The sequence below is a fragment of the Bidens hawaiensis genome, unplaced genomic scaffold (assembly GCF_021521415.1).
Source record: "Bidens hawaiensis isolate Kalapana, Puna unplaced genomic scaffold, B.hawaiensis_p1.1 tig00000904_1, whole genome shotgun sequence".
NCBI classification, from domain to species: Eukaryota; Viridiplantae; Streptophyta; class Magnoliopsida; order Asterales; family Asteraceae; genus Bidens; species Bidens hawaiensis.
The window spans coordinates 2055322-2127410 of record NW_027491052.1 but is presented as its reverse complement, the minus strand read 5'-3'; the positions used below and the strand labels follow the sequence as shown (position 1 = coordinate 2127410).

At 39.5% G+C, this 72089-nt stretch overlaps 1 protein-coding gene across 1 annotated transcript; it reads left to right on the top strand.

Annotated features, from left to right (window-relative positions):
• Window positions 1–50070: 50070 nt before the first annotated feature.
• On the top strand, window positions 50071–59803 carry LOC143546507 (cytokinin dehydrogenase 5-like). The gene is made up of 5 exons (XM_077038169.1): window positions 50071–50644; window positions 50813–50940; window positions 51399–51677; window positions 58073–58335; window positions 59242–59803. Exons 1-5 carry the CDS (start codon window positions 50071–50073, stop codon window positions 59576–59578), a joined length of 1581 nt encoding a protein of 526 aa, XP_076894284.1. The 3' UTR covers window positions 59579–59803.
• Window positions 59804–72089: the final 12286 nt, after the last annotated feature.

Here is a 72089-nt window from a genome sequence, read left to right as displayed (position 1 = left end):
GGTTTGAGGTTGAGGTTGCCGTAGAAAAATCCGTTTCCGTGTCTAGGGCTATTCAGGGTTGTTCCATTGAGTTGTCTGGTTATAGGTTTCCGGTGCGACTGTACTTGATGCCGCTTGGTTGTTTCGATGTGGTGCTCGGGATGGATTGGCTCACGAATGTTGATGCTCAGATCATTTGTGATCAGAAACTCGTTCGTCTAAGTGCCCCGGATGGGACTCGGATTACGGTCTTCGGTGATCGGAATGTTGCGACGCCACATATTATATCCATGATTAAGGCAGGGAAGTTGATGCAGCGGGGGTGCGGGGCGTATCTGGCGTATGCTATGAATGTGAATACCAAGGTGGCTACCGTCGGTGATGTTCCTATTGTTCGGGATTTCCCGGATGTATTTCCAGATGATTTGTCAGATGTTCCGCCGGATCGCGAGGTCGAGTTCCAGATAGACCTTGTACCGGGCGCCAAACCCGTTGCCCGAGCTCCCTACCGCCTAGCGCCGAATGAAATGAAGGAACTTATGGCTCAGTTGGAAGACTTGCTCGATAAGGGCTTTATTCGACCGAGCATCTCGCCTTGGGGTGCCCCGGTCTTGTTCGTTAAGAAGAAAGATGGTAGCATGCGGATGTGCATTGACTAGCGTGAATTAAACAAGCTCACTGTCAAAAATCGGTACCCTCTCCCAAGGATCGACGATTTAGTTGATCAGCTCCAAGGAGCTAGTTGGTTCTCGAAGATCGACCTTAGGTTCGGGTATCATTAGCTGAAGATTCGGGAGGAAGATATTCCTAAGACTGCCTTCCGCACTCGTTATGGACATTACGAATTTCTGGTGATGTCTTTCGGTTTGACCAACGCACCGGCTGCGTTCATGGATTTTATGAACCGGGTGTGTAGACCGATGCTCGATCGCTCGGTTATTGTGTTCATCGATGACATTCTTGTGTACTCTAAAAGTGAATCCGATCACGCCGATCATCTCAGGGAAGTGTTGGAGGCTCTGCGAAAGAACAAATTGTATGCAAAATTTTCTAAGTGTTCCTTCTGGTTACGAGAGGTTCAATTCTTGGGCCATGTCATTAACCCGAGTGGTATTCTGGTTGACCCTGCAAAGGTGGAAGCCGTGAATGAATGGGAGTCTCCTAAGTCTCCAACCGAAATCCGTAGTTTTCTGGGTTTGGCGGGGTATTACCGCCGCTTTATTCCCGATTTTTCGAAAATTGCTTCTTCACTAACCAAGCTAACTAAGAAAAGTGTTAAGTTCGTTTGGGGTACGGAATAGGAGGAGGCTTTTCTTGAGTTGAAGAACAGATTGATGCATGCCTTGATCTTAACTTTACCTGATGGCACCGACGATTTGGTGGTGTATTATGATGCCTCTTATCAGGGGCTTGGGTGTGTTTTGATGCAGCGAGGTCGAGTCATCACTTATGCCTCACGACAGTTGAAGCCCCACGAGGCGAATTATCCTACCCACGATTTAGAACTGGCAGCGGTTGTGTTTGCGCTTAAGTTGTGGAGGCACTATTTGTACGTTATTCCTTGCGTTATTTATACCGATCATAAGAGCTTAAAGTATTTCTTCGAGCAAAAGGAACTGAATATGCGGCAGCGTCGATGGTTGGAGTTGATTAAGGACTACGACCTGGAGATCATGTACCATCCGGGTAAGACTAACGTGGTGGCCGACGCGTTAAGCCGGAAGGAGAGACCAAAACCTATTCGTGTGAAATCCTACCAGCTTATTCTCAAACCCGACATTTTGAAACAAATAGCCAACACACAGAATGAAGCGTTGCAGGTGGAATTGATTATGTCAGAGCGTATTTGGGGTCAGAAAAAGTTGTTGGAAGACGTAGGTGATGGGGTGAAATATAAGGATGGTCGTTTATGGGTACCGAGGTATGGAGGATTCAGAGATAAAATTTTGGATGAGGCACACAAGTCGCGCTATTCTATTCACCCGGGCGCGACCAAGATGTACCAAGACTTGAAGAAAAATTATTGGTGGCCTGCAATGAAATTTGAGGTGGCTCAGTACGTGAGTAAGTGTTTGACGTGTCTACAGGTTAAGGCCGAGCATCAGAAGCCATTTGGGAAACTTCAGCCGTTGGAAATACCTGAGTGGAAATGGGAACATCTTACCATGGATTTCGTGACTAAACTGCCTCGTACTCCTAGGGGCAATTATGACACCATTTGCGTAATTATGGATAGACTGACCAAGAGCGCTCATTTCTTGTCGATTGGAGAGACTTTTAACTCTGAGCAGCTGGCCGATGTGTTTATTCGTGAGATCGTCTCTAGGCATGGGGTGCCGGTGTCTATTGTTTCGGATAGGGATACACGTTTCACCTCCAGGTTTTGGAAAAGGTTTCACGAGGAGATGGGCACCAAACTCCTCATCAGTACTGCCTATCACCCCCAGACGGATGGTTAGTCCGAGAGGACCATTCAGACTCTCGAGGATATGTTGCGGGCTTGTGTTATCGACTTTGGTGGTAGTTGGGACAGTCACTTACCGTTGGTGGAGTTTTCGTATAATAAAATATATCACGCCACGATTGGGATGCCACCGTGTGAGATGTTGTATGGTAGGAGGTGTAGGACTCTTGTCTGTTGGGGTTCCGTTGGTCAAAAGCAGTTAGGTAGTTTAGAGGTGGTCGAGGCTACGACTGAGAAACTCGACAAGATTAATGCATTTATGAAGGCCGCGCAGGATAGTCAGAAGTCCTATGCAGATAAAAGGCGAAGGCCTATCGTGTTTGAGGTTGCAGATCGGGTTATGTTAAAAGTTTCTCCCTGGAAGGGCATTATTTGTTTTCGTAAGAGGGGGAAGCTCAGTCCGAGGTTTATTGGCCCGTTCCATATTTTGGCCCGAGTTGGCGAGGTAGCTTATAGACTGGATTTACCCGAGGAGCTCGCGATAATTCATCCTACTTTTCACGTGTCTCATCTGAGGAATTGCTTAGCGGATGAGGAGGCCCATGTGCCTCTTGACGATATTGAGCTCGATGGTAAGCTGAATTACGTTAAGCAACCGATTGCTATCCTTGACCGTCAGGAGAGGCGCTTGAGAAATAAGGTGGTTAGGCAGGTGAAGGTGCAGTGGAAGCACCGTAGGGGTTCCGAGGCCACTTGGGAGTCCGAAGACGAAATGATGAGGCTTTATCCGCAGTTGTTCCTGTCGCATCGGGATTCGAGGACGAATCCCATTATAAGGGGGGTGGACTTGTAACACCCGTTAGCTCCGGTTTGAAGAACTAAAGCTTGTAGAGTATGTATAACTCTCGGGACTTATCCGACATTTCTTGGAAGCCTTCACGTCATCCCGGTACGTTAAAGAACCTAACCATTCCTTCCATTTTGCCTTACACTTGAATCTAGAAGGGCTAGAGTGTAATATCTTATATTATAACAAAAAAAAAAAAAACCCTAGACCTAAAACCCTGCAGCGATCGGCCAAGAGGCAGCCCCCCCCTTCATTACTTCGACTCTTTGATCGATTCCAAGTTCCTAGAGGTAGTTCAAGGTATGTACTACAATCCCCTACACTCTTTTTGCTCACCCCTAATCGTTTTGATGCTCAATTTTGCCGAAACTTTTCGTTGGGCAGATTTCGGCTAGAGTGCAATTGACACACTTCCCGTGGATAAAAATTAGAGTTTCCATTGTAGAAAGATCCCCAGGTATGGCATTTACATCATATTAAAATATCGTGGTCATTGGAGGTGTTTAGGTCGGTCAATCGATTTTAGTTCGAAAACTAAGGTTTATCGGGTGTAGAATTGCAAATTGTTGAGTTTGATGCGTTAGTTGATCGGGTGACAGACCGATTCAGTTTGTGCAGCCCTAGGGAGGTTTAAGGGCTGTGGAAAAGTTATTTTTTTGGTGATCGGGGCTGTCGTGGTTAGTGCCTCGTCAATCGAGTCGGCGGTGCGCGAATTTTCGTTTAAATGTTAAAGTACGTGTTGTAAAAAGGAACCGTCAATCCTATCAACTCGGGGTGACATAATTATGATTAATGAAAAGAGTTAAGATGGAATTTGGTCCATTCGGGGCTGATTTGGTTAACAAATGGGTTTAAGGATTATTTCACGCGCATTCGACCCGATTTGATATCTTTGGGCCTTGGGCCAAGTGTTGGGCCTTGGGCCAAAGTGTTGGGCTTGTACGGCCCATTAGGCTAGAGTGTTCCTACAGTCTAGTTTAGTAACGTGTTATGTATAATTTACAGGCCCTTACTTGTGAGTGTGCACTTAGGGACTTCCTAGCTCGTTGCAAGTATTCGATCGATCTCAGGTGAGTTCATGATGCCCCTTTTACTCATTTTACTTTTGGGCTAGCATGCGCACCTAAACGTTTTCTTACTTGATGAAATGTTTTTTTAAAATGATTTTATATAGGCTTGCTAGTATATGGTAAGCCTTGGGATGTTAAATATATATATATATATATATATATATATATATATATATATATATATATATGTATATACATTATTTCTTGGCCTCTATTTGGCGATGTTGTAGTCGTTTCGACTACTGATGTTGTGTATGCCTACTTCGTGTTTGCATGCACTGATGTTACGTGTTTGGGTTGTACGTTTGCTCGACCCTGATGTTATACGTGGTTGTTATATATATATACTGATATGTATATAGGGATGTTATTGAATGGATGTTTACATATATATTTGTATATGTATGTATGAGGATGTTTAAGTTCGGTAATGATGATTAGATGGATGTATCCTTTTACTTTTAGAAAACCTTTGGTATGGCTATTATGATTTTTACTACTGATATCTTTTACTTAAAACTTGAACTCACTCAGCTCAAGCTGACTTTGTGTGCCTGTTAGTGTAAGTTTCAGGATTTGGAAGAGGATGCCTTATCGCTTGGACGTGCACGGAGCTACTTGGATGGTGAAGGGCATACTGGAAGGAAGAATTGTTATGAATATTTTATTTCAAGGAAACTTATAAAAGTTATATTTACTTTGGATTTTGGGCAAAATTCCCGGGTTTCGGGAACTTATTTCATTTTTCATGTTTTCCGCAAAATTGATACTCTGATACGTTTGTTTTAATGGAAAAAACAGTTTTTAAGTTTATTTAATTTTACGAGTGTTATGAATGATTACCAACTGTGGGGTTCCCGGGGTTCAGGGCCTTACAATAGGAAAGGCTCAGTTGTGGCAGGTGAAGAACGAATATCAGCATTATCAGTGTGAATTGGAGAAAGTGGAGAGTCTGGTTGAATAACGGTTGCAGCTACATGCACTTCCTCGTGTACCGTTACCCCTGTATCAACTTCCTCATGAGCTGCTTGACCAATTTTAGACACAGTCTCGTCAACTACAACCTGTGCATTAGCAGCATTGTCCATAACCATCTCATTTCCTCCATCGGCACCATCATCATCATCATTATCATCATTACCATCTTTTACATCAGCCTCATCTTCATTGTTTCCCGGAGTAGTTGGTACATCAATGGCATCCAGTGCCGGAACAAGCAACCAAGGCAGAATATCCCAGTCATTATTATCAACAAACTTACTTTTGGCATCTTTCATGTGCCTGCAGATGTTTGGGTCTTGCAACCTCAAAACTTGACCTGTTCTTCGAATATCAGGTAGAGCTATGTTGATTAAGATTTGAAGAAACCTTGGATACATCAGAAATCGAGTAACATTCTTCTCTGCATTTGAGATCAGCCCTTGAAAAATAAGTCTTGAAATGTTGAAGGGTTGTCGATATAGTATGGCTACAGTAAGAGACCCAAGCTCTCTACTAAGCAAGGTCCAAGTCCCTCTCCGAGGAGATAGGGACTGAATTACATGATGAATCAAAAATCGGTAGACCAAAGGAAAGCTCCCCTTCTGAAATTGACCTTCCTTGACATCTCCTTGGTATCCCATGGTCTCGTGAAAGATACGCAGTAACCGAGGAACCGAGTACAACTGCGAAGCCCCAACGTTGTCATTCAAGTCCAAAGCAGCTCGAATGGACGCCTCTGTAATTTCAATATCATTGTTGAGCGCAGATGCTTCGATTCTCTGTCCGTTTACATCACTGACATAAGTTGCTGTCTGCTAGAAATCTGTAAGATGGTTCCTGTAGATAATGAGGTTCTCTGTCAGCGCCACTCGTAGATTGGAGTTTCGTAGAAAGTTTATCATAACTTCTAGCTCCATATTTTCATCATCGAGCTCCAATTGAGCTCACATATTGTGCCTCTTTTCGAATTTAAGGGCCATTAGGTCTGTTCCGTAGTAATATGCGTATCTGCAAGACAAATAAACAGTTAGTCAATTTGTTCAAATGGAAACCCTAATTTCAAAATTGGTGCGACGATTATCGAACAACGATGTCTTACTGAAGTCGAAACAGAGCTAATGACTATTATCGAAGTGAAATTAATGAATAATAGACCAGCGAGCAAGAGGGAGATAGCACGAGCAAGAGGGCTTTCATTTAGGTTTAATTAGAGAGAAATGTGTGAAAAGCTTTCTAAGTCCCCTTTTTATACCTAACGATTGGGTGGTACAGTACCTTGGTTTGTCGTCTATCACACGACAGTTGTCATTTCATTTCAAATTCAAATGTACCTCCCTTTCTCGAGTATACAGCCAAAATAAAAGCTGGCTCCCCTGTACACAAGGACATGGTACAATTCTTGCTCGAGTATACTTAGAAATATATCCTGTGTGAACTTAGCTTGACATCTATAGCCCAATATGCTCGAAGTACAGTGTGCTCGAAAGCCTTATCAAACTAAATCTTTCCTAATCCCGTACTCGAACTCACAAATCTGGTACCCTAGTGTGCTCGAAAATTTCTTAGCAATAGATTCATCTCTCCTAAGCTCGAAACTCTCACTAAGACACCTAGCACAGACCTTGCTCGAAACACTTAGATGTTTCCTATCAGTCAGTTCTCGTGCTCGTAGTCATGAAATCATACTTACTCATGCAATCATGCTCGAAGATACTTAGTAAAATAACAAAGGATATCTTCATGCTCGTAGATTAAAGATAACAAAACACATCAAAAGCAAGCTCGAAGTACAGTCTAATTCCTAGATTATACTCGAAAATACTTAGAACAAACACAGATACCATTGGTTAAGTCAATATCATTTGCCTAGAAGTTAAGACAAAGATCACACTCAAACGTTGCAACAATTAAGATTACAAGTTAGTGAAATCATTCCGTTTGCTCAAGCTTGTGTTTGAGGAGAACAAGAGATCAAAATCCAGTTCAAAAAGTTATTTCAATTCATTGGAAAGATCTCAACATGGGATTAGATTGTCCAATAACTGTCACACCACTTCATTTCCAGCCGTATTATGACTTAAGTCAGGCTGACACTAGGTGTATGCTTTTAGCATGATTCTTATGACTTTTTGTGATATTCTTAAGGTTCAACTAGTTGCTTGAGTTAGAATGGTCACATTTTTGACCTTGGTTGTTCCTTATCTCTTCTCATAGCTTATTTAGCTTTCTCCGAATCACCCCGAATTGACTTCAACCCCCTGATGCGTTGGTTAAAAAAAAATTTGTATTTGTCCGAGCAGTTTAGTTTATAATAAGATACATAGATATCAGACCATAAGGTTGAACGTTGGACTTACAAGCCATCCGGACTTACATGCCTTACATTCAGAGTGTTTAGGACTTATTTGAATGCCCCACTCTTGTAGTTCTCTTAGTGCCCCTTAAGGTCATGATATATTTATTTATCATTAATTATTTTGAAGCATATTTCATTTTCTTTTTCACTCTTTTTCATTTGCTTCATTTTCTTTTGATAAACTTTCACACACACACACACACACACACACACACACACATATATATATATATATATATATATAGCTATTTAGTAGCTGCTCATAATTTGAGGACTTGTTTTTGTTAGACCAAAACATCAACAGGCTCGTGTATGATTGGATAATTGCCTTTCTGCCTATCATTCGGAGAGATGTGCAAGAAAACATACCTTAGTTTTCAAATGAATCACCACATCAAACTTAGCATGATTATAGTATTTGTATCACATAGGTCACTGCACTCATGAGAAGAAGCCACACAAATTGTCAGTTTACTGAGCAGAAATCTTTTAAGCCTATAATCCATGAGTTAGGAGATTAGACAATATACTATCATTTCCCATCATTAGTTGGATTCAATCTCCACTTAAAAAAAAACAATTTTCACTTCTGATTAGGAACTTGGATAATGTTATCATCTCTCTTGTATAATCACCAAAACAGTGTTGCTTATCATAAAACATTTTACAGTTTCAAAATCATTTCTTTTGACAGGTCATTTTTAAGCTTAGATTCTGAAAACAATGTTGTCTTTTAAGCACAATTGATTAGCAGACATTTCAGAACTGTTACACAGCATACTCGAAATCCTTTTGAGCAGATTAGAATAAACAAGCAGACTTAGAATCAAAGTTTCAAAGTTTCCATGCTCAAGCAATTGAGCTCTGATATCTGTGCTCGAATGCCATGAAGTTGACATTAAGATCCAATGCCTTTGCTCGAGGAGCAATAAGCACACAGTGGAGCACAGAATCATACTCGAAATACTTAAAGACTCCTGAAATTTATCATGTATGCACAAGTCAAGATATCAATAGCTGTAAAAACACAAATCAAGATGTTTCTGACAATTTAGTCACACTCATGATCAGATTGATTATTTTAGCACACAGAATACACAGTCACACACATGATTAAATTGAGCATTTCAGTCCACAGAATACACAGTCACACACATGATGAAGGAGATCATTTCAGCACACAGAATAAATAGTCACACACGTGATTAAATTGATCATTTCAGCCCACAGAATACATAGTCACACACATGATGAAGGAGATCATTTCAGCACATAGAATAAACAGTCACACACATGATTAAATTGAGCATTTCAGCCCACAGAATACACAGTCACACACATGATGAAGGCAAGCAGATTAGTCAGTTAAGCACAACAATCAATCATGCAAACATTCACAGTGAGAAACATTCACTTAAGCACACATCCTAAATCAGACTTCATCAGCATTAATCATTCCTAGGCATTTTAACAGAAAATGGAATCTGGTTTTATCTAAAGGTCTGGTGAACAAATCAGCCAAATTTTCAGATGTATCTACCCTTTTCATTTCTATTAAGCCCTTTTCTTGACAATCTCTAATGAAATGATGCCTAATTTCAATATGCTTAGTCTTAGAATGTTGGACTGGATTCTTAACTATAAACATAGCAGCAGTGTTATCAATTAAAATAGGTGTGAGTAAGAAATTCAGACCATAATCCAGCAGTTGGTTTTGAATCCACAGAACCTGTGCACAGCAGGCAGATGCAGCAATGTACTCCGCTTCAGCAGTAGAGATTGACATTGTGGTTTGTTTCTTGCATTGCCATGACACGAGTCTGTTTCCAAGAAACTGACATCCTCCTGAAGTTGATTTTCTACTCATGTTGCAACCATCATAGTCACTGTCAGTATAAGCCATCAAATCAAAGGAAGGGTTCTTTGGATACCAAATTCCCAAGTCTAGTTTTCCTTTCAAGTATCTGAATATTCTTTTCACTGCTAGCATATGTGACACCTTGGGGTTAGATTGAAATCTTGCACAGACACACACAGTAAACATAATATCTGGGCCTAGATGCTGTGAGATACATCAATGATCCTATCTTGGCCCTATATTCATGCTGGTCTACTGGCTCCCCCTTTTAATCAGGTGCCATTTCTCATGTTTGTCCATTAGTGTTGACACTGTCTTGAAGTCTTGGCACTTGAACTTGGTGAGAATCTCTTGAACATATTTTGATTGATTGATGAAAATTCCATCTGTCTTCTGTTGCACTTGCAGTCTAAGGAAGAAATTCATTTATCCCATTGAGCTCATTTTGTATTTAGACTTCATCACTTGCTCAAATTCCTTGCACATTTGTTCATTTGTTGAGCCAAAAATGATGTCATCCACATACACTTGCAGTAGTAGCAAATATTTTCCTTTTCTTTTGTAAAACAAAGTCTTGTCAATGGCCCCTCTGCAGAAACCATGTTCTAACAGATGGTTAGACAGCTCATCATATCAGGCTCTTGGTAAGTGCCTTGCTGAGCTTGTAGACTTTGTTTGGATGAATTGGATCTTCAAATCCAGGAGGTTGAGTGACATAAACTTCTTCATCTATCTTTCCATTCAGAAATGCAGATTTTACATCAAGCTGATAGACTTTAATGTTCATTGATGCTGCATATGCTAGAAAAATCCTGATAGCCTCTAGTCTTGCAACAGGAGCAAATACCTCTTCAAAGTCTACTCCTTCTTGTAGGCACCCTAGAGCTACCAATCTAGCTTTGTTCTTAATCACTATCCCCCTTTCATCCTTCTTGTTTCTAAAGACCCATTTTGTACCAATTGCATACTTGCCTATGGGCTTATCCACCAAGTCCCACACATGTAAGTATCTGAACTGAGCTAATTCCTCCTGCATAGCTTCTACCCAGCTGTTGTCCTTTAAAGCTTGATTGATATTCTCTGGTTCAACTTGGGATAGAAAACAGTCATACAGGCAGATATTTGCTCTTTCAGATGCACTTCTGGTAACTCTTTCTTATGTAGGTCTCCAATTATGTTCTCAGCAGGGTGATTTCTTTCAACAGAGGTAGTTTGAACAACTGGTGGTACAAACACTTCTTCTTCTAGATTTGTCATATTCATCTCAGAGAAATAATCAGATGCAGGTTCACATAAATCAAAACAGACCATCTCAAAATGTTGTGAACCAGCAAAGGGATCAAGGGAATGTAGCTGTTACAAGGGTGGCTCAGGATGGAGAGTTTGACTGGAGTAATCATGTTGCAGAAATGGAGAAAGCAAATGTTACATTCATGGGCAAAATTCATGACAAAGCTGAATCTTCCAACACTCAGGTACATTTTGATACTTCTATTTCTGATCTTCTTGCTACAATTGATTAATTAAATCAGGAGGTTGGAAAATGGAAAACTGAATGTGGAAAGAAGGATGTCTTTCTAAATGTATGAGGCTAGTGAGGCTACATATGAAAGTCAAATCAAGGGATTGGAGGATGATTGTATGGTATCATATCAAGCTCAATCCAGAATGAGAATTGAGATAGAAGGACAAAAGAAAATGTTTGTTGAAGAAAAACTCAAGAATTCAGAGTTGTTGATTGAAATGGAGTTTTTGAAAAATCTTGTCTCTAAAAGAAACATTGTTGGTCATATTAAAAAAATGACAGAGAAAGAGAAGTACAAGAAGGTACCACCACCATTCTGTGACAGTTACCCATTAAAAGTTGATAAAGAGAGCAGAAGTGAGCATCTCAAACAGCTCAAAAATGTGTTTGATGATAAGCCTGAATTTATCAAGCAGTATGATGATGTGATTGTAGATCAGGATGGAGAATTTGTGATGAAACAGACTGATAAGCAAGAAACGATGAATGATGAACAGCTTCAAGGAGAGAAAAAGAAGTGGAGTGAATACTCCAGTGAAGAAAACAATTGTAGCTGTGGAAGCTCTAAGTCACAAAGGAGAAGAAGAAGAAAAGAACAAATAAGAAGAAAAGTGACAAAATTCCTCTTCTGCCACCTATGACATCACAGGTAAGAAAGCACCACGAGAGAATGAGAAGAGAGCATGTTCCATTTGATATATGTGCTAGACCACAGCCAGTCATCAAGAAGAGAACAGAACCACAGCCAGTCATCAAGAAAAAAACAAAACAACCAATTAAATCTTCTTATGATCAGAGTCATCCACCAATCTACCCAGTCTTCTCTGATCATGAATTATTTGATGTTGGTGATGTGGATTATGCTCCAAGAAGAAGATATTCAAAAGAACAAGAGGGAAGTTCTTCAAGAATTCCATCCAAGCTGAAGAAAATTGTTTTTGTCAAAGAAAAATATCCATAAGCAATTGATCTCAGCAAGCCAATCAAGATGGATTTCTCCAACACTTTGAATCCAAAGACATCTTTAGGATTTGACTTCCCTAAACCAAGTGACAAGATCAAGGACAAGAAACTTCTTGAAGATTTGGGAAGCTTTGCTAAAGTATTCTGCAAGAAATGTGATGCATATGGACATCACACTGACTCTTGCAGGATTCTTGAGGATATTTTTGAAATTCTAGATGTGGTTAGTGGCTATGACATGAAAAGCTACAAAGAAATGTATGAGAGATATTTGAATGGAAATAAATACCCATCTAAAGATAAGAACCATCAGCCTATGTTGGAACAAAGGCTCAAAACAATTATGAAGATCAAAGAAAATGACCAAATCCTGACAACAACAGACAAGAACAGAAGATCACCAAATGAAGAGAAAGCCAAGAGGAGACCAGGTGTTCTGAATGGTGATGAGAAGTTTCTATTAAAACAAGGATTTGAACCAAGAGGATTCAAGTGGAAGACAAAGAAGGAAGTAGAAGAAGGGAAGGAAAAGGTGATTGAGGAAGTTGATAGTAGCATTAAAGTGTCTGCTGTGTACTCTGAATCAGAGTCCGACACTGATGAGGATTGTGAAGTCGTGTATGAAGATCCACCGCCTGCTCCAATCCTAACTTCTGATGCATCCTCCACTATCTCTGAATTACAAACTGATGGAGTTTGTAACTCAGAATCAAACTGATTCCTTTTGTGTGTGTGCAGGAATAGTCCATGAGTAGCAATGATCTATGGTATATGGACAGTGGATGTTCAAGGCACATGACATGTGACAAGACTGCATTGATTAATTATGTGAAGAAATATGAGGGACCAGTTGCATTTGGGAGTGATGAAAATGGAGGAAAAATTGTTGGAAAGGGAACACTCACAAATGGCAAAGTATCATTTGAGAATGTTCTACATGTTGAAGGACTACATTACAATTTGCTGAGCATTTCTCAAGTATGTGACAAGGGATACAAGGTTGCTTTCAATGATGAACATTGCCTGATTTTGAAGCCAGAGTTTGTGATTCCAACCGAAATGATTATGATGATGGCTCCAAGAAATGGCAACCTCTATGAACTGAGAATGAATACTGCAACTTCAAGAGGTGGTTCATGCTTTGTATCAAAGGCAACTTAGAATGAAACCGTGCTATGGCATAGGAAGATGTGTCATGTAAATTTGAAGAACATGAACAAACTAGTGAAAGGTGAACATGTTGTTGGCCTTCCCACAAGAGAGTTCAAGCTAGAAGAAAAATGCACATCTTGCCTAAAAGGAAAACAACACAAATCCTCACACAAGAGCAAACTGATAAACACAATAGATGAGGTCTTGGAATTACTTCACATGGACTGGTTTGGTCCAGTGAGTGTTCCAAGTATTTGAAAGAAGAGATACTGCCTAGTGATAAGTGATGATTTTTCAAGATTCACTTGGGTATTTTTCATGGGTAACAAGGATGAAACCCTAAACCTGATCAAATCCTGTGTACTCAAGATGGAAAATCAACTTGACAGGAAAGTGAAGGTAATTAGAAGTGACAATAGGACAGAATTCAAGAATGACACTATTGTTAGTCCCCCCGGGGCGTCGGCGATCGATACGAGATCCGCACGAGGTCTAGGAGTGCGGAATCCTCCTAGACTCGTTTATGGTGTACAGACAAATAACACAAACACGTACACGATCAAATACACAAACAAATACTAGAACGGGATAAACAAATCTGCAGATTCATATATAAAATAATCACGTTACATACCGTAACAAAAACAGAAAACACGACTGACCCGAGGTGAGCTCTACCTCGGGTCGTCTCACACGACTCTAGTCTCTTACTCTCTCTCAATAAACAAGCTGCTCAAACACACACTAATTTCTGGATACCTAAAACTAAACAAGACACAACTATATATAGACAAACATTCACGGGCCTGGGCTTCAGTAGGCGAAGTTGTGCTAACTTCGCCGTTGGCGAAGTTGTGATAACTTCGCCTAAGGCAGAAGTTGTTACAACTTCGCCGTTGGCGAAGTTGTTCTAACTTCGCCTAAGGCGAAGTTGTGCTAACTTCGCCTGTGGCGTTCCGCTGGTCAGAATTGCATAGCGACGGTCACAAAATGCACCAACAGTCTCCCCTTTGACCGTTGCTCTCAATTCTAACAAACACGAAAGATCATCTGTTACAAAACATGCACCAACAGACTCCCTCTTAACTGATGATCTTCTGTTTGCAGTCAACCAGCCGTGTCTGAAACTGTCCTGTAGCTTCACAAATCTACCAATCACCCAGCGTCTTCCATATCAGATCTCCCCTTCAGTGTAAGCTTCTCCGACTATAACGATTGAGGTCTTTGTAATGCATGCATCCTCGTGCCAATAGATCATCTCAACCAATCACGTGAGTCCATCTGACTTCACCAACACGTGAAGTTGGGCTTCCTCCACAACTTCACCAACTCGTCGGCATACGATAAGGTTTAATCTTCAACTACTCAACATCAGGTGATCAATTTCATCACAAAACCACCTTGACAGAATCTAACACATGACCATTAATTAATCCGAAGCATCTTCAATCACCAGGGATAACAATCAAGAACATAGACACTTTAATTCCCGGTTAAATCCAACTTGTTCCAGAATCTTCACTCGTATAAATAAGCATCACGTTTCAGGATCCAATTCTCGAACGCCTTGAAAATAACATAAATAATATGCTCTGACCGCAATCCAGTAATGACGAAAACCTTCAGTTCAATTTGACTTTCTTCGGTTGGTCAACCACGAACAACAACAATTTCATTGCCCACAAACACCCGAATATGTGTCAATATCCAGTTTCAAACAATATCCCATTCACAACCTCAACTCCAAATCCAGAGTTGACACGTATTTGTTCACACGTAAGACCAAGAGATAACAAGATCACTCGTTGACGGAACAACATCTTTGGTCTCACAATAATCGTGTACACCCGGCCATACAGACGAAAACTCCAAACAATTTTTTTTTTTTTTTTTTTTTTTTTTTTTTTTTTTTAACTTCACCTGGCCATAACTTCGCCTGGCCATAACTTCGCCTGTTCATAACTTCGCCTGGCCATAACTTCGCCTGGCCATAACATCGCCTGTTCATAACTTCGCCTGTTCATAACTTCGCCTGGCCATAACTTCGCCTGGCTGCTAACTTCGCCTAAACCCTAAAATTTAAGCGACAACTTCGCCTGAACCCAATAACTTCGCCTGCGGCGGCTGTTCGGCCGAAAACGCACAGAAACGTGCCAGAAACACCAAAAACGCAGATCTCGAACCATAGCGTAAGAGCCTAAGGCTCTGATACCACTTGTTAGTCCCCCCGGGGCGTCGGCGATCGATACGAGATCCGCACGAGGTCTAGGAGTGCGGAATCCTCCTAGACTCGTTTATGGTGTACAGACAAATAACACAAACACGTACACGATCAAATACACAAACAAATACTAGAACGGGATAAACAAATCTGCAGATTCATATATAAAATAATCACGTTACATACCGTAACAAAAACAGAAAACACGACTGACCCGAGGTGAGCTCTACCTCGGGTCGTCTCACACGACTCTAGTCTCTTACTCTCTCTCAATAAACAAGCTGCTCAAACACACACTAATTTCTGGATACCTAAAACTAAACAAGACACAACTATATATAGACAAACATTCACGGGCCTGGGCTTCAGTAGGCGAAGTTGTGCTAACTTCGCCGTTGGCGAAGTTGTGATAACTTCGCCTAAGGCAGAAGTTGTTACAACTTCGCCGTTGGCGAAGTTGTTCTAACTTCGCCTAAGGCGAAGTTGTGCTAACTTCGCCTGTGGCGTTCCGCTGGTCAGAATTGCATAGCGACGGTCACAAAATGCACCAACAACTATGAGTGAATTCTGCACTTCTAAGGGAATTTTTACAGCATTATAGTGCTCCTAGAACCCCTGAACAAAATGGTGTTGCAGAAAGGAGAAATATAACATTAATTGAAGCTGCAAGAACCATGATTGCTGATGCCAACCTTCCTGTTACCTTCTGGGCAGAAGCAATAAATACTGCATGTTATGTGCAAAACAGGGTTCTACTTAACAAGTCTCAAAACAAGACTCCATATGAAATTCTCTACCAGAGAAATCCTTATGTGAAGTTCTTGAAGCCTTTTGGATGTAAATGCTCACTCTTGAACACAAAGGACTACTTGAACAAATTCCAGTCCAAATCACTGGAATGTTTCTTTGTGGGCTATTCATCTCATTCAAAAACTTTTAGAGTGTATGTGAAAGAGCACATGGTGGTCATTGAATCATCTGACATAATCTTCAATGAAAACCAGTTCAACAATACTGATGGTCCAAAATGGCTATTTGAAATCCTTTGAGCAGATTAGAATAAACAAGCAGACTTAGAATCAAAGTTTCAAACCTTCCATGCTCGAGCAACTGAGCTCTGATGTCTGTGCTCGAATGCCATGAAGTTGACATTTAAGATCCAATGCTTTTGCTCGAGGAGCAATAAGCACACAGTGGAGCCAGAATCATACTCGAAATACTTAGACTCATGAAATTTATCATGTATGCACAAGTCAAGATATCAATAGCTGTAAAAACACAAATCAAGATGTTTCAGACAATTTAGTCACACTCATGATCAGATTGATTATTTCAGCACACAGAATAAACAGTCACACACATATCAACCTTTGAGGTTGAAAGGTTTGTTGCTGGTTTCTGTTTTGGTGTTGATATGGGTTTTGGTTGGGGATTTGAGTTCTTTTCTGGAAGTTTTGGTTTTGATTTTGGTAGAATTGAGTCTGGTTCAATTGGTTTCCATGTTGTTTAGGCAAATTACACTCTCTTGCAAAGTGACCTGGTTGTTAACAGTTGTAGCAAATGGCCTTAGATTTATCAAATCCAATTCTCTCGTTAGGTCCATTGAAACTTGTCCTACCAGTCCTGTTGTATAATCTTTTGCTTCTTACTACCAGCATGGCTGCCTGCCACTTGATATCCATATCTTCCAAGTCATCAGCATCAATTTGTTCAAGATCTTCCTGCACAATGCTTGTATTGATAAGATTTTTGGCTACAAAGGCATGATATGAATCAGTGAATATTGAAAACAGGGCTTGATAATCTGTTCCATTGGCATTGTTGTTGTGTAGTGGTGTGTGTCTAATAACCCTATAATAATGACCCTCATAACTAAGCTTTAATATTAAAACGAAAATCCTAAAACCACACACAACCGGCAAGTGTACCGATCGCAAGTAGTATAGACCTAGGAAGTCCGAGTATCGAACACGTGGACACGTAAGACGCTAACGATTACTAACCCTAGATAAGACCTACTTAGAATAATATTTAATTGATTTTTGATTTCTTTTAACTTAACTGAACTAACTAGACTGACTAACAAAACTTACCAAAAATAGAAAACTTAACGACAAACTAACTGTGTTAACTTAGGATGGAGGAAAATGTCTACCTAGGTCTGAATCAAATTGTAGGCCTAACAAGCTAATGGATTGGATGACTTCAAGACACCGGTTCCTAAAGATGACACAACTAAGGATCGCTCGGGCTCACTGGATTACCTCTCGGTCTCACACAACAAGCCTAAACTACTCAAAATCGGCTAAAACGACCAAACCGGGAAACAATTGCTAACGTGTTCTAATGAAGGATCACCTCTCGGTCTCACCAACACTCGACCCTAATGGCAATGAATACTACACAACCAAGGATAGAGGAACAATTCAACTTAAACCAAAATAGATCAACAAGTCGCTCAAACACCTAAACCTGACAAAAAACAAACTCGCTCTCGCGCAATCCTTATTCTAGCATGCAAAGGCAAGGAGACAACCCTAACTTCTTATCACCTCTCGGTCTCAAAGAAGGTGTCTAACCGCTGTACTTAATCGAATAAATCATGCAACAAAACCCTACGGTGGTACCTACCGCAAACAAACCCTAAACACAAAGTCTAGAATCAAACAATGCACCGATCAATCTATACAAAACTAATCAACCGACACACGGGGTTTATGCAATGAATCACCAAAATTTCCAGCCCTTAAACACAACCTATTTCATGTCTAAATCAAACTTTACAATAACAATTAAGGTCTATTAATCAAACAATCGATAAAACCTATCAAACACTAACAATAATCATCATTCCTAGGTAGAACAAGCAAGATTAGCCAATCATATTATTTGGACAACAACATATACTTATTAAAAACTCCATAAAACTCATACCAATCATCTTAACAATCGTCCAACAATCAATTCTAATCATAAACAATTCAATATCTCAAGTACTTACAAAACAATTCAACAATTAAGCAAGAAACTAAAAGTGTATGAACAACAGAAAAGATGTAAGGATATGAGATGTTCCGGGGATGCTCTCGGCTGTAAAAAACAGTGGTGAATGATCCCGAGGCTTGGTTCTTGTGTCTTCTTCCTTCCCTAGCCGCCACAATCTTCAAACCCTAGCCGAAAAAAGATTTCTTCTTCTCTTCCCCCTGCTGCTGCTGCGATCGGCCTGCTGTCCAGCCCTTAGGGTTTTTTTATTTTTTATATATTATAATATAAGATTTGGGCCTCCATGATGCATACGGGTCGGGCCTTGAGTTGTTTACTTGAAAACGTATGCGTAAAAGGCTCGTAAACCACTCCAAAAGCTCGGTTTCTTTCTTTCACCCAAAACCTACAACATGAATAAAATTATGTAAAAGCTATATAAAACGAGTTAAAACATATAAAATATAATATAATACGTAGATAAAACGTGCGGAAAATACATGTGTTTTACAACATATCAAATATCGCCACACTTAAGACTTTTTCGTCCCTGAAAAAGAGTTCTACACAGGATCATATCCGAGTTTTAACCGACAACTCTTGGCTTTATTTACTTACTATTATTATTAATATTTTTTTTATTTTTTTTAAAGTATTAGAACAAGTGACCCGTTACCCCTTCCAACTTTCACCTAATAAGCTAGATTAGGTCGATTGCCGGTATTGCTGTCCACTTTAAACCCATGCCCCTAATACTTACCAAGGCAAATAAGGCGTGACAATTCTATTAATTTGTATGACTAAGTGGAACCCACACCTAAAAGCCCTGCCGCCACTTCACCAATTCCATTATGGTTTTACCGGGCCGAGCCACCCCAACTTGACTTAAACCTTTTGCCACATGATTAAACATTTCGACTCATATACAAACTATAAACTCCAGCTCTCTTTCAAGTGCATGCAATTACAAATGCATTCTTTCTTTTATTTATTTTTCTTTTTCTGCCTTTTGGCTTTTTGCAATTTTTTTTTTTTTTGAAATCTCAAAGTACATGGCTTTGCCTGAATAGAAACAAATACAAAAGATAAAACAGCTAATATAAACAGATGATCATGTGACTCGAGGCTTGAGTATGACCCGGCTTTTCATTCCAGTCCTGTCATGAGCTTAGTTAAACAAACAAAACCCCTAAGATTTTTCCCACTATAGTCAGGCCATTTAAGAGGTTCAATTAGGTCAACAACCAAACCGCCCTTTCATTCTCAAAGGCTGAGCCTACCGACACACGATTACTGAGTCTAAACCATTCGGTTACCATACATTATGTGCGGGTCTAATGGGCACTGTTCTTATTTATTATATATATATTTGAAACCACCAAGAATTTATAAAATAACCACTACTCGGTAATAATATCATCTCCTTTTTAACGTAGAGAAAACAAATTTCAAGGGACTATTTTTTTAAAATTTTTCAAATTTTTTATTTAATTTTTCAAAAATTTTCCTACAACTAAGTAAAATAAACCCCATCCCCACACTTAGAACGAAATCGTCCTCGATGAGTACAAGGAAAAGAAAAAAAAATAAAATAAAAATAAAACAGAAAATAAAAAAGACAATATACAAGAGTAAAAACAAAGAACGGGTTACTCCCCTTGTTTGTGTGCAGAATCTTTAACAGCTGAGTAGTGTCCAAACGACCGTATAGCATTTCATTCGCGACTGCAACCTCGGAAGAACCTGTTCCAAGACGTCACCATAGCTACTATGCGCATAATATAACCTGCAAAAACTCAAACTCGCTCACATGTAGCGGCGTAAAACACGGAAAACAAAAACATAAACAAATATATATTTTTGTGTTTTTGGTTTTTATACTTTTTATTTTTATTATTATTTTTTTTTATTTATTATTTTTTTTATATTTCTAAATAGACAAAACAAATAAAACAGATAGCACACACAAATACAAAAATACAAACTCTACAACTCGGGTAGTCTCCCGAGTGATGCATCCAAACATCTACGTCTCGGAGAGTGGGTCAAGGTAGAATACCTCGACCGTCTGATCAGTCATCGGCTCGCCAATGTAGTGCATCAGTCTACCACCGTTCACCATAAACGTCCCGCCTTTATCCTTTATCTCAACTGTGCCATCCGGGAAAACCTCAGTATTCATAAACGGACCTGACCAATGGGATCTCAACTTTCCTGGGAATACCCTCAACTGGGAATTATACCATAAGATCATATCCCCACACTTAAACTACTCAATACCCTCTAACTTACGATCCTGCATTTCCTTCACCTGCTGCTTATAATAATCTGAATGCGCGTAAGTATGGTCCCGTAACTCCTCCAACTCAAGCAACTGATGAACACGATGATCTCTGGTAGATAACTCAGAATCAAAGGAAGATGACTCAATGTCAGCATCATGGGGGTGTTGAGTCAAGGCGACCGTCTCAACCTCCGGGGTTTCTCTATCTAGGAAATGTGTGTCTGAGCCGGGGCCTCCACCGGGGTCACTGGAAAACTCCCCGACATGAGTCATGATCGTATCAATGAAGCATAGGGATTCATCAGTCGATTTGGGATGCTTAGATGAATGTCAAACGTCAAACGTGACGTTCTCATCCCCGACTCGAAGGATCAGTTTGCCATCGCGAACATCGGTCAACGCATGTGCGGTGGCCAGAAAAGGTCTGCCCAAAATGAGTGGAACATTATCATCCTCATTCATGTCAAGAATAACGAAGTCCACCGGGAAAATAAACTTACCAATGCGAATGAGCATGTTCTCAACAATTCCCCGCGGATACTTCACGGAACGATCAGCAAGCTGGATACTCATCCTGGTAGGCCTCGGTTCGCCTAAACCCAGCTTGCGATACACAGAATACGGCATGAGATTGATACTGGCACCAAGATCAGCCAGCGCATGAACCACTGTATCATCACTCAAGGTGCAGGGAATTGTGAAACTCCCTGGATCGGCTCTCTTCTCTGGTAACTTCCTCTGTAAGATAGCAGAACAATTAGCACTCAAAGGGGTGGAAGCGGCCTCAGCTAACTTCTCCTTGTTCGAGAGAATATCCTTAAGGAACTTCGCGTGTTTAGGCATCTGAGTGAGTGCCTCAAGGAATGGGATATTGAGGTAAATCTGCTTCAAAAGATCAAGGAATTTGGAGTTCTGCTCCTCATCTCTATCTCTACGGACTCTCCCGAGGTATGGCAATCGGGGATTGTAAACTCTCGGTGGCTCGCTCGGTGACTGCTGTTTCTCGGCCTGTGCTGAACTCCCTGGGCTGCTCCTCTGATGCACCTGGGCCGGCGATGACTCCATCTGAATCTCCTCATCCCTGCTCCTCTCCATCGACTGCAGGCTCCTCGACGATTTCTCCTCTAGACCTTTGCTGAATCCCGGGCTCATCTCATGCCTCTGCACCGCTCCTTGTCGTCACAGCCTTCACGAATCCTCTCAGGTTTTGCTCGGTATTACTCGATAATGTACCCTGCGGCCTCTCATTTAACTGACTGGTTATCTCTCCCATTTGCCGCTTGAGATCCTGAATCGACGCTGCCTGATTCCTCATGAATTGCTCGTGCTCGCAGAACTTCTCTTGCGTCTCTTTGTGTCGAGAATCCCCTCGTGCCATGAGCTGTGACAACATCTGCGTCTGCTGCGCCATCATCTCCTCCAAAGTGGGCTTCATCTCCCCACTGCTCGTTTCTTCGCCTGCATCCTGAAAAAGGCTCTGACACTGCTGAAAACCAGACTGGCTGCCGCTCCTCCAGTTGGAGTTCTGATTGCCTCTCCATCCCGAATTATAAGAATTGGAAAAGTTGGATTTCGGTTTGGATTTCCTATGAAGTCTACGGCCTCCTCCTGCAAACTGACTGAGCACTGAACGGTATCATGCTCCCCTCTGCAGATCTCACACAACTTGCTCTTCGTCTGCATATCCTTCACCATCTTCGCCAACGCCTCGACCTGCGCCGTCAGTGCGGTGGTCGTGTCCACCGAATGCATGGCTCGTGAGATGGAATCGACGGTCTTACCTCCTCTGGCGGGTGGTCTCTGGTATCCACTCATAGCTAGCCCATTGAATAAAGCGATACACTCATTAGGGTCCTTAGTCGTCAACAGATTTCCTCCTCCCGCCGCCGTGTCGAGCACTCTGGGTCGCGTAGTCACTCCAATATAAAATTTCTCGACGACCGCCCAATCTTGCAAGCCGTGGTTCGAGCACAACGCTAATAGATTCTTAAATCGCTCCCAGGTCTAGTAAATACTCTCGGTGTCCTCCATCTGAAAATAATGTATCTGGTTACGCAAACGAGCGGCCTTAGCCGGAGGATCGTATTTTTCAAGAAATTGGGTCTGCATGGCAGCCCAAGTAGCTATAGAGCCCTGTGGGAGGGACTTGAGCCACAGACTCGCTTGATCAGCGAGTGAAAACGGAAAGACGCGGAGCTTAACGGCGTCTTCGGAAACGCCCACAAGATGGAAAGTGTCGCAAATACGCAATATGCGGGTGAGATGAGAGTGCGGGTTCTCATGAAGCAACCCGTGAAACCGAGCAGAATGAGCAATGGTATTTAGAATGTTCGACGGGATCTGCCTGTTCGTAGCAACTCCAATGGCGGGTGGTGCGATGCTGGATCTTGCGCCAGCATTGTCCGGTCGGGCCCGGTCCGCAACTGTCCTCCTCGGTGGAATGTCACCCATGATCCTATTCCTATCGTCGGGGTCAACGGTTGAAGAAGTGGACGAGGGTGAAACGGGACGATGTCTCTCACGAAACTCTTTCTCTGGCTCGGGAAATGCTTCAGTGTCGGGTGGTCCACGAGATCGAGCCTGTCGCATAAAAACTATAATTAGAAATAAGATTATCTAAACTATTCAAACAAATAAGTAAAATAAAACAAAAATAATTACAAGTAGGACAAAAGGTAAGTCCTAACTCGGATTGCTCTCAAAACGCCTAAAACCGTGTCCCCGGCAACGGCGCCAAAAACTTGGTGTGTGTCTAATAACCCTATAATAATGACCCTGACAACTAAGCTTTAATATTAAAACGAAAATCCTAAAACCACACACAACCGGCAAGTGTACCGATCGCAAGTAGTTTAGACATAGGAAGTCCGAGTATCGAACGCGTGGACACATAAGACGCTAACAATTACTAACCCTAGATAAGACCTACTTAGAATAATATTTAATTGATTTTTGATTTCTTTTAACTTAACTGAACTAACTAGACTGACTAACAAAACTTACCAAAAATAGAAAACTTAACGACAAACTAACTGTGTTAACTTAGGATGGCGGAAAATGTCTACCTAGGTCTGAATCAAATTGTAGGCCTAACAAGCTAATGGATTGGATGACTTCAAGACACCTGTTCCTAAAGATGACACGACTAAGGATCGCTCGGGCTCACTGGATTACCTCTCGGTCTCACACAACAAGCCTAAACTACTCAAAATCGGCTAAAACGACCAAACCGGGAAACAATTGCTAACGTGTTCTAATGAGGGATCACCTCTCGGTCTCACCAAAACTCAACCCTAATGGCAATGAATACTACACAACCAAGGATAGAGGAACAATTCAACTTAAACCAAAATAGATCAACAAGTCGCTCAAACACCTAAACCTGACAAAAAACAAACTCGCTCTCGCGCAATCCTTATTCTAGCATGCAAAGGCAAGGAGACAACCCTAACTTCTTATCACCTCTCGGTCTCAAAGAAGGTGTCTAACCGCTGTACTTAATCGAATAAATCATGCAACAAAACCCTACGGTGGTACCTACCGCAAACAAACCCTAAACACAAAGTCTAGAATCAAACAATGCACCGATCAATCTATACAAAACTAATCAACCGACACACGGGGTTTATGCAATGAATCACCAAAATTTCCAGCCCTTAAACACAACCTATTTCATGTCTAAATCAAACTTTACAATAACAATTAAGGTCTATTAATCAAACAATCCATAAAACCTATCAAACACTAACAATAATCATCATTCCTATTTCGTAATCAGTGCGTGCCATGAAAGCTCGCTTTGCATGGAAGCTCGCTTTACATGAAAGTTCACTTCGCATGACAGAGCAATGCTATTTCATGGATTCGTATGGCTTGTGCGATGCGAAGTCGTTGTATGCGAATAGAACCTCCTTGTCTTCATTTTTTTTACCATTTTAATGCCATTTTACTCCGTGACTCTTCCTTAGGACCCGATTTACCCTTTTTATGGGTTTTGGGTTGTACCAACTTTGTATACCCATGTTTTATGAGGTCCGAACATCACCTTTTTGTCCTATAACACACCCATGAGGTTATAACTCACCAAGTTTATGTTTTTCTTACATCAATAGCCCGATCTAAAGTTCTATCAGTTTGGATGTCAAAACCGAGCTTAAAACTTAGTCTTTCTAACCAAAACTCACCTTTCGGTTCGGGTTCAGTTTGGATCTGGACCAACCTGAAGATCTAGTGGTGTTTCTTATTGTTTGATGATGTTGAACACGAGATTCACCCTTTCTTTTGCTGGATTTGGATCCGGGTGCTAGAGAGAAAGTGTGTGCGTGTTCTTGAGTGTGTGTGTGTTGTGAAAGAAATGAAATGGAGAAATGGGGAGGGTTGGGGTTTATTATGGGGTCCATGGGCCCCATGGCCTATAACCCATTCTCAAGCCCAATCCTAATCATAATCCAAACACTAACACACAATTAAATTAACGACACACAGTTAATAATAAAAACTTTTTGTTATTTATTATTCACAGAAATACGGATGTTACACCATGACATTTGAAAGTCACCCACTCGAATGTTAATCAAGGGCGCTCCCGGGTCTTGAAGCTTAGGTGAGAGGTCACCTTTAAGAATCGCACTCACCGTTAAATCAACTCTTTTAGGAACGTTTTGTTGTCTTTTCTGAGTACACAATTCTTTTAAAAACTTTGCCTAAGCGGGTACTTGTTTTATTGCCTCAAGTAAAGGAAGATTGACTTTAACCTGCTTGAACACCTCCCACATCTCCTCCTTTTGAGGACCCCGTTTTAAAATCACGTTTTTCTTACCGGATCAATAAAAGACGAAGGAAATCGAATTGGAACCTCTTCCACTACCTTGCTTTTATCGTTTAAAACTTCAATTTGACCCGAATCTTTGTTTGAAAATGTAGATGGCTTAGGGGGTTGAATGGGTGAAGATTGTTCGTCTTCACTTTCTACCCCCGTCACATCCTCTACCACACCTTCTACTAATTCCGGTGTGGTATTGATTTTAAACTCCTTACCACTTCTTAACACACTTACCTGATTAATCGGCACATTGCGAGAAGTAGTATGAGTAGGGTCATCTTGGTGTCACTCGAGAGTTGACCTTTTTTCTTCTTCAAGTTGGATACCTCGGTTGCAAGTTGGCCTATTTGAGTTGTTAATGATTGGATGGCCTTGTCACGAATTTCATCCTTTTGAACACGAGCTTCATTCAACTGATTCCTCTTCTGCATCTCTTGCTGCATCATCTTTAGCATGTCCATCACTTCATTCCCACTTGATGAACTATAACCCGAAGACCAACTTTGACTTCCACCCGGTTTGAAATTGACCTTGATTTCCTTGGTTATTCCCACTTTGAGCGTTTCCGTGATTGAAGTATTGTTGATGAGGAATAAAGTGGGTTTGAGAAGTCCCTTGGAAATTCGGATCGAGTTGACTTGATGATTGCCATATCAAAAATTTGGATGATTTCTTCGATTACCACCTCCTTGTCCTTGAATTGCATTCACTTCTTCAACTTGCCCTTCCACACCTGGATACATATCACTAGCATGCCCCAACCCATTACAACTTGTGCACACATCATACACTTGATTAGAAACTTGAGGTGCTTCATTATTAACAACATGCACTTGTGGTCTTGTAATCGCCGGCCTTGCTCTTCTTGCGGTTTGAGCCTTTCTCTTTGATGTGACCGACATTTGCTCCAAGAATGCCCAATCATCTTATTCATAATTGGTACCAAATGTACCATTTGTGATTGACATCAAATCCCTCTCATCTTCCATGTTCAACCCCTCGCGAAAAGCATTCAACAACTCCCAAAGAGCAATACCATGGTGAGGACAATTCTAGATCATCATATTGAACCGCTCGACTGCTTCATGAAACATCTCATCCGATTTTTGTTGGAAACTTCTCAAACTTCGTCTTGCATCATTGGTCTTTTGAGCCATGTAAAATTCTTCCAAGAACCTTTTTTGCATCTCGACCCAAGTATAAATTGATGCGGAAGGCAATGTGTAAAGCCATCTCTTTGCATTATCTTCTAACGAAAATTGGAACAAAACCAACTTAACCTCATCCGGTGAAAAACCTTGACCCCTGATCGTGTTGCAAATAGAATCATATGCCTCCAAGTGAAAATAAGTTTCTTCCGTTACTAGACCCTTATACTTCGGTAAACTTTCGAGTGCATTAGTTTTAACCTTAAATGTTCTTCCTTGTTGATTTTGAGGAATAACCACTGGAGATGGGTTATTGGTGATGACCGGTCTAAAATGAGCTTCAATTCCCCTAACCATCTCTCTTGCATGCCTTCTTGGTATCCCCAATGGTACTCTCGGTTGGCCCATTTGCCTATAGACGGGCCTTGGTGGTGGATATTGTTGAAATTGTGGTTGAGGCATTGGTTGTTGAGGTTGTTGAGGAATTTGTTGCAATGGTTGTGGTTGTTACAGTTGTTCTTGATTAATTTAAGGTCCACCCCATTGTTGCAAAGTCTATTGTAGTTGTTGTGCAAGTATATACCCGAATTACCCTTGAACCCTCAATTAATTCCCATCAATCCCACTTGAATATCCCTCTTCATACTCTTCTTACCCTTCATTGTTATCGCCATAACGTGGCCCACCAAACAAATGCGGGCCCGACCTAGGACTCGGTGAGATATTGTAAGGCCCCGAACCCCGAGAACCCCACAGTTGGTATTCATTCAAAACACTTGTAAAAAAATATTTAAACTTGGAATAATTCAATTCATCAAAATAACCAATTCAGAGTATAATTCAGCGGAAAACATAAATACTAAAACAAGTTCCCAAAACCAATTTAAAAATGTATTTTATAAAGCTTTTTAAAATAAAATGTTCAATAATAAAATCTTCCATCCACGTATTCCCTTCACCGTTCAAGTAGCTTCGTGCACGTTCAAGCGATAAGGCATCCTCCTCCTAACCTGAAACTCACACTAACATGCACACAAAGTCAGCTTGAGCTGAGTAAGTTCAAGTTTTAAAATAAATAACATCTATAATAAAAATCATAATAGGCATTCCAAAGGTTCTAAAATATAAAAGGAGTACACCGGTTAAGCCATCATCATTCGTAAATAATCATTCTTAACCATCCTTATAAGTACATTCATATATATACAATATTATATATATAACATCCAAGTAATAATATCAGGGTCGAGCAAACATACAACCCAAACATGTAACATCTCATCAACGTATGCAAAAACAAAGTAGGCATACGCAAAATCCGTAGTCGATATGACTACAACATTGCCAAATATTGGCCATACAATAATATATATATATATACATACCATAACATCCCAAGGCCAACTATATACTAGCAAGCATATATAAAATTATTTAAACATTCATCAAGCAATTCGCTTAGGTGTGCATGCTAGCCCAAAACTTAAAAAGAATTAAAAAGGGGCATCATGAACTCACCTGACACAAGACACGGATTCACCACGAGCTAGAGAATCCCTAAGTAATCCCAAAACTCAAACACCTGCCGGTTTACATTCAATCAATACTAAAGACCTCAAGATAACTTGCTTATCCTACGAAACGTTCTAACGGGGCTCGGGTCACCTAAAGCCTCGACCTCATCAAACTAAATCACAACAACCCCCGAGGCCTCACATTCAGCAAAACGAGCCTTAGATACTCCTGGGAATAAAGAATTCCCAAATTACCCCCGGAAACACTAGGTGATACCAATACGCGCGTTTAAGAGTCGTTTAGGCCATTAACATCCAACTCAGCCCCGTGTGGACCCAACATGATAAAATCACAGCCAACAAGTCTACACGATGCTACACGAGTCAAATGGGTCGGTAATTCGCAAGTACAACATACCAACTACTCAATAAACGAAATTGCGCGTTGTACCGACCCGTTGAAGTAACCGACAACCAATTCAGCCCCATAACCTATAAAATGATTTTTCAACAGCCAGTAATCAAACCAAGTGTCCCAGAGCTAAATTGGTCGTTAATCACTTCAACCCTCGCGTTAAACGGACCAAACTACAATTCTAGTCAACCGAACACAATCTTTCAAACGATAACTAGTTGACCAATCTAACGAACGCCAATGAATATGGTTTTTAAGTATAATATACTACACATACCTAGGAGGATTTTGGTGCAAAAACCTCACTCAAAACAGTCCCGAAAAAGCTCAATTGGACAGCCACTCGGTTAGACTATAACAAGCCATTAAACGATCAATATGCGTGTTATAACGACCAATTATGGTGTAAAAGACTTGGGGAATCGTAGTACTAACCTTTAATTGATGTTTTACGCACACGACTTGGCCGGAAAAAAGAAAAATTGCAGGGGGGGGGGGCTGGAGTTGCTCCGATCGGACGAGGGGTTAGCGTTAGGTTTTTTTTTTGTTTATTGTTATAATATAAAAATAATTCATCCAAGCCCCTGAAATTTGAAAGATTTGGCAACTTGAAAGGAAAGATAAAATAACTTAACATACCGGGATGATGGTCGGGTCAACGAAAGATGCCAAATAACTCCCGAGAAATATACATACGCTACATGATTTAAATCTTTAAACCGGAAATTAACGAGTGTTACAAGTCCACCCCCCTTACAATGGGATTCGGCGACGCGACAGGAACAACTGCGGATAGAGTTTCATCATCTCATCTTGGGACTCCCAAGTAGCCTCGGAACCCCTACGGTGCCTCCACTGCACCTTCACCTGCTTAACCACTTTATTCCTCAAACGCCTTTCCGGACTGTCGATTATAGTGACCGGTTCTTCAACATAGTTCAACTTGCTATCGAGCTCAATATCATCAAGAGGCACATGGGCCGCTTCGTCAGCTAAACATTTCCTCAAATGGGGCACGTGGAAAGTAGGATGAATCCCCGCGAGCTCATCAGGCAACTCCAGTCTATACGCTACCTCACCAACACGGGACAATGTATAGAACGGACCAATAAACCTCGGACTAAGCTTTCCCCTCTTATGAAAACGAATAATACCCTTCCAAGGAGAAACTTTCACCATAACCCGATCCCCAGCCTCAAAGACAATTGGCCTTCACCTTTTATCCGCATAGGACTTTTGACGATCCTGAGCGGACTTCATAAAAGCCTTAATCTTATCGAGCTTCTCAGTTGTAGCCTCAACCACCTCCAAACTACCCAACTGCTTCTGACCAATGGAACCCCAACAGACTGGAGTCCTACACCTCCTGTCATACAACATCTCAAACGGTGGCATCCCATTCATGGCATGATAACTGTTATTATATGAGAACTCTACCAACGGTAAGTGACGATCCCAACTACCACCAAAATCGATAACACAAGCCCGCAACATATCCTCAAGAGTTTGAATGGTCCTCTCGGACTGACCATTCGTCTGTGGGTGATAAGCGGTACTGATGAGAAGTTTGGTACACATCTCCTCATGAAATTTCTTCCAAAACCTGGAGGTAAAACGTGTATCCCTATCCGAAATAATAGATACCGGCACCCCGTGCCTAGAGACGATCTCAAGAATAAACACATCGGCCAGCTGCTCAGAATTAAAAGTCTCTCGAATCGGCAAGAAATGAGCGCTCTTGGTCAGGCTATCAACGATTACCCAAATGGCGTCATAATTACCCCTAGCAGTACGAGGCAGTTTAGTCACGAAATCCATCGTAAGATGCTCCCATTTCCACTCAGGTATTTCAAATGGTTGAAGTTTCCCAAACAGCTTCTGGTGCTCGGCCTTAACTTGTAGACACGTCAAACACTTATTCACATACTGAGCCACCTCAAACTTCATCGCAGGCCACCAATAATTCTTTTTCCGGTCTTGTTACATCTTGGTCGCACCCGGATGAACGGAATAGCGCGACTTGTGTGCTTCATCCAAAATTTTACCTCTGAATCCTCCATACCTCGGTACCTATAAACGCCCATCCTTATACTTCACCCCGTCACCGACGTCTTCCAACAACTTTTCCTGACCCCAAATACGTTCTGACATAATCCATTCCACCTGTAAAGCTTCATTCTGGACGTTGGCTATTTGTTTCAAAATGTCGGGTTTAAGAATAAGCTGATAAGATTTCACATGAATAGGTTTCGGTCTCTCCTTCCGGCTCAACACGTCAGCTACCACGTTAGCCATACCGAGATGGTACATAATCTCTAGATCATAATCCTTAATCAACTCCAACCATCGACGCTGACGTATATTCAGTTTCTTTTGTTCGAAGAAATATTTTAAGCTCTTATGATCGGAATAGATAACGCTAGGAACACCATACAAATAATGCCGCCACAACTTAAGCACAAACACAACCGCTGCCAGCTCCAAATCGTGAGTAGGATAATTCGCCTCATGAGGTTTTTAACTACCGTGAGGCATAAGCGATGACTCGACCTTGCTGCATCAGAACACACCCAAGCCCCTGATAAGAGGCATTAGAATAAACCACCAGATCTTTGGTGCCATCGGCTAAAGCTAAAATCGGGGCATGTGTTAACCTGTTCTTCAACTCGAGAAAAGTCTCCTCCTGCTCAGTACCCCAAACGAATTTAACACTCTTCTTAGTCAACTTGGTCAATGATGAAGCAATTTTCGAAAAATCTGGAATGAAGCGGCGGTTATACCCCGCCAAGCCCAGAAAGCTACGAATTTCGGATGGAGACTTAGGAGATTCCCATTCGTTTACGGCTTCTACCTTTTTAGGGTCAACCAAAATACCACTCGGGTTAATAATATGACCCAAGAACTGAACCTCGTGTAACCAAAAGGAACACTTAGAAAATTTTGCATACAAGTTGTTCTTTCGCAGAGCTTCCAAAAATTCCGAGAGATGACCGGTGTGATCGGATTCGCTTTTGGAATATACAAGAATGTTGTCGATGAACACAATAACCAAACGATCGGGCATTGGTCTACACACCCGGTTCATAAGATCCATGAACGCAGTCAGTGCGTTGGTCAAACCGAAAGACATCACTAGGAATTCATAATGGCCATAACGAGTGTGGAAGGCAGTCTTAGGAATATCTTTCTCCCGAATCTTCAACTGATGATAACCGGACCTAAGGTCGATCTTCAAGAACCAACTAGCTCCTTGGAGCTGATCGAACAAATCGTTTATCCTTGGAAGAGGGTACTGATTCTTAACAGTGAGTTTATTCAATTCACGGTAGTCGATGCACATCCGCATGCTACCATCCTTCTTAACGAACAGGACCGGGGCAACCCAAGGTGAGATGCTCGGTCGAATGAAGCCCTTTTCGAGCAAGTCTTCCAACTGAGCCATAAGTTCTTTCATTTCATTCGGCGCTAGATGGTAAGAGGCTCGAGCAACGGGTTTTGCGCCCGGCACAAGGTCGATCTGGAACTCGACCTCGCGGTCCGGCGGCACATCTGACAAATCATCTGGAATACATCCGGGAAATCCCGAACGATAGGAACATCACCAACGGTAGCCACCTCGGATTTCATATTTATAACATACGCTAGATACGCCCTGCAACCCCGCTGCATCAACCTTCCCGCCTTAAGCATGGATATAATATGTGGCGTCGCACCATTCCGGTCACCGAAGACTGTAATTTGGGTCCAATCCGGGGCCCTCAGACGAACAAGTTTCTGACCACAAATGATCTGAGCGTCAACACTAGCGAGCCAATCCATCCCGAGCACCACATCGAAACAACTAAGCGGCATCAAATACAACCGCACTGGAAATTTATACCCAGACAACTCGATGGAACAACCCTGAATAGCCCTAGACATGGAAACGGATTTTCCTACGGCGACCTCAACCTCAAACACATCGACTACACGCTCGGGTGATTTATTCAACGAGGAACAGAAAGCGGTAGACACGAAACTTCTACTGGTGCCCGAATCAAATAAGACTGACGCTTGTAATTCATCAAGTAAAAAGGTACCTGGGATAATATTATACTACTGCTTATCTACATGATCATCACATACGATTCCAAAGGAATAGTAAATTATAACGGTGGAATAAAATCTAAATAAGGAAAAGTACCTGAAACAACATCCGCATCATCCTTCGCCTCCATCTTGGAAATGTTGAAGGCCCTCGCCATGGCCTTTGGCTTCTCTTCCATCTTCCCCATTGAGGAAGTCCACTGACCGGACCCCCCCCCCCGCCTTTCTGGTAGGACAGTTTGATGCCAAGTGACCGGAACCCTTACAGCGGAAACAAGTCAATGTCGGACACTCGAAATGGGGGTGTCCCACCTTATCACAACGAAAACAATAGCCAGACCCAATTTTACATTCCCCCTTGTGCGGTTTCCCGCACTTCTTGCAATTACCGAACGTCGCATCCCTCTTAAACTCAGAAGTCTCAGTCTTTACCCTTTTCTCAGACGAATTGAAATTCCTTCCCCTGGGCCGCTTACCATACGAATTATTGTTCCAAGTCTTCCTAGTCTCGGTCGGGGGTAACTTCTCCCTCTGATCATACAATGTACCTGCTAGGGTAACCACCGAGTGAAAAGATTTCATATCGGTGGTCACCACACCCCTCCGAATATCTGCCGGAAGCCCCTTCACATACTTTTTAATCCTCTTAGCTTCGGAAGTAACCAAATCGGGACATAAGCGGGCCATCTGGTTAAACTTGGTGGTATACTCCCGAATTCCTGTTCGGGGGTTAAACTTGGTGGTATAAAGGCGTCAAACTACCCGCCTCCAAGGTCAAGAATTCCTGTTCCATCTTATCCAATTCATGCGGAGGACAAAACTGATCGAGAACCAACTTCTTCAGCTCATCCTATGTCATCCTCCTGATCAAACGATCACCCATAGCCTGTGCCAAGTTGTCCCACCAACACAGTGCCTCAGAACGAAAAGAGGCAGTAGCATAATCACCATGTCATCCCCCGTACATTTACTGACGGTCAGAACGGCCTCCATCTCCCTTACCCACTGATGTGCTGCCGACACATCCTTAGTACCATCAAAATATGGGGGGTCACACTTCTTAAAGTCACCATATGAGCAACCCCGAGTAGACACACTAACAGTCCGCACTTCGTCTTCATCCTCACTCGGCACGTACACCTCTTCCTCCTCATCAACCTGCGTCTCCCTACCCTTCCTTACTTTACCCGAACTCTTACCAACCATAGACTCCTCTATGGCCCTAACGGCCTCAGCAATGATCTCGGGAATGGCGCTATGGAGCACCTGGTAAACCTCATCCGCGATGGCCGCGCGCATAGCAGGATTTAAGGCGGGGTTATCCCCCTCCTCATGAATCGGGTTTTCTTTTTGCTGGGAAGTAGGAATCTCACTCTCGGCTTCGGCACGTGGCTTACGACCAGGACCACGAACACTAGGACGGCATCTCTTAGCTGCTTGAGTATTAACCTGACTTATCCCTACAAAGACATAATTTTAACACGGTCAATATATTTGACCCGATCGCAGCTCAACATTCAACGGGCCTCTCCACCACGGGATTTTAAAACCCGAGTAATATATTTGACCCGCCAAAATGATGATCACGTCACATGGCCCTCTCCACCACGGGTACAACCCGAGTAATATATTTGACCCGGCTGTGAATCACCATGCACACACACATCAATAAGCCTACTCATATCATTCTTAGTCACGAGGAACTAAATATCATCACACAACCGTAGGCTATAAGGTACCACATACCCATACATACATACGTACCTCCATACATACATACATACATATATATATCTATATATATATATATCATCCCCTACGGGAACTAAGTAAATGGGTCTACTCATATTCAGTTACTACCAAGTCTATTAACATCCTCGGGTCTAGACCATCAATAATGTATGTAACCTTAAAGGATACAAGACCATAAACGAGTCCAAAATATCGTAAAGCATATAAATAATTGAAATATAACTTTCAAAATGCACAGTCACGAGTGAGTCCATGTAGTACCATTCAAATAGTTGTAACGGGTAAAATTATATAAAATTGGATTTCGGTGTGTATGCTAGCCCAAAACGTAAAAAGAGTAAAAAGAACATCACGAACTCACCTGAATTCGATCGAACACCTGCAACAAGCTAGGAAACCCCTAAGTGCACACTCACAAGTAAGGGCCTGTAAATAGTACACAATGCGTTACTAAACTAGACCGTAAGAACACTCTTGCCTAATGGGCCGTTCAAGCCCAACACATTGGCCCAAGGCCCAACACTTTGGCCCAAGGCCCAACACCTTGGCCCAAGGCCCAACACCTGGCCCAAGGCCCAAAAACTTGGCCCAAGGCCCAACCCATACCCAATTACTTTACCTCAGCCCCAAAAACCTTTCAACTAACCAAATCCACCGGTTAAGCCTAAAACGAACTTATTGATTAATAATGAGTAAAACGTGTAGATTTTAGCATGCGAAGATGCATTTAATTACATAGGATAACCTTTGAAATAAATTATTAAATTTTTACCAGACTTTAATAAATGTCTTAGGTTTATAAAAATATTTTTATTTTATTTTTCTATTGGAAACAAAAATTATAAAAACTCCTCCAACACAGCAAGGTACGTGAAGCTATTTCAGTGCGCAACAAAATGGTTTTATTTTTATAAAATTCATTACCGAACCAAATTAAACGATTCCAATTGTGTTTGGTTCCTAACTCAAAATACTAACTTCCAGAAGTGGAACCAACCAATTTAGACCTGTCGAAAAAAGGTTATGACGTCGGGAAGACAGACCAGAATCTGTCATCACACATCAGCTTTGACACTCGATTTATAAATTCATAAAAAGCATTCAAATCTCGTCCAAAAATTACGTATTATACCTTTCTGGAAACTAGACTCAAATTGGAATATCATGGACTCAATAATCGATCAAAAACAATGGATTATCATCGCGTTATAGACCATACAATAAACGTATACGAATCTGTCAGCAAACTGTTATCATCAAAACTCAACCTTAACGACCAATAAGCGCGTTAATATGATCAATTAAGGTGTAAAAGACATGGAGAATCATAAAACCGACCTTGAATTGAAGTTTTCACGGCTGAAACTTGGCTGGGCAGAAGAAAAACGAGCAGGGGGGGTCTTGAGGCCGATTGGCTGCTGGGAATAGAGTTAGGGTTAGGGTTTTGTTCTTTTTTAAGATTATGATATAAAATATATTACACTCTAGTCCCTCCAGTATGAAGTGTGTAGCAACTTGGGTGGAAAGTCAATTAATTCAACTTACGGGTATGACAAGGAGATCCCTGAAGTAAGCCGGTTCAAACCCGATAAATATACAAACTCTACAACGTGCATGCCGATAAACGAAAATGTCGGTTGCTACATACTAATATAATACTTTAAGTCGTAAGAGGGGATATTTTGGGAAAAAGGACGGACAAACAGACTTTTAAAACGTATTACAAGGCTCTAAATTAGAAAGATGAAACCCCGGCTTTTTGACCAACATTTATAAACGATTGAGCCGATTAACGAAATTTACGGGCGTTACAGGGAACTTGTTTTATCATTATGGTTTTCCGCTGAATTGTACTCTGAGACGTTTGATTTAATGAAATGAATTGTTTTCAAGTTTAAGTATTTTCTTAACTGTTTTGTATGAATACCAACAGTAGGGTTCCCGGGGTTCGAGGGATGCACGCCATGGTTCGAGGGATCCGAGCGTCCCCGAATGCTTGGACTCGAACTGTAAGAAAAGAGACTAGTATGCCCACCGCGATTAGATGCACGCCAAGAGGTAACTTTAAATTATTTAGTCATTCCTTCGAATTTAAAAGTTTCCAGTATGTGATTAACTGTTTAAGTGTTAGATAGAAGGCTAATATGGTTAGGGGCAGAGGGTGATTAGGACGGGCGGGTAAAGTAAACGACTAATTACACTTGATCAACATCATTAGTAGTTTACCCTTACCTTACATGTTCTAAATGCCATTTGTACTTGACCGTGTTAGTGTATCTACTCGGGGTTGCTCATATAGTGACTTCGAGAAGTGTGACCCCCCTTCTTTTATGGTACTAAGGATGCGTTAGCAGCACATCAGTGGGTGAGGGAGATGGAGGCCGTTCTAAGAGTCAGTAAATGTAAGGGGGGTGACATGGTGATTATGCTACTGCCTCTTTTCGTTCTGAGGCACTGTGTTGGTGGGACAACTTGGCACAGGCTATGGATGATCGTTTGATCAGGAGGATGACATGGGATGAGCTGAAGAAGTTGGTTCTCGATCAGTTTTGTCCTCCGCATGAATTGGATAAGATGGAACATGAATTTTTGACCTTGGAGGCGGGTATTTTGACGCATCGGGAGTATACCACAAAGTTTAACCAGATGGCTCGTTTATATCCCGATCTGGTTACTCCTGAGGCAAAGAGGATAAAGAAGTATGTGAAGGGCCTTCCGGTGGATATTCGTAGGGGTGTGTTGACCACCGACATGAACTCTTTTTACTCGGTGGTAACCCTGGCAGGTACATTATATGATAAGAGGGAGAAGTTACCACCGACCGAGACTAGGAAGACATGGAACATAAATTTGTTCGGTAAGCGACCCGGAGGAAGCCCTTTCAATTCGTTTGAGAAAAGGGTAAAGACTGAGACTTGTGTGTTTAAAAGGGATGCGGTATTCGGTAATTGCAAGAAATGCGGGAAACCGCACAAGGGGGAATGTAAGAGTGGGTCTGGCTCCTGTTTTCGTTGTGATAAGGTGGGACACCCCCATTTCGAGTGTCCGACGTTGACTTGTTTCCACTGTAAGGGTTCCGATCAATTGGCATCAAACTGTCCTACCAGTAAGGCGGGGGGGTCCGGTCAGGGGACTTCCTCGAGGGGGAAGATGGAAGAGAAGCCGAAGGCCAGGGTGAGGGCCTTCAACATCTCCAAGAAGGAGGTGAAGGATGATGCGGATGTTGTTTCAGGTACTTTTTCTTATTTAGCTTTTATTCCACCGTTATAATTCCTTATTCCTTTGGAATCATATGTGATGATCATGTAGCTAAGCAGTAGTATAACATTATCCCAGGTACATTTTTACTTGATGAATTACAAGTGTCAGTTTTATTTGATTCGGACGCCAGTAGAAGTTTTGTGTCTACCGCTTTCTGTTCCTCGTTGAATAAATCACCCGAGCACGTAATCGATGTGTTTGAGGTTGAGGTCGCCGTAGGAAAATCTGTTTCCGTTTCTAGGGCTATTCAGGGTTGTTCCTTCGAGTTGTCTGGGTATAAATTTCCGGTGCGGTTGTATTTGATGCCGCTTGGTGGTTTCGATGTGGTGCTCGGGATGGATTGGCTCGCGAGTGTTGATGCTTAGATCATTTGTGGTTAGAAACTTGATCGTCTGAGGGCCCCGGATGGGACCCAAATTACAATCTTCGGTGACCGGAATGGTGCGACGCCACATATCATATCTATGCTTAAGGCAGGAAGGTTGATGCAGCGGGGTTGCGAGGCGTGTCTGGCGTATGCTATAAATATAAAAACCGAGGTGGCTACCGTCGGTGATGTTCCTACTGTTCGGGAATTCCCGGATGTATTTCCAGATGATTTGTCAGATGTACCGCCAGACCGCGAGGTCGAGTTCCAGATAGACCTTGTGCCAGGCGCAAAACCTGTTGCTCGAGCCCCTTACCGTCTAGCGCCGAATGAAATGAAAGAACTTATGGCTCAGCTGGAAGACTTGCTAGAAAAGGGCTTCATTCGACCGAGCATCTCACCTTGGGGTGCCCCGGTCTGTTCGTTAAGAAGAAGGATGGTAGCATGCGGATGTGCATCGACTACCGTGAATTGAATAAACTCACTGTTAAGAATCGGTACTTTCTCCCAAGGATCGACGACTTATTTGATCAGCTCCAAGGAGCTAGCTGGTTTTAGAAGATTGAACTTAGGTCCGGGTATCATCAGTTGAAAATTTGGGTGGAGGATATTTCTAAGACTGCCTTCCGCACTCGTTATGGGCACTACGAATTTCTCGTGATGTCTTTCGGTTTGACCAACGCACCGGCTGCGTTCACGTATCTTATGAACCGGGTGTGTAGGCTGATGCTCGATCGTTAGGTTATTGTGTTCATCGACAACATTCTTGTGTATTCCAAAAGCGAATCCGATCACACCGTCCATCTCACGGAAGTTTTGGAAGCTCTGCGAAAGAACAAATTGTATGCGAAATTTTCTAAGGGTTCCTTTTGGTTACGCGAGGTTCAGTTCTTGGGTCTTGTTATTAACCCGAGTGGAATTTTGGTTGACCCTGCAAAGGTGGAAGCCGTAAATGAATGGGAATCTCCTAAGTCTCTGTCAGAAATTTGTAGTTTTCTGGGCTTGGCGGGGTATTATCGCCGCTTTATTCCCGACTTTTTCGAAAATTGCTTCTTCATTGACTAAGTTGACTAAGAAGGGCATTAAGTTTGTTTGGGGTACTGAGAAAGAGGAGGCTTTTCTCGAGTTGAACAACAGGTTGACGCATGCCCCGATTCTAGCTTTACCCGATGGCACCGATGATTTAGTGGTTTATTCTGATGCCTCTTACCAGGGGCTTGGGTGTGTTCTGATGCAGCGAGGCAGAGTCATCGCTTATGCCTCACAGCAGTTGAAGCCTCATGAGGCGAATTATCCTACTCACGATTTGGAGCTAGCGGCAGTTGTGTTTACGCTTAAGTTGTGGCTGCATTATTTGTATGGTGTTCCTTGCGTTATCTATACTGATCATAAGAGTTTGAAGTATTTCTTCGAACAAAAGGAACTGAATATGCGACAGCGTCGATGGTTGGAGTTGATTAAGGATTATGACCTGGAGATTATGTACCATCCTGGTAAGGCTAACGTGGTAGCCGACGTGTTGAGCCGGAAGGAGAGACCGAAACCCATTCGTGTAAAGTCTTACCAGCTTATTCTTAAACCCGATATTTTGAAACAGATAGCCAACGTTCAGAACGAAGCTTTGCAGGTGGAATGGATTATGTCAGAGCGTATTTGGGGTCAAGAAAAGTTGTTATAAGAGGTATGTCAGAGCGTATAAGGATGGGCGTTTATGGGTACCGAGGTATGGGGAATTTTGGATGAGGCACACAAGTCACGCTATTCCATTCACCCGGCGCGACCAAGATGTACCAAGACCTGGAGAAGAATTATTGGTGGCCTGCAATGAAGTTTAAAGTGGCTCAATACATGAGTAAGTGTTTGACGTGTCTGCAAGTTAAGGCCGAGCACCAGAAGCTGTTCGGGAAGCTTCAACCATTGGAAATACCTGAGTGGAAGTGGGAACATCTTACGATGGATTTCGTGACTATATTGCCTCGTACTCCTAGGGGTAGTTACGACACCATTTGGGTAATCGTTGACAGACTGACCAAGAGCGCTCATTTCTTGCCAATTCGAGAGACTTTTAATTCCGAGCAGTTGGCCGATGTATTTATTTGTGAGATAGTTTCAAGGCACGAGGTACCGATATCTATTGTTTCAGATAAAGACACACATTTTACCTCCGGGTTTTGGAAGAAATTTCATGAGGAGATGGGTACCAAACTTTTGATCAGTACCGCTTGTCACCCGCAGACGAATGGTCAGTCCGAGAGGACCATTCAAACTCTTGAGGATATGTTGCGGGCTTGTGTTATCGATTTTGGTGGTAGTTGGTGAGGTAGCGTATAGACAGGAGTTACTCGATAAGCTCGCGGGGATTCATCCTACTTTCCACATGTCCCATCTGAGAAAAGGTTTAGGTGACGAGGAGACCCAGGTGTCTCTTGATGATATTGAACTTGATAGTAAATTGAACTACGTTGAAGAACCGGTTGCTATAATTGATCGTCAGGAAAGGCGTTTGAGTAATAAGGTGGTTAGACAGGTGAAGGTGCAGTGGCGGCACCGTAGGGGTTCCGAGGCTACTTGGGAGTCCGAAGATGAGATGATGAAACTCTATCCGCAATTGTTCCTGTCGCATCGGGATTCGGGGACGAATCCCGTTGTAAGGGGGTGGACTTGTAACACCCGTTAATTTCGGTTCAAAGATTTAAAGTTGTAAAGTACGTATGATTCTCGGGATTTAACCGATATTTCTCGGAAACCTGTTCATCATCCCGGTACGTTAAAGCATTTAACTTTTCTTCCAAGATGCCATATATTTGAATTTATAGGGGCTAGAATGAAACTTATTATTTTATAACATAAATTAAAAAACAAAAACCCTAACCCTTGTTCTTGCTGGTCCGATCGGCAAAACACAGCCCCCCCCCCTGCGATTTTTCTTTTTTCCAGCCAAGTCGTGAGCGTAAAACATCAATTAAAGGTTAGTAATACAATTCCCCAAGTCTTTTGCACCATAATTGGTCGTTATAACACGCGTATTGATCGATTAATGGCTTGTTGTAGGCTAACCGGGTGGCTGTTCAATTGAGCTTTTTCAAGACTGTTTTGAGTGAGGTTTCGCACCAAAATCCTCCAATGTATGTGTAGTATATCATACTTGAAAACCATATTCATTAGGGTTCGTTAGATTTGTCAACTAGTTATCATTTGAAAGATTGTGTTCGGTTTACTAGAATTGCAGTTTGATGCGTTTTACGCGAGGGTTGAAGTGACTAACGACCAATTCAGCTCGGGGACACTTGGTTTGATGTACGGGCTGTTGAAAAATCATTTTTATAAATTATGGGGCTGAATTGGTTGTCGGTTACTCCAACGGGACAGTACAACGCGCAATTTCGTTTATTGAATAGTTGGTGCGTTGTACTTGCGAGTTACCGACCCATTTGACTCGTGAAGCGTCGTGTGGACTTGTTGGCTGTGATTTTATCAAGTGGGTCCACACGGGGCTGAGTTGAAGTTAATGGCCTAAACGACTCTTGAACGCGCGTATTGGTGTCACCTATTGTTTCCGGGGGCAAATAGGGAATTCTTTATACCCGGGAGTACCTAAGGGTCGTTTTGGTGAATGTGAGGCCTCGGGGCTGTTGTGATTTAGTTTGATGAGGTCGAGGGTTTAGGTACCCCGAACCACGTTAGAACGTCTCGTAGGATAAACGAGTCATCTTGATGTCATTAGTATTGATTGAATGTAAACCGGCAGGTGTTTGAGTTTGGGATTACTTAGGGATCATCTGGCTCCTGGTAAATATTTGTTTTGTGTCAGGTGAGTTCATGATGCCCCTTTTAACTCTTTTAAGTTTTGGGCTAGCATGCACACCTAAACGATTTTGCTTGATGAAATATTTGAACTATTTTATATAGGCTTGCTCGTATATGGTAGGCCTTGGGATGTTATAGTATGTATGTATATATTATTGTATGGCCAATATTTGGCGATGTTGTAGTCGTTATCGACTACGGATGTTACATATGCCTACTTTGTGTTTGCATACATTGATGAGATGTTACGTGTTTGGGTTGTACGTTTGCTCGACCCTAATGTTATTATTTAGATGTTATATATATATATATATATATAGGGGTGCACTTATAAGGATGTTTATTTATATGTATATGTATACATGTAGATATAAGGATGATTATGTATTGAAGATGATGGCCTAACTGATGTATCCCTTTTATAGTTTAAGACCTTTGGAATGACTATCATGATTTTTATTTATTGATGTTATTTATTTAAAACTTGAACTCACTCAGCTCAAGCTAACTTTGTGTACATGTTAGTGTGAGTTTCATGTTAGGAGATAGATGCATTATCGCTTGGACGTGCACGAAGCTGCTTGGACGGTGGAGGGCATGCCTGGTCGAATGTTTCAATAAAAATAAACATTTTCTTTTAATATTTATTTAAATACATTTAAATTGGTTTTTGGGCATAATTCTCGGGTTTCGGGAACTTGTTTTATCAATTATGGTTTTCCGCTGAATTATACTCTGAGATGTTTGATTTAACGAAATGAATTTTTTTCAAGTTTAAGTATTTTCTTAAGTGTTTTGTATGAATACCAACTGTAGGGTTCCCCAGGTTCGAGGCCTTACAACGAATTGATAAAACAAATACGAATACGAAAAATCCAAAATGTTACAGTTTCCCCTACTTTTGGGAATTTGTCATGAAATTAGAGAAAACTAAAACAAAAATAATATAATCAAATTTTAAGGAAAAACATTTTTTTTAAATAAATTTAAAATTTAACATAACATGGAACTTTGAATAGTCGGAGCAACGCTCCAAATGAAAATCTGATAAGGCCACTTATATATAGGATGTACATGCGGCGTATCCACCATGTCCTTATCATATTAACATTTGTACTGTTACTCAAACTACTTTCGGTTCTAGATTATTGCACACAATTATTCGTATTATGATTTCCATTCGAGTACTTGGATAATCACGTGTCAACTTGGATAATTACTTAGATCGCCGGATAGTCCATATAATCCGTCCCATCGTGTGGATTACAAAACATTGAAAGACATAATTTTGTGAGAAATCAAAAGTTTTGATAAATTTAAACATACAACCAGAAGACTATCGATGTACAAACATTTCTTAAAAATAAAATGGCCGTTCGAGTTTATTGATAAAAAGTGAAATTTCTAAAGCATCTTTTGATGTAAAAGTATAAATCTTGAATTGAAAAGGAAAGGATTTCTTGACACTAATATTAAAATGGATCGTGATAAACGAGAATAGAAAAATATGATAGGAGTACGGTATCATAAGCAATTAACCTTGACAAATACAATAAGCTTTAATCATGAGATAAAAAAATGCAAAGGATTAATAATCCAAATTGAAATTATTCCATGCCATAATTAAGTAAGGAGTTGTTACAATGCATAATTTGAAAAGACAAAATAACTTAAGATAGAAATAACGCAAGAAACAAGAGTTTTCAGAGACCGTGAGAATCTTAGTTATGGTTGACTTGATTCACTTGACTTGGAGTACTTGGAGAAGTTGGATCCATAAGAACTTGAGTAGTTGAGGACGTCTGATTTGGAATAGTTTGAATAGGTTGAGCTTGAACGGTTGTAGGAGTGGGGTTTGATTGGAGTAAGTTTGGTAAACTTGAGCTTACAGGTACTGGATTTAATAGGTTTAGGTTAAGTAGGAACGATCTTGATTGACTAAAGGAGCTTGAAGAATGTAAGGTTGGTAGGTTTGAACTTGATGAGCATGAGTAGTGTAATAGGGTGCAGGTATAGCTTGAGCTTGGTGAGCATGGATGAGTTGAGGACACACGTTGCGGAGATGATTAGGGTCTCCACAATTGTAGCAAGCACGTATAGTAGGTGCACTCGGTTGAGCAAATGGCATAGCATAGAATTTAGGAGCAAGTGACACAGACCGTTGAGGGACGGCTTGTACACTAGGTGGCGTACGACAAGCATTAGCAAGGTGACCACAATGATTGCATTGGGTGCAGAGACGACACGGGATTGAGCCGAATGACGATAGTTACAAGTGGAGCATAACGGGTATGAACTGGTGTAAGGTTTCTTGTTTGAGATGGTTGGATCAGGATGTGCTTGATTGATATCATAATTTGGGTGGTTGGGTTTATATTTCTTGTTGTGGTGATAAGTGTTGTTGTTGTGCGGAGTGGGTTTGGGTTCAGCCTTAGCATCGGTTGAGGATTCGGTTTTTGAATTGTCAGGGATAGGTTTGGAATCCTTTCGGGACAAGGCCCCATCCATAACATGATCATCCGAAAGTGCAGAAGCAAGGGCAATCGCTTCCCCAATGAAGAGAGGGTCACAACTTACCACAACATCACGGAAGATCGTTGGTAACCCAGGAATATACTTCAGAATACCACGAGTCGCATGTGTTACAAGGTGAGGTACAAACAGGCTAAGCTCCTTGAAACGGTCGGAGTAGGTAGAGTTATCACCACCAATTTGTTTGAGTTCCAAAAACTCAATCTCAAGCCGTTGCAGTTCATGTTCAGGGCAAAAATCTTTCTTCATAGCCTCTTTGAGTTCATCCCAAAGGCATTGTTATAGTAATCTCGATTCCTTGGATGGCATTGAAAGTGTTCCACCAAGTGAGAGCTCGCTCGTCAACGACGCTCGAGACGAACTTAGTCCGTTTTTCATCCGAACATTCGCAATGAATACGTTTTCCATTTTCTCGAACCATTAGAGAAGTTTAGTGGCATTCTCTTCTCCAAGGTACTGTGGTGTTTTAGCACGAGTGAAGTTCTTGAAGTGGAAGTTGTTTGGAGCGGCCGAAGTAGCATAACCATTCGAACGGAGACTCTGGATCTGAGTCACAATAGTAGGCATAGCAACAACAAATTCCTTGGTGATTCTAGCAGCCAGATGGCGATCATGAGAATCAGATGAATGACGTTGATTACCACGATGGATTCTTACGGAAGACATTCTGCGAGGACCAAAGATGAAATTTTATAATGAAGGGTAAGTTGTGTAAATGAGTTGATGTAAGATAATTGGTAAATGAATTTAAATAAAATCGTGCTAGTAACTTATCATAAATTGAGGATGAGTCAAAATTTAAAATAATGCGAACAATTCTGAGATATTTTAAATAAATGAACAAATTTTTGTTTAAAAGTAAAACTCAAATTAAAATTTTATTGGGTTGGGCTTTTCATGGTAATTTGAGAACCCAAATTAAATAATGAAACATACCCAATGAGTTGGGCTTCCCATGAACTTTCGATGGAAATTTAAATGGCCCAACTAAATAATGCAACATAAATTTGTGAATTGGACCTCCCATGAGCGTTGTAAGACCCCGAATCCCGGGAATCCTACAGTTGGTAATCACTACCACAATTTCACCCAAAATTTAAAACCAAACGTTTCATTTTATTTAAAACTAGTTCAGAGTAATTTAACAGCGGAAATTCATAAGCATCAAAAATTCCCAAAACCGGAAAAATACCAAATGATAAACAATGGGAAAAAGTTAAGTATCTAAAATCCCAAAACTGAATATAAAGTGAAGTGTTTGTTTTATTTTAAATTCCTCATCTAGAATTGCCTTCAACTCCGAGTAGCATCCAGCACGTCCAAGTGGTAACATTTACTCCATAACCTGAAAGTCAATCTAACATACACACAAAGTCAGCTAGATCTGAGTGAGTTCAAGTTTTCATAAACAATAATTCATACTTTATTTCAAAGTTATAGTTCTAAACAGCAGAGAGAATAATAATAAAATAAATAAATATAGTTCACCGAATAATACATTCATCATCGAACACACGTACACGGGCCTCTCCACCACGAGTCAAGACTCGAGTAATATATTTGACCTAGACGCGGTAAGACCTAAGCACGTGACACGAGCCTCTCCACCATGATTCAAAACCCGAGTAATATATTTGACTCGGTCACAACTTACACATCCAAACACGTGATACGGGCCTCTCCACCACGAGTACAAACCCGAGTAATATATTTGACCCGATCATGGTTTAACATACAACGGGCCTCTTCACCACGGGATTTTAAAACCCAAGTAATATATTTGACCCGCCAAAATGATGATCACGCCACACGGGCCTCTCCACCGCGGGATTTGGAAACCCGAGTAATATATTTGACCCGGTCGTAATCACCATGCACACACACATCAATAACCCTACTCACATCATTCTTAGTCACAAGGAACTAAATGTCATCACACAACCGTAGGCTATAAGGTAACACATACTCATACATATATATGATCCCAAAATATACCACATCGTAAGTAAGTCATCCTTAGTCACGAACGGCTAACTAACATCGCTAATCATAGGCCATAGGGTAACACATGCACATACGTACATATATATATATATATATATATATATATATATGTATGTATGTATGTATATATATATATATGTATGTATGTATGTATATATCATCCCAAAATATACCATATTACAAGTAAGCCTATGGGCCATAAGGTAATATATAATAATCAGTTCAACACATGAACTAAGTAAATGGGTCTACTCGTATTTCAATTACTACCCAGTCTATTAACATCCTCGAGTCTAAACCATAACTAGGTATATAACCTTAAGCAATTTATGACCAAACGAGTCTAAAATATCCTAAGGCACAGAATGTAACTCATACTGGGTTTTCATAATTGCACAAACATCATCAAACAATACAATGATCTTCAAATTGTTTTAAGGAGTAAAATCGGGTAAAACTGTAATTAAGTATGTATGCCAGCCCAAAACATAAAAAGAGTTAAAAAGGGGTGTAAGGCCCCGAAACCCGGGAACCCCACAGTTGGTATTCATTCAAAACACTCATAAAAATAATTAAACTTAAAAACAATTCATTTCATTAAAATAACCATATCAGAGTATAATTCAGCGGAAAACATAACTAATAAAATAAGTTCCCAAAAATTCCGGGAATATTGCCCAAAACCAATTCTATTATGTTTATAAAACTTTTTAAATTAAAATATTCAAAAATAAAATATTCCATCCACGTATGCCCTTCACCGTCCAAGTAGCTTCGTGCACGTCCAAGCGATAAGGCATCCTCTTCCTAACCTGAAACTCACACTAACATGCACACAAAGTCAGCTTGAGCTGAGTGAGTTCAAGTTTTAAATAAATAACATCAGTAAATAATAATCCAGATAGTCATTCCAAAAGTTTTAAAGTAATAAAGAATACATCGGTTAAGCCATCATCATTGATAAATAATCATTCTCATACATACATATATATATATATATAAACATCCTTATAAGTACATCCCTATATATATATATATATATATATGTATATATATATATATATGTATATATATATATATATATATAACATCCAAGTAATAACATCAGGATTGAGCAAACGTACAACTCAAACACGTAACATCTCATCAACGCATGCAAACACAAAGTAGGCATACGTAACATCAGTAGTCGATACGACTACAACATCGCCAAATATAGGCCATACAATAATTTATATATGTATATACATACTATAACATCCCAAGGCCAACTATATACTAGCAAGCCTATATAAAATAGTTTAAACGTTTCATCAAGAAAAATCGTTTAAGTGTGCATGCTAGCCCAAAACTTAAAAAGAGTAAAAAGGGGCATCATGAACTCACCTGACACGAGACACGGATTCACTCCAAGCTAGGAAATCCCTAAGTGATCCCAAAACTCAAACACCTGTCGGTTTACATACAATCGTTACAATCGACATCGAAAGGACTCGTTTATCCTACGAGACGTTCTAACATGGTTCGAGTTACCTAAATCCTCGACCTCATCAAACTAAACCACAACAGCCCCTGAGGCCTCACATTCACCAAAACGACCCTCAGACACTCCCGGGAGTAAAGAATTTCCAAATTATCCCTGGAAGCACTAGGTGATACCAATACACGCGTTTAGGAGTCGTCTAGACCGTTAACATCCAACTCAGCCCCGTGTGGACCCATTATGATAGAATCATAGCCAACAAGTCCACACGACGCCACACGAGTCAAATGGGTCGGTAACCCGCAAGTACGACGCACCAACTACTCAATAAACGCAATTGTGCGTTGTACCGACCCGTTGGAGTAACCGACAACCAATTCAGCCCCATAACTTATAAAAATGAATTTTGAACAGCCCGTACATCAAAACGAGTGTCCCCGAGCTGAATTGGTCGTTAATCACTTCAACTCTCGCGTTAAACGCACCAAACTACATTTCTAGTCAACCAAACACTAACAATCAAGCTACAACTAGTTGACCAATCTAACGAACACCCATGAACACGATACTTAAGTATGTTATACTAGACATACCTAGGAAGAACACAAGGGCATTCTTAAGGAATTTCCCAAAATAAAAACAAAGGCATTCTTAATCACTTCAACTCTCGCGTTAAACGCACCAAACTTAAGTCATACTCCCATGCTTTAAGATGCAGAAGTAAAAAAAAAACAAGGGCATTCTTAAGGAATTTCCCAAAATAAAAACAATTTACTAAATTTATTAAATAAAAGAATTAAAAATGTTTTTGAGAGTTAGGCATAGCCTCAGAGTTTATGTGTGCACAAGATTAAAATAATAAAATAAATAAATAATTAAAATAAACTGTAAACACATAAAATAAGCATAGAAGGCAATCAAGTAAGCACGTATAGGATGCTAAGCATATTACTAGGACATTTCTAACAATCTATCTAACAACCTTCGACTTTGTATTTGTTATTCGATAAAATATTTCTTGTCTTTTTATTAATGAACAATTGTGTACTTGCTACCTTATGAAACGGAATAATTTTAACACTTTAATAGTGTTGCGAGCTTATGAACAATTTGTACGTATCACCCGGGCTTATTTCGTTTAAAGCCGCGATGTTACAATAAACTAACCTCAAATTGTCACATTCTAATAGCAATTTAGTAAATCCAATTGAACAAAAATCGAAATAAAAAATCACACACCTATGGTCTTGAACCAAATGTTGTCACTAACAATCGACGAAAACACTCAATCTCAAAGCAGACCTAAACCAGAAATCGAAAGAAAAATTTGCAATTGTCAATTCAGTAACAAATTAAAAGTTGAAGAATATAAGAATCAGAATGTTATTGTGAGTATAAATCAAGAAATGAAACTTACTTAGTATATAAAGATGAACATGATGGAAATAGATGATTAATATTCTAGAGCCGTTAGTGATTAAATGATGACTTCCACTTTTCATTCCATAAATTTCGTGAAATCGAGTGCGTGGGAAGTACCAAAATAATAGTTGCTTCAGTTCCTTCAATATTGCTTCCATACTTCGATGCTTCCAATCTTCCATCGATGACAAGAAAAAAACTCTAATATAATTTTTTTTTTAAACTTGGGCCTCTGTATTTTTGGGGCCTAAAGCCCTAGCTTGGCAACCAAGCAATTGGTCCACCCTTGATCGGTAATAATTATGGTTATCTATTAACCATCAAATGAATTATGGTTGAGTTTTACTCAAAACTATCTAAACCGACCCATAAACGTCCCTAAAGCTGAGTAAGGGACTGTTTGATAGTCTTTTAATGATCATTAAAATACTACCTCTTAAAGATTCATAGTCTCCTAATAGTGACTTCTTAACAATCAGACTTAAGACTACTTATTAAGGGATTATAAACTATTAATAGGTAGCTTGACCATTAAGAAACTACCAAGCAACCCCTAACACAAAAAACAAAAACATAATTCACGTAAGAAAATGCAAAAACAAATAAATAAAAGAGTGTTCGCACGTGTCACATAGACCTTCGAACACAATCGCACGTGGTCATCCACCAAAGTCCCTTCCTTTTCGATTGTTCTATAAATTGAGAACCTGTATCTCATTTCCTAGACATAAAATCCAATCCCTGCATACACACTCTCACACATAAAACACACCTTAACTGTGTGAAACCACAAAAAAAAAAAAAAAAAAAAAAACCTCCACCACCTCCTCCTCCTATGGCCACCAAACTACTTCTATTATTTGCGTTCTGCCGCCTCATCTCCATCGTCGGGTTAACCCTTAACCCGACCGACCTCTTCCGCTTCGGACTCAACGGTCAGTTAACCACAGGCGCGGACAACATTAAATTCGCGTCCGTGGACTTCGGTAAACTAACTAGTTCCGAACCGTTAGCGGTCCTCCACCCCTCGTCCGCAAGCGACATCGCAAAACTTTTGCGACTCGCCCACGAGTCCGCATCCGGATTCGCCGTGTCCGCCCGAGGACACGGCCATTCCATAAACGGCCAGTCTCAAACATCAAACGGCGTCGTAATTCAAATGACCGGTTCCAGAAACCTTAACAACCGTCCTGTTGTTTCGGACAATTTGATGTATGTTGACGTGTGGGGCGGCGAGCTGTGGATTGATGTGCTCAAGTCCACCTTAAAGTATGGACTCGCACCCAAATCTTGGACTGATTATTTATATCTTTCGGTTGGTGGTACACTCTCTAATGCCGGAATAAGTGGGCAGGCGTTTAATCATGGCCCTCAGATCAGTAATGTTCATGAGATGGATGTCGTCACAGGTACATCATATTATTTTAGAATCTTCTTCATGCATAACATATTAACATGACATAAGTTGTTCCGTACAACTAGATATTATATTGCATCACATAAATCTTTTCATGAATTAATTATGTATTTATAATAATTTTGTGTTAATAATTTGTTTGTTTTTAAACGAAGAGCAGGAAGAGGTGACGTGTTGACGTGCTCCATGGACCAAAACCCGGACTTGTTTCATGCGGTGCTTGGCGGGTTGGGTCAGTTTGGGATCATAACGCGGGCTCGTATCGCGTTAGAACCGTCTCCGAAAATGGTACGTGGTTAGCCTTAATCATGAAATTAGTTTATAAAAAAAAGTTACATTTTTTTAAAAACACAATAATAAAATTATTAAGGATGGTATGTGGTTAACCCAAATCTTGAAATAATTTATCCAAAAAGTTACATTTTTTTTATATAAAAAATATTTATGTGAACACTAGATGGATCGAACTGGTAGCAAACACAATAATAATATTAATACAAGATGTGGGTTCGGGGGATGCGTCGTAGGTTACAGTTTTTTGGACCATGTGATGTGATATGCCTAGTGACTATACTATGGAGTCAAGAAAATCATATTCAAAGATTGATGCTTCTTGTTTTTGGTTTTGTTTTTGTTTTTGTTGACGACAAAATATAATTGTTATTATTATTGCATGTGATTAACAAGGAGAATTAATTAACATTTTGTTTGACTAATGTTAATTTTGTTTGATTAATAATGAACAGGTTAGATGGATTAGGGTTTTATACTCGAATTTCTCGGCTTTTACACACGATCAAGAGTATCTTATATCGTTGCATGATCAACCACAGTCGCAAAAGTTCGATTACATTGAGGGATTCGTTATTGTCGATGAAGGGTTAATCAACAACTGGAGATCGTCTTTCTTCTCACCGAATAACCCGGTTAAAATCACGTCTCTTGGAGCGGGTGGCAATGTTTTGTATTGCTTGGAAATCACCAAGAATTACCACGAAGGGGCGGACCCTGAAGTAATCGATCAGGTAAAGTAAATCTCAGTCTTTTCGTTTCTTTTTAATTACCAAATGGATTTGATAACACATGAAATAGGTTGGGGTAAAATGGGATGTTTTATTAAATTGAAATGATTGGACGTGAACCTTTTTTTTATAAAATATGAGAATTATAAGCTCGATTTTAATGGAAAAAATAGCTAGATCTGGTGGGAAGCATGTGAATATTGCAAAAAGTACCAAAAGTTCATGTTAAAAGGTGAAAAGCGATTCGAATATGTAACATGCAACCATATTGTAGCATTGCAAATTAAAGCAGTTTTTGGATCTTTATACCACAAATATATAACCAAATCTTTTCCCCCTACCAAGAAATCTACAAGATCTACAATTATCAGACTTGGATTCTTCATTAAAAGCTATCAGTTTATATCATTGTGTAAAAAATATATGTATGAAAACAAACATATCTAAAGTATTTAAAACTGTTGTGTAGAAATCCAATCTCACATGATAGGTATAAGAAGAGTGAATAAAAGTTTAGGGTTACTCATTTTGTCATAATTGGTTGAGGAGTGAAACTTGGCAACACTTCATGAATGTGACATGTTTTCCTAATCACATTTTAATATTATACACGATTGTAAAACTAGATCCAATACCCGTTACTCAATACCTACCGGATTTATGAACTTTCTTCCGGGTATACGTATGTATTGTTAATCTCACCCCAAAAACCGAATCAAAACTCCAAATTTTGTACCACAATACTAATAAAAGTTGTAGATTATAATAATATACTTAAAATTGTAGTAATTACCATGTATTATTATTATTATTATTATTATTATTATTATTATTATTATTATTATTATTATTATTATTATCTACACTGCAAACCCTGGAAAAAAATTCATAAAAGTCAGAAGAGGGTCGAGTCAAAATTTTTAAGACGTTAATTGGAATTTTAACATATATATCAATCAATCAATCAATCATGCCCAGTAAAATCCCACCGACAGCAAAGCTATAAGTAGGGTCTGGGGAGGGTGGGATGTAGGCACACCGTACCTCCATCCAAAGGAATGAAGAGGTGGCTTCCAGAGAGACCATCGGCTCTAAGTACATGTGTATGAAGCAAAATAAAGGAAATCAAAGTTAACAGTTATATACAAACTACTACTAATTATAATAATATTAATAATAAGATCACAGTTTAACAGCTATATAAAAGCTAATAATAATTATAATAATAATAATATATGTAAGGGAAATACCATTATGGTATGCGACCTAAATAAGTTAAGTCTAAGCCCTAAGGTATTCAATTCTCTCTAAAAATCCTTAACTTTAATTCTACTTCTCCACGAATTCTTATCCTCAACCATGTCCTCGGAGAGGTTTAGGTCTATCAAATCATGCCTAATCCTCTCATCCCAAGTCAATTTCGGTCATCCTCTACCCCTCCTCCCCTCTATAGTAATGTTTTCTACGGATCTTACAGGATTCGTCGTCTGTCTTCTCTTTACATGTCTAAACCATCTCAATCTCCACTCTCTTATCTTGTTGCTATGTTCGTCACCCCTAATCTCTCGCGAAACACAACGTTTCTTATTCGGTCTAGCCTTGTGTGCCCACACATCCAACGTAGCATTCTCATTTCTGCTACCTCCATCTTCCGCACTTGTGCCTTCTTGATGGCCCAACACTCTGTTCCATATAGCATTGCAGGTCTAACTGCCACCCTATAGAATTTTCCTTTTAGTTTAGTCGGGAAACTCTTGTCGCACAATATACCTGTGGCTGCTTTCCATCTACACCATCCTACCTGAACTCAGTGGGTGACATCACTGTCTAATTCCCCATCGCTCTGTACAAATGATCCTAAATACTTGAACTTCGTTACCTGCGGGACCACATGCCATTCAATTGTGATCTGTGCGTCTTCATTGTCGTTTATCCCACCAAAATCACAGTGGAGGTACTCCGTCTTAGATCGGCTAATCTTTAAACCTTTTGTCTCTAGGGTTGTTCGCCACTCCTCAAGCCTCATTTTAGATCTTGTTTTTTCTCAGCAAGTAACACAATATCGTCTGCGAACATCATGCACCACGGGAGAGTCCCCTGAATCGACTTTGACAACTCATCCAAGACTACTGCAAAAAGAAACGGGCTCAACGCTGACCCCTGGTGAAGACCTACCTCTACAGGAAAGAAATCAGTATCCCCTACTGGCGCACGGACACTTGTTTCACTCCTGGTATACATATCCATAATTATCTCTATGTATTTCCTGGGCACTCTTCTACCCTCCAAGCACTCCCAGAGCACCTGTCGTGGCACACTGTCGTAGGCCTTTTCTAGGTCAATAAACACCATGTGTAGATCACGCTTCTTCTCCTTATACTTTTCCATTAATCTTCTTAGGAGGTGTATTGCCTCTGTGGTGGAACGCCCCGGCATGAAGCCAAATTGGTTGACCGTAACCTGAGTTTCGCGTCTAAGTCTACCCTCAATCACTCTTTCCCATAGCTTCATAGTATGACTTAGTAGTTTGATTCCTCGGTAGTTACCACAACATTGGGCGTCTCCTTTGTTCTTATAGATAGGAACTAAAACGCTGCTCCTCCACTGGTCTGGCATCTTACCTGATTTGAGAATACTATTGAACAGAGTAGTTAACCACATGACTCCTTCCTCCCCCAGACAATTCCACACCTCGATGGGTATGTTGTCTGGGCCAACCGCCTTAGACCTTCCCATCCTCCTAAGTGCATCCTTCACCTCTTCTCGTGTGATCCGTCGGCAGTAGCAGTTATTCGATTGTTGTCGTTGAAAGTTTGTGTTGTCATGTTCTTCTTGGAAAGCTCTCCCATTGTTAAAAAGATTGTGGAAGTAGGTTTGCCATCTTAGCTTGATGTCCTGCTCCTTGACCAGTACATGCCCATCTGTATCCTTTATGAACTTCACCGGTCCTAGATCTTGCCTTCTACGCTCCCTGGCATTGGCAATCTTAAACATAGCATGTTCCCCCTCTTTTGTTTCTAGACCTTCATACATCCGTTTAAAGGCCGCCTTCTTTGCTTCCGCCACTGCCTTCTTCGCCTCTATCTTGGCCGTTTTGTAGTTGGCCCTCAATTCCACTCGCTCCTCCTCATTCGTGCACCTCATTAGCTCCTTAAAACATCCTTGTTTGTCCCTTATCTTGTCTTGCACTGCGTCATTCTACCACCAAGACTCCTTATGCCCACTTGTCTTTCCTGTTGAGACCCTGAGAGTCTCCTTTGCTACTTGGATGATCTTTGTCTCCATAGCTTCCCATATATGAGTTGAGTCCCCATTTAGTCGAGCCCGCGTATGCAGCATGAGTTTATCCTTAAACAGTAGGAGATTCTCGTCCTTCAAATTTCTCCATCGAATTCTCGGTGTACCTTTATTTTCTCTAACAGTCAGCTTATTTCTGAAGGCTATATCTGTCACTAGTAGTCGATGTTGAGTAACAACTGCCTCCCCAGGTATGACTTTGCAGTCCTTCCACCAACGTCGGTCTCCTTGCCTCATCAAAAGGTAGTCAATTTGCGTGTCGCGTCCGCCACTGCTAAAAGTGATTAAATGAGAATCTTGTTTCCTAAAATAAGAATTTATAATACCTAGGTCATGTGCCACCGCAAACTCTAGAAGATCTGTTCCGGTCTCATTCCTATCACCAAAACCGAAACCCCCATGTACGGCTTGAAAACCATCGTTAGCCTTACTAATGTGTCCATTAAAATCACCTCCTATGCAAATCCTCTCCCCCCTAGGTATGCCCCCTACCACTGCGTCTAGGCAATCCCAAAATTCTCTCTTTTCCTGATCCCCTAGGCCTACATGGGGCGCGTAGGCGGAGACTACTGCCACTACTTCCTCTCCTAGTACTAATTTCAACACCATAATCCTGTCATTATGTCTTATCACCTCCACCACACAAGTGTGTATTTCCTTAGCCACTAGAAACCCCACTCCATTCCTAGCTCCATCAGACCCCGAGTACCACAACTTATACCCATTACACTCAGCCCCTCTATGTCCTTTCCACTTAGTCTCCTGGAGGCATGCTATCTGAACCCTACGTCTTTTAAGCACATCTACCAATTCTAGCAACTTACCATTTAATGTTCCTACATTCCAAGAAGCCAAACGCAATATACGCTCCCTATCTTTACTCTTTCCTACACCCCTCGTTTCAGGACATGGTCTCAAGTAATAGTCATGGTTCCTACGCTCTATGGTTGCAACTAAACACACAAACACAAGCAATAGAACACCAAATCAATAATAATAATAATAATAATAATAATAATAATAATAATAATAACAAAAACTAATAATAATAATAATAATAATAATAATAGTGTGTAGCAATAACAATAATAGTCAAGAGATCTTAAAATGAAAATAAACTCCAAAGATCCGGATCACTTATGTTCTAATGATAATAATAATAATAATACTAATAATAATAATAATAATAGTGAGAAAGGAACGAGTATACCGTGAAGATGATGAAGGTAGATACAGCTCAACGGCAGCCAAGTTACAAGAAACCCTCGTTTATCAAAACCGGGAGAACACCGAGATATAACAAATCGAGCTAGACAACACAACACCCAGTTTCCCAATTTCAAGATTCTTAACTTCCAACACACAAACACTATGAAACCTTAATTCCAAGATTCTTAATTTCCGTGAAAACCCACCTGTAGATTTACAAAATACGAATACCCAGTTGGTTAAATCGTTATAAATGATGTGGGTATTTGATACTGAAGCTAGAACAGTCAGTGTGTGTGTGTGTTTTGGTAGGTGCGAGAAATTGGGGATTTTGGCTATATTTTGGGTATAATCCGATACATGGGGAGATAATAAAGTCCTGAAATTGAGGAGTGAGAATCAAAGAACAAGGTTTGGTTGAATGTTTAATAAAAAGAGAGATAGAATTAGAAGATCAAAGAAGTGGATTATGTGAATTTAGAATCAGAAGAGCGAGCTAGGGCAAATATGCATGACGAAAGAGCTTGAAAAGGGATTACAAGTGTAAATTCTCACATAGCTCGACCGACACCTATACCTTTACTGTATATTTGCCCTAGCTCGCTCTTCTGATTCTAAATTCACATAATCCACTTCTCTGATCTTCTAATTCTATCTCTCTTTTTATTAAACAATCAATCAAACCTTGTTCTTTGATTCTCACTCACGAATCTCAATGACCAAGAATTGGTAATTGACACGATAAGTAACTAGAAATACACAGAAGTTCGCGGAAAGATTTCCTTTTACGAATTGTGCAATTCATTTCAAATAAGTCGTATCTTGCTCAGACCAATAAATAGAGCTGAGGTTATAGTTAAAGCCGTTAGTAGAAAACCGAAATAACTAGTTATTATAGGCATCAAGGAGCTAAATGAAATATGTTATTTTTATACATATGTTTATAAAAAAGCACTTACCTGAGTTTCATTTTTTACAAAATAGGAGAGAAACAAAAATACCAATTGCAAGCTTTTGATTCAAATATCATTATAGACAGCACTAACAAGGATAAAGTCGACTTTATTATCTCACATAGCTTAACATATATATATACTTTAAAAAAAAATTTCTCACATAGCTCGACCGACACCTATACCTTTACTGTAGGTCCGCCACTGACTATATAATACAACAGTAAATAGCGGCTACAAGTAAATAGACAAGTATCATCTAATAATCGAATACCATACTAATAACTAATCGCATATCCATATATCCAAAACACTTGTTATTATTTAATGATTTCCTGTGATATTCTATCAGATTGTTCTAACATCACTAGTGAAATCTTACGTGATTTGATATATTAGACAAGTAGGCTACGTAGTTTGAAACCAGTCCTTTTCTAGTTTGTACTTTCTATATGTGACTTGATTTTAAATTTGGTTGTCATGAATCAGTGGGGTTTGTATACATTGCAACGTAATAAACCTCGATTATATGATTAAACAAAAAACATATATGGCACAAAAAAACATGGAAGATCTTGTGTGATCTATGCGCTTATATCATATGATTATTCACGACAAACTTCGGTATTACTTTAGTCCCTAGGGAATTACTTGTATATCCACGCCGTCCAACCACCAAATTATTAGCACCGAATAATTCTTAAATATTTTATTAACTAATTAATAATTTATCAGTTTTTTATTTAATTAAAGAAGTAACTGAACTTATCCTCTGACAAAAGAAGTGTCTGGTAGCTGTTTTTATGTACTTTTCATCTTTAAATTATTTTAATAAATTCAAAACACTTTAAGCAAATCCAGGGTTTTTCTTGTTGCATTTTGATTTATATACATATTTTTATAAACTTTTAAGTTTACTTAATTAATTATTGTTTGCAGGAAGTGGAAGCTTTGTTGGAGAAATTAAATTATATTCCAGCATCAATGTTTACCACTGACCTTCCTTATGTTGACTTTTTGGACCGGGTTCACACTGCAGAACTAAAACTCCGGTCCAAGGGTTTGTGGGAGGTACCCCACCCCTGGCTTAACCTGTTTGTGCCCAAATCAAGAATTGCTGATTTCGATAAAGGAGTTTTCAAGGGCATTTTAGGTAATAAAACTAGTGGGCCCATCCTCATCTATCCCATGAACAAAAACAAGTAAGTTTCTAATTCCAGTAAACCCTTTGTTTCATGAAACCTAAGAAAACTGCATATGTGGGGGTGGATCTACCCTTGTGGTAGTGTTGACTACCACCATAGTGTAAAAATTGGCCCGACCCTTGTGAGTATATATAACGATAGTCAATTGAAAATGTTTTCAACCCTTGTGAGAAAATTTCTTAGGTCTGTCACCGCGCATGTGAGAAAAAGAATGGTTGTTACTAAAAGTCTACAACAGCAAACCTTTTACATATCATTCTAGCCGTATAACTTCTATATAACACATCAGTGTCATAAAGGAAGTCCGTCTCAAAATAATTAAAAGTGGTAAAGAGGAAAGGAATTTTAACTGTTGCATAAGTATATATTATCTTACAAATATGTATAAATATACTCTTCTCACATGTCTAAGTAACCTCCTCCATGTGTTGATGGATGCATGATATCATGGTCTTTGCAAGTCGAACAAAAATCTTATAATATAGGACTTAAAAGTTAAAAGTACAGCATAAGGTGTTGTGTCTTTGTTTGTTGACCGGAACCATACAAGAAAAAAGATCGAACGGGTACAGATGGTCCAAGTGGGAAGATACTGTTGTCAGATGAGATCTTCCATTTGGGTCCCATTGGTGAGATGTTAATTCATCATCCATGTCCTGTCACATAATAGTACAAGAAACAAAGCGGTTGGTACAGATTATGCCACCCTTTGTGGACCTTCTTCATTCCTTTCCTTCACCTTCTATCATCCAATTGTACTTCATGCATCAAACACTTGTACTTAGCATCCATGTTTCGATCCTTTTTGGCCCTACTGACCATTTACATTTAGACCAAACATAATACAGTATTAGTGTAACTTGTTATTGTATATTCTACAACTCATGGATATGTTTTTTATAGGTGGGATGACAGATCATCAGTGGTGACACCTAACGAGGACGTGTTTTACTTGGTGGCTTTGCTTCGGTCGGCATTGGATAACGGTGAAGAGACACTTACTTTGAAGCATTTGAGTGACGAAAACCGAAAGATTATAAATTTTTGTAAGGAATCAAATATTGAAGTGAAACAATACTTGCCTCACTACACAACACAAAAGGAATGGATGGATCATTATGGGGATAAATGGTCACAAATCTCTAGAAGGAAGTTAGAGTTTGACCCTCGCCATATACTAGCCACGGGTCAAAGAATCTTTGAGCCGAGTTTTGGTTCTGATCCAAGGTCATCGTGGTGAGCTAGGTTGAATAAGATATCAATCATAGTCTAGTATAAGTGACAACAGTTACTGACCTCTCATGTACATAACGGGAGCAATGCTACGTTTTAATAGAGAAAAGTAAACAGTTTTTTTTCTTAGACCGTGTTTAGATATGAATGATGGTTTTTCGTCAAGCTTTTGAAGTCGGGCTTATGTGTTCACTTACAAAACCCGTGCGGTTTACAAAAGCGAGAGCGTTATATACAACTTGATTTCCCATCATAGTATTGTAACAACTCCAATTTATGAATTTTGAGTTGCATTTCATATGCTAATTTAAGATGTTTTATCACACGAACTCCAAAACTTCAATAAGGTTTTTATTAATGTAATCTCTACATAATAAATGGAAACATGGTTGGTATTACCATTTTTCAAATGCAACAATGAGAAATGTATATTATGATTATGCATGATTTTATGTTGTTGTTGGTGTGAATTGGCTTTGTCTCCGTGGTACTAGTAGTTTAAGCGAGCAAAAGTTAATTCTGTTTTAAAAGTCGTCAAGATTTTAAAAATATCTTGTCACGTTGTAAAGATTCTTCAAATAATTAAAGATTATTAGTTAAACGTTCACACCTTAAAATTTGAGAAATTGACTAGAGAAAGATGGGCTGGTATTTTGGTCTGTTTGAAGCATCCAAATGGTGAAATAAACATGTTTATTTGACTATAGGAAAAAGTTGGAAAATAGATGATATTCAAGACGTGTAGTGGACTTTAAATATCAAATAGAATGAGTAGATAATTTTCAAAGAAAATACTCTCTCTAAATTTTCTATCTTAATAAATATGTAACCAATGGAAATATGGTTTAGACTCCACATCTTTCTAAAGGATCCTCTAACGTTATTTCACTTGTCAGCATCATATTCATTCTAATATACATCATCACTATATTAAGTTATATAGGCATATACAGTTCGTATAAGGCTATACAGGCCGTATAGGCCACGTATAAGGCTATATGGGCCGTATAGGCCACGTATAACTGACAAGTGCACAAAGGGGACATACAAAACAATTTTTTCAGGTCCTATACGGCCCCGTATACGAAACGTATAGGTCTTCAACGACTCAGGTCTTATACGGCCTGCATGCCGTATACGAGCCTTATAGGCGAAAGATGGTATGAAGATCCTATACCATTTTTAACTATTTTATTAGATAAAGATAAACATTATTTAGTTTATAGTTTATATTTGTTTTTATTATTGTGACATATTTATATTTATTATTAGGATTAGATTTAGGGTTTATTTAGGAATGCTAATTTGTAACATCCGTAAATTTCTGATAAAAAGGTTTAGCCTTATAGTGTTGCGTACACCTTCGGGCTTGACTCGGCATTCTTCCGAGAGCTCCTGGCCACCCTCGTAAACGTTTCTCACTTAACTTTCCACCTAAGTTGCTACACACTTCATACTGGAGGGACTAGAGTGTAAATTATTATTTTATATCATAAAATAAACCCTAGCCCCCCCCCCCATTTGGGATCGGCAGTAAGCAAGGACCAAGCACCCCCCGATTTTTCTTTTTGAAGCTAAGATTAAGCCTTAGAACTTCAATCAAGGTATGTACTACGATTCCCCAAGTCTTTTACACCATAATTGGTTGTTATATTGCGCGTATTGATCGTTAAACGACTTGTTTTAGGTTAACCGGGTGACTGTCCAATTGAGCATTTCCAGGGCTGTTTTGAGTGAGGTTTTTACACCAAAATCCTCCTAGGTATGTGTGGTACATCATACTTAAAAACCGTATTCATTGAAGGTGTTTAGGTCGGTCATTCGATTTTAGTTCGAAAACTAGGGTTTATCGGGTGTAGAATCGTCAATTGTTGAGTTTGATGCGTTAATAGATTGAATGACCAACCAAATCAGTTTGTACAGCACTAGGGGGTTTAAGGGCTGCGGGAAAATTATATTTTTGGTACTCGGGGCTGATTAGGTTGGTGATTAGTCAATCGAGTTGGCGGTGCGCGAATTGTCGTTTAAACATTAAATTGAGTGTTGAAAAAAGGAACCGTCAACCCTATCAACTCGGGTGACATAATTATGATGTATGAAAAGGTTAATATGGGAATTTGGTCCATTTGGGGCTGATTGGTTTGACAATTGGTTTTTAAGATTTAGTACGCGCGTATTCAACTCGATTTGCATACTGACGGGTGAGTTGTGCATCATGGTTAGCCCCGACCATGATCGTAGGGTGGATTTGGTTAATTAAAGGGTTTTAGGGGCTGAGGTAAAGTAATTGGGTATGGGTTGGGCCTCGGGCCAAGTTGTTGGGCCTCGGGCCAAAGTGTTGGGCTTGAACGGCCCATTAGGCAAGTGTGTTCTTACGGTCTAGTTTAGTGACGCGTTGTGTACAATTTACATGCCCTTACTTGTGAGTGTGCACTTAGGGATTTCCTAGCTCGTCGCAGGTGTTCGGTTGATTTCAGGTGAGTTCATGATGCCCTTTTTACTCTTTTTACTTTTGGGCTAGCATGCACACCTAAGTGTTTTCTTACTTGATGAAATGTTTTAAACTATTTTGCATAGGCTTGCGAGTATTGGTAGGCCTTGGAATGATATAGAATGTGTGTATGTATATATATTATTGTATGGCCAATATTTGGCGAATGTTGTAGTCGTTATCGACTACGGAATGTTACGTATGCCTACTTCGTGTTTGCATACGGATGGATGGTGATCTTGGCCGGGCCAAACTATACGAATCAGGTTCTTAAATCCTGTGGCGGGTCCTGAAAAGCCCGTGAGGGGGGAGGCTCGTGTGGCATGATCAACATCAGATGTTACGTGTTTGGGTTGTACATGTGCTCGGCCCTGAATGTTATTATTGAATGTTATATATATATAGGAATGCACGTATAGAGATGTTCATACGTAAGGATGATTATTTATTAAATGTGATGGTCTAACTGATGTATTTCCGTTTACAGTTTTAAAACCATTGGAATGATTTATTTAATTGTCTATTATTAAAACTTGAACTCACTCAGCTCAAGCTGACTTTGTGTGTATGTTAGTGTGAGTTTCAGGTTTAGAGGAGGATGCTTACCGCTTGGACGTGCTCGAGACTACTTGGACGGTTGAAGGCATAACTAGTCGGAGATTAATACGCAAACTGTTTTCTTTTTATTTATTACTTTAAACATTTAAATTATGGTTTTGAGAACTTGGTTTTAGTACTTGTGATTTTCGCTGTTTATCACTCTGAACTGAATTTTAATAAGATGAAATGGTTTGACTTTAAATTTTTGAGAATTTTTGGATATGATTACCAACTGTAGGATTTCCGGGATTCGGGGTCTTACATAATTAATTAAATACAGTTAATAGATAAAACCGTTATGACGGTTTTTTGTTAACCATCGCGACTCTTTAAACCAATGCATCCCTTTAAACCCTTGGTTATATAAGAACCTCTTCTGTATTCTTGTAAAACTATCAAAGATCAATTCATTATTTGTTTGATCCATATTATTATTATTTGATTCATATAATCTTGTGTTCTTGTTTTTGATATTGCTATAAATTGGTATCAGAGCCGGTTAACAAGATTGCACGCACAACATCACAGAACTTGATTATGGAGAACACAAGAAGAAAACACAGAAATCACATGAGACGAATCCAAAAGGAACAAATGTTTTTATTGCAGGCAACCAGGGCACTTAATTCATAAGTGCAAACTCAAAGATCAGGATGAAGCCACAGTTTTAATTTGCTAGACGGTAGACAACAAATGAACAACGATGCTGCAGATTACACCGAAGAATACATCATACGAGGCACAGAGAACGGATTATGGTCAGGAATTGTCACACCTCAACCTACGGTGGAATATGCCGGGACGCGACATAATTGTATCATAGCTCAAAAGACACTAAAATAAATACACGTGCCAATATCTAAATTATTAAATTCATATTATTCAAGTAAGCAAAAGCACAAACATTGTCTCATATGAATAAACATAACAATTAAATAAAAAGAAATAAATAGTCTTTAATTCATCATGCATCCTAAGGTCCAACTACTCTTTACTCCCTTATTTCTTTATCCAATATAGCTACCTGCGCCATGCGGGAAAATACATAGTTTGTCAACATAAAGTTGAGCAAGTAATCATGATTTTGAATACATATAATATAAAAATGACAATTCCTTACGATAATATGAAATACTAAAACTAGCATAACAACAATATAACAATAATATAACAGTTGTCTTTTCACTCGTATCTCATGGATAACAAGATACTCCGACGGCGTATGATCATACTAATGAGGATGAGGATGAGATACCAACCACCAAAAATAAATTGAACATATAGTCACATTGCACGTTTAACTAATTGAGCAATATCATATAACGCAAATAGTAGAATTGTAGTGAAAAATGATTAACGCATAACACCCCCAAAATATATAACGGTAAAAAGGGGGATGCGAATTAGTTACCTTATATGTGGATTAAATGCGGATGAGATAATAATAAAAGAAAATGAGGATGAACACGTTCAAGCCTTCGAGATATGTCAACAAAGATGCCCTAATTGTTAACGATAGTATAATTAATAAATGAGGAAAATAATTAATAAGACATAACGATTTAATTTGGATGGGATATTATTAGTTTCAATGTCATTATTTTGATTTAATCGGTTTGAAAGAATTGGCGTCTTTTAGGGTTTTAAAACATTATATTTATTATTGTTAGTATTTATATTATTATTATTATTATTATTATTAGTGTTAATATTATTATTTTGTAACTAATACATCCTATTCATATTTTCAAGTAAATGCATTTTAATAATCCATAACCGATATTAAGCATTGATAACATTATATATTAATTTAAAAACAAATTCGTATATATAACAAGATCGGTTTAGTACCATAAATAAATAGATATGAATAAATAATTAAAATAATATTTGTTTATGCGTATGTGAATAAATAAACGAATAGAAAAATATGAATAAATAAATGAATAAAATAATATTGGTTTCTTATGTATATATATGTATGTTTATGTGTATATGTTAATTATTTATGCATAAATATACATAGATAAAAATATATAATATATACATTTAAAGATAGAAAACTATGACACGAAACCACGGCCAAAATAATACTTACGAGGTTCGGCTAAAGTTTATTTAATATTATATTATGATTATGATAAAAATAAAACCAAGATTTAAGCAAAAATAACATAAATATAACAAAAACCGGGTCCAGGGGGTTCGAACCCGCGCCTGGAACGGTTCCCATGTCTTAACAGTCACAGGCTGGCCATCATGCTAGTGTGTTATTTGATGAGATTTATGCACCAGACCGATATATAATCAGTTCAGACTTTAACCCCAAATCAACTATAAACCCTAAAATCTTAAATCTGTTGATTTGTTTGTTGTTTGTTAAAATTGGTTTAGGGTTATTGATTGCCGATATAAAACGATTGATAATCATAATCCAATTACCCGAATTGATGAAGGAAGTAGAGGAGAACGACGAAAAGAGGTCGCGGCTTGGACTCGAACCCAAATTAGGTCTTAGCAGCTTCGTTTTTAACAATTGGGTTAGGGTTTAGCGTCGCGAGGATGAGAGGATGTTGTGTGCACGATTAATTGAATTGTAGATGTGTTTATTTAGTGTTTTAAGGTTGATTAAGCCACGGGAACCAAGCGAATTAGCCGTGATTTTTGATTCGTTTTCCTTAATTAAACTGTCGGTGTGATGCGAGGGTAATTAACGAGTCTATGAAATCAATTTCGTGATTCTACCCGAGAATTAAGGTCCAAGAAAAAGTGGGGGGGGGGGGGGGGGGGGTATGTCGGTTGACGGGAGAGGTAGAAGAAAGGGATTATTTTATTATTATAAGTTTAAATAATATTTACACATAGGTCCTTGCTTTTTGATATTGGATACACAATTGGATTTTAGTTATTTAAGGGTCGTTTTTGCACAACTTTGATAGTTAAATAATAAATAAAAGAAATAATTAAATAAAGAGATATTTTATTAATGATTTTAACCGACTACGAACCGGGTCGGGTACAAACATGAAACGGAAAACCCGAAATTTTACAGCAATTTGGGTTGTTAACACAGGTTTTCATCAACACATGTCGGGTAATCTTTCTTAGTTTAAGAAAATTAAGCATTCCTTTGGAATAGAAACCCAAATAGGAGGAAGTTCTATTGCATTCATTAGAGATATTGGGCAAGTTCTCTTAGATATTGACAGGAAAAAGATTAAGATTGATAGTGTATATTATTCTCCTAATTTAGATAAGAACGTGTTAAGTTTACAACAATTAAGGCTTCAAGGAACTGTGATAGAATTGAAACAAATGTACACTTAAGAATATGTTTAGAGAATCTCATAATATTTTTTCAGACACTTTGTTATTAAACTTGGAGAATTCGTCAGTCCATGATAACTATGAACAAGAACATCTAAACAATTACTTTGAACTTCTTGAATTAAGTCAAGATCAAACCCGGTTTCATAAGATAGATAGATTGATAAATGATCTCAAGTTTGATTCTTTTAATGATTGTGTTGCACTGTTGGATTTGATTGAAACAACAAATGAAGTTTGGTCCCATCGAGGGGTACTTAAGGATAACTTTTTACAAATGGTAGATTGGTTTTCGCATTTTTATTTAATGATTCCGGATCGTCCAATTCCACTGATGTTCAAAATGAATAAAAGAATAGACCTGTTTGATCTCTACATGGTTGTTAAAGATGGAAGGTGGATATCAAAAGGTCACATAATACAATATGTGGACCTTGATTGCGAAAGGTTTGAATTTGGAATATGAAGATTACAACATGGTTCGGGTTCTTTATGCACAATATCTTGATATTTTGGAATGGCTATCAAACTATTAAGAAACAACGAAAGAAGAGAGAAGAAGAAGCAATCTCAAGAACATTGGATAATCAAGAAACAAAAGTTAACGAAACAGGTGGTATTAATGAAGAAGATTATGCACTTTATTTAGGTGGAGATTGGAATGCAGTGAAGGAAGCAGTGAAGGAAGCAAAAAGATTAATCAAAAGGGAAAAATTCGACTTTGCAAAGGCAACGGAAGCAGTGAAGGAAGCCCACTCAAGCCTACCCACGAACCCTCTTAAACTTAATATTGTTTCAGGGGGAATATTAGATAAAGATAAATATTATTTATTTTATAGTTTATACTTTTTTTAATTATTTTGACATATTTATATTTATTATTAGGATTGGACTTAGAGTTTATTTGGGAATACTAATTAATTAAATACAGTTAATAGATAAAACCGTTAATGACGGTTTTCCTGTTAACCATCGCGACTATTCAAACCAACGCATCCCTTTAAACCCTAGGTTATATAAGAACCTCTTCTGTATTCTTGTAAAACTATCAAGATCAATTTATTATTTGTTTGATCCATATTATTATTATTTGATTCATATAATCTTGTGTTCTTGTTTCTGATATTGCTATATATTTATGGTGTCGTTTGAATTTCTATAAAAAATTATATCAATAACATGTTTGACAAATAACAATAAATTTAGATTAAATAACTATTGTTGAATTATGATATATTTAAAACAAATTTAGATTACTAAATGTTTCTTTTAGCAATTGGTAACTATTAACTTTTTAAATTTTGAAAGTCATGTCATGTATCATTTGTTTTATTGCGCCTCCTATTTTAATTCTTTCTCTGCGTGATTGTAACTTTATTATTAAGTTTTGAAAGGGTCTTTCTAGGGAAACTGGGAGGAAAATTAGCATGGATAATTTAATACGTAGTGTATAGGGTTATACGTCGTGTATTAAGGGGTTTTGTTTTTTTATGTTATACTTTATACGTCACCGATAGTCTTATTCGTGATTAGGGGCGCGGTTCCGAACTCGTGAGAACCGGGGAACCAGAACCAAACCATTATATCCGAACCGCATTATTGTATTTCTGGTTCGGTTCTGGTTCTTAAACTTGGGTGAAAACAGTTACCGGTTCAGTTCTGGTTAGAACTGACAGTTCCAGTTATAGAACCGCTAGAACCAGGTTAGGTTTAAACTTTAAAGATTATATTTAAAATCCTATTTATTTAATAGGCTTTGATACTTCCATGTACGAGTGACCATTCACATTCTCACTTTCCCGGTTACATTTAATCCTTTACAATATCATAAACGATAATCATCTTCCACAACCCTAAATCTGTTTTAAAAAATAATTGTTTTTTGAAATATTTTGAGTTAATCTAAACCGGTATCGTTAAAATACGGTTCCAAACCAAACCGGATTCCTTAGAATATCATAAACGATAATCATCTTCCAAACCAAGAACCGTTTACACAAGAATCTTTTAGCTCGGTTTCGAACCAAACCGGAATCGTTAAAATACGGTTCGGTTCCGGTTCTTATATTTAGCATTTAGCAGCTCGATTCCGGTTCGATTCTTGCAGTTCCGAACCGTTTCACAGCCCTATCCATGATGTATAAGGTACGTCCTGGATATGGTGCATGACAACCTGCAGGTAGGGTTTATTCGAGTATCTAAGAAAACAAAAGGAAAAAAAATAAAGAAAGCTACAACGCGAAAACTAAAACAGCATATGCTTCTTTACTCATTATGTAAATAATCAAACTATAAATAAACATAACTTAGTAAAAAAACATTTTCTTCTATTACGGTTGTTATTAGAAAATATATATAAACAATAAATAGTCGGTCAACTACAATATGTGGAATAAAAACAAGTGAAATGTATAGAATGTTCCGTATACGGTGTACATACCTAATAATAATATCATGTTTTAAAAAAATAGCTTATTTGAGTTTTTCGAGGTTGGCCCAAAACCAATAAATCAGACCTAAGTGTAGGTTCCCAGCCGGATCAAACAGGATTATCTCGTAACACGAGGGTGCGGAATCCCCTACGTATACGATACGAGTGTTTAGACGAGAGACACGTAAAGGAACACGTAACACGTAGGACAAAGGTTACTTTGTTATTAGATATGAATGCAAATCACACCGAAACGCTGCTTCGGCTTACAAGACGAACACCCCTAAAAACTCTTCAACTGACGGCGCAAGTTAGGTTATTATAGGACGACAACTTCGCCTAACACCCTAGGCGAAGTTGTCCCTAACTTCGCCATAACACAAGTTCGCTATAACCAAAACAAACTAACTAGTTTATCACGACAAACCAAACAGCGTAATGATTACAGACACGATAAACTCGAGACAAATGAACTACTGGCATAATGCACCAACAGACTCCCCCTTAGTAGTAGCTTCATTTCTCTTACATCTTCGTCTCGTCATGTAATCCAAAAAGCCGTACCTTCCATCTTCAAGCATGAACACCTTGTCTCACACAAACTGAGACCACCCTTTGATATTTCTTCGCTTCATCTTTCCAGGCAGGAATATAAAAAATCTTCTTTTCGTTGAGTACCTGCAAATCAGCTTGTGACAAATTAACCAAGTGCATAGGATCATACACCCTTAAGATCTCCTGTTCATCTTGATCTTCCATCACGGCTTTAGCAGTTTGGCAATCAACATACCACCATTTAAGATCTTTTAACACATCTTGAGGCATAGTCTTCATTGGAACTTCTTTCATACAACGAATCGGTTTGTACTTCATCACCATCCAGGGCTTGCCATCAACCCTCATTCCTCGATTTGTATCTTCAACCAACTTCCCCTTTTGAGGCTTCAACAACTCAAACTTTTTCTCCTTAACAACTTCACTCCACACTATTTTACCAACCCAACTAGCAAAGTTGTCCCCACTCCTATTAATCAACCTTAAATGAGCCAAGTCCTTCACCTCACACTCAGGTAACGTATTGAATGATCTCAACTTCTTAGCAAAATATTGAATCCCATCATATCTTTTCACCACAAATACTTTTAGCTGATCATCATACAACCAACAGATAATACCCTTTTTCGATTCAGCATACCCTTTAATATTATAACTCTTTTTGAACATCGTTGGTACCACTGGCTTCTTTGTTTTGTTAAACCAATGAGCATATTCTTCTTTCCACCGTGGCTGTTCCTCCCACTCAGAATCACCTGACATATTATCATCTTGACCTACACGTTCTTGACTTGGAATATCATGTTCAACACTATCATCAGGTATCTCACCTTCCTCTAAGCCACTGTCAATCTCAATCTGTTCACCAAGCTTTTCAATCTCACTAAGAGGCAACACATCTTCATCCATATCTTCCTCATCATCCACCAAAGCAGTTTCACCACTTGTACTGCCAGATGGACCAGTAGCTTCATCATCCACCACAACCGTCTCACCACTTGCACTGCCAGATGGACCAGTAAACTCCCCCTGAGATGTGGAAGCTCCAAGAGTTTGTTCAGTTCTTGGCAGCTCACCGCCTGCATCTTTCGAAGCATTGGGATCATCATCTCTGTCCTCTCTCCTCTTGGTTCTCAACTCATCCCCTTTGCAACTGGTCTCCCCTGAGATGCTAAGAACTGTTTAAGTGTATCAAAAAGTTTACCATGTTCAATAAGAAGAGGTGACTGAATTTGGTTCTCAGCCACTAGCCGTTGAAGAGTTTATGTTATTCACAGAAGACAAACGTATAAAATAATATAAAATAAACATAAGTAAAATAGCATTGACGGGATCAAATTTCAGTCTGTAGAGAACCCAACATGTTTAAGAAAAGATCCGAACATGGAATCATACTGATTAAGAGGCTGTCACAAAGATCCATGTTCAGCATTATTATGACATAGAGAAACAGGTTGAAGGCAGGTATAAAACTTAGCATGATTCTCATTGCTTCAATGATACGGATTAGGTTCAATTAGGCTCAAAATTTAGATGGACATCACTTAAGGAACTGTGATGCCTCCTATCTATTCTCAAGGCGTATTTGGCTTTCCCCATATCACCCCGAGTTGACTTCGACCTGTAGTGTCTGATTTAAACAATGTACATCTTGCACAAGACTCAGTTGTTGCCTCATCCATGTTGTTTTAGACTTTGTGAATTTCAAAGGCAATAAGACATAATAATCCCTTTTTTTTTCTGAGAACTATAACAAACACCTGCAAGTCCCGAATCTGGATCACTGCAGAAGGATAACACAATATACACAGGGATCAAGACACTAACGGGCTCGTGTATGACTGGGTAATCACTTTTCTGCCTATCATTCGGAGAGATATATGTGGAGACATGCACATTTAAAAATGACTCTCCACAGTAAATCGAGCAGATTTAATTTGTATCATATTTACTTTTACACACCATGGAAAGCTACCGTACCAAACAATGACTGTTCTAAAGTCTTTTAAGCCTAATAACTTCACCCGTTAGGCGCACAAAATCAGTTCATCTATCATTTTCCAAAGGTTGGATCAATTTTCAATTTAACATCAATTTTGAAGCTTCATGAGAAGCTATAGACTGAAAAAGTATATCATGTCCCCTTTAAGAAAAGGTTTTATATTCAGACGCCCCGATCACTTCCAAGTCTTTGGGTAAATAGCTATCCCGAAAATCCAGTGGATTAGCAGGACCAAACACATACACATATGTGTCCCTCCAACTTAGTGTAACTGACATAATTTTCAGCGAACGAATAAAAACTCATCACAACCGCCCCAGTGGCTTTCAGTTATAAGGTTAATGGCTATCCTTTGAATCTACACATAGATACAAGGACCAAACATATTCAAGAACATGTCCTTCAAACTTGAGCGACCGACATAATTTTCAGCGATAGTGAATTTTTTTTTTTAGGTTAAAGACAAAAGGAAAAACATGGTTACTCGGGATTGATCATCCCATTAAGCTCAATAAGGTTTTGAAATTGGGACCGGTCAAAAGATTTTGTAAAAAGATCAGCAAAATTATCCAGTGAATCAACCTTTTCAAGCACGATCAATTTATTCTCAGCACAATCCCGTATTAAATGATGACGAATGTCAATATGTTTTGTTTTACTATGTTTTACGGGATTGTTAGTTACTGAGATAGCAGCAGTGTTACCAATGCAAATAGGAGTTGTGCTTTAATCTTCCACAAAATCTGAGAGACGCTCAGAAGATTGTGCTTTAACTCTTCCACAAAATTAACCTTCTCCAACTTGATTTTCCCATTAGTAACAGTACCGACTCCAGAAATTCTTCTTCAACTTTCTCCTGCAAAACTAACTCTTCTTCCTTGTACAACTTTCAAATCACGTAACAATTTCTTGTTACCAGTCATGTGCCGGGAACAGCCACTGTCGACAACCCACATGTTAACAGCCCTATTTGACTGTTCCTGCACAGTTAAAGAAACGAGTTAAAATCGGGGGACCCAAGCCCTTCTGGTCTTGGGTTGGTCAAACCTGTCAAACGGCATCCAACTTCTTGGTTGCCCAAAGTTCCCTTGAGGGAGGTTTTCATTTGATCT

Coding starts and splice junctions, on each gene's coding strand:
- LOC143546507 (XM_077038169.1), top strand. CDS start 50,071: ATGGCCACCAAACTACTTCTATTATTTGCGTTCTGCCGCCTCATCTCC. Junction 50,645..50,812: donor TGAGATGGATGTCGTCACAG/GTACATCATATT, acceptor AACGAAGAGCAG/GAAGAGGTGACGTGTTGACG. Junction 51,678..58,072: donor ACCCTGAAGTAATCGATCAG/GTAAAGTAAATC, acceptor TATTGTTTGCAG/GAAGTGGAAGCTTTGTTGGA.